A 72,089-nucleotide genomic window follows, 5' to 3' on the forward strand; every position below is an offset into this window, starting at 1 on the left:
AACATTATTTCTAGTTCTGTGAACAAATGCTTATTGAGATTGCCCTGATGGAATACATTAAAGGCTCGTGTTTAATGGCTGTGGGGATTGCCTTTGACAGCTTCCTATTTCATGTTTACTGTGCCCAGTGTGCCTGTAGTTAGAAAGAGTGTGCATTTATTTGATATTTATGCAAGCAGTAGCAAAATTTATCCTTCATGACTCTTACCATTTTAAACTCCTATTTCATTATAGAATGCCAAGTAATTCATATAAAAGTATTAAGAGATATTGCCAAATTAGCTTTGTAAAAGCCATGAATATTCTCTTCTTGGTATGAGAAATATGACAAAGAAAAATAATTAAACCTCAGTGAGGGAGGAAACTAGACATTCTTCAAAGAGGAAGTTTTGCTATGATATTGGTGTATTGGTGTTTAATCAGAAATTTTTGGATAACTAGGAATCCCTTGTAGATAGCAATGTGTTTTTAAAAGTCTATGTTCCTTATTGCAAGAAATATAACCAAAATAAAACTCCACATAAAGTTTCACTGGCTCAGTAATGTCAAATTGCTTCCCTCTGGATTCGAATGATTGAAAATAAGTTAGATAACAAAATCAACAAAGATTTGTTCATGTTGATGAATTTGATTCATAAGGATATCTATATCCACATGCTTACTTTGTCATATAAAAATCTAAATAAAATAAAGCATTACCTGCCCTTTAGTAGGTTGTTTAGTGTCTGTCATTGAGCAGAAAGCCAGTGGTGCCATTTATGGTAAATTGGTAAATATGGTAAATATTTGGGTGAAATTCAGAGTTCCAAGATTTTCCTATCCTCCCAACTCAACAACAAAGAAAAAGAAAAAAACAAACTCTAATCAATCAACAAAAGTGCCGAGTTCACCTCTACAAGGGTCACTGGTACCTCAAATGTTACTTATTAAAATATTCATTTGGGGATAAGTTTGCCCTTTTCAGACTCCAGTTAAAGTGCAAATGTTCAACCTAGCAGGGTAGCATGGAACTTCTGGCACAGTGACGAATCACTCTATGTGAATAATGTCACCATTATGTAGTCATATAATATGGACTGAGTGGAAGACTAGGAGAGACTGAAGCCAAAGAAAAGGCCATGGAAAATAGAAGTGAGCATTACTGAAGTTTAATTTTGGTAATTGAGCCTAAAAAATACTTCAACCTGAGCATTAAGATCTAGACAAGTGGATAACAACAGCTGGGTTAATAATGATATTTTAAGGCAAGAAATGAAGACAGGTGAATAAGTCCTGTAGTTGGTGGAGCCAAGCATCTCACAGGAACGTCAATTTCCCAGGAAGGACAACTTCCTTTCCACTCTGCCATAAGGGACCACAGCACCTTCCCCCGCTCTTGGTTTCTCATTCCAGTGTCTCACTAAATCAAGTGCAGGACACATTACCTGATCACAACTCATGAACCTAAATCCTATGTCATGATGTGCATTGTGGCTTCATACGTGCCTATGATAGGTCAGCAAAAACTCTTTTGAGTCTTCATTTAGAAAAGAGTTTCTTTGTCTTGGTACAGTGATTTTCCTTCAATGGGCATTAGAGTTCTCATCTATTTAATTTCATACTTTGACTGAATAATTTCTAAAGTGTCCATCATTTCTAACATTCAGACTTTGCATCCACATGTTTACCAATCCTACCTAGTCATGCACATCTTAATGTCAAATCTGTCCCCAAATTTTCTCTCTATATAACTTAAAGAGAGACATATAAAGTTCCATAAAGTTTTATTTTTGCTAGAATAAGTATAATTTCTGCTTGAATTTGTCTGTCTCTTTTATTTTTTTCCCTTTGCTTTATATTTTAATTGGTATATAATAATTGTACATATTTATGGAGTACATAGTGATGTTTCTTTTGATACATATAATGTACAGTAATCAGATCAGGGAAATTAGTGTATCTTTTAACTCAAACATTTATCATTTCTTTTGTTAGGAACATTCCATATCATCCTTGTAGGTATTTGAAACTATATAATTATTGTTAACTACAGTCATCCTATAGTGCGACAGAACACTAGAACTTATTCTTCCTATGTAGTTACAATTTTATATCCTTTAAAAAATCTCTCCCTATCCCCCTTGCTTCCTATACTTCCCAACCTGTAGTATCTTCTGTTCTACTTTTTACTTCTATGAGATCAACATTTTAAGCTTCCACATGAGTAAGAACATGTGGTGTTTAACTTTCTATTTCTGGCTAATTTCATTTAACATAAAGTCCTCCAGGTCCATCCATGATAGAATGAAATACTATTCAGCCATAAAGAAGAACAAAATCTCTTTTGAATTTTTGATGAAGGATGTTTTTGGAGGGGTTGTCCTTTAAACAAATATCAATATATCATTAATAAGATAGTAAATTAAATTGTTTCCTCCAATGTGGTTATTCAATGTACGTTCAAGACTTAACGGAAGGTAGTAATTCTACTTGTAAAGTAAAATAATTATTGTAAATACATAATTTGAATTAAATTACAATATTTCTAATGACCAATCTAGATAAGAAATGCATATCAACTCATTTTTATTAACTAAGACTCTAAGCTAACATTTAAACTTTTGCTGTCACCTGACTCCTACTGACAAAAATCTAAAATTAAAACAAAAAGAGAAAGTACAAATATAGAAGTCAGAATTTCCATTCCTACCTGACCCCGGGAAAGATTCTCTCAGAGACACTAGTGGTCCAAGCAATGAATTACAGAGAATGATTTATACCCATGTTGTAATTTGGAGCTTTTATCCCTAAAGTATTTTTCAACACACCCTGAAGAAATAATTACAATGTTACTGCAAAATATAACTCCAGGGAAAAAATAGTAATTGGCACAGACTCATACTCAATAGACTCTTGGGATCTGAGCAACGTGATTGCATCAATATATAATCCTTTTGAGCCAATTGCTTTGGGTGATCATTCTCATGCAATTTTTGCATTTTGGGTCACCATTTATTTCAATTAGATGAATAGAGCAAATAATAAAGATATAAAATAATGACATAATTCATGGACTTTGATGTTCCTGTGATTCCTTTTCAGTCTGAATTGTGTATTGCAAAACACTTTCCAAAAAAGGCTAGAATAAAGTGGTTAAATTATAAAATCCAGTAAATAATGTGGACAAGACCTCACAATGACTTGTAGTAGAGTTAGTTCAAAGTGTTAGATCCAGGTGTTAAAATAATATTTTTTGGAAAACCTGGCAAGCATGTAATTTAGCCATATACTATTTATTTGCCAGCACACAAAAACCTATTGGATAAACATCAAACTTTTCTGTCTACCTTTCTTCCCTTTTACCTAGTGTCCAAGTTCTGCTCATCCAAGAGATACAACTACGACATGAACAAGATCTACCATATACATGTGCTTAAATAGTATTTAGTCTAATTACGAAGGCAAAAGAGACACATGTATACTTCAAGTCAAACGCACATTCTCCAAATGATATATCGAAATCAAAGAATCTAGGCACAAAGAAACATATACTGTTTGACGCCATTTATAGGAAATGCTAAAATAGACAAAAATATCTTTGGTTAGGAAAGCAGATCAGTGATTATTAAGGGTGGATATTCATGGAAGGAACTCTCTGCAAAGGGATAAAAAGGAACTTTAGGGGTGATTTACATTGTCAGTCTCAACTGTGGTGGTGGTTACTTAGCTGTACACATTGTTCAAAACACACTGCTTATAACTAAAGTGGATATATTTCACCGCAGGCAACTTATATATTAATAAAATAAAGTTTACTAAAAATTCTACAATGTGTTATTATTTTTCCCAAAAAAGAGTTAGTTAAGTACCAAAGAAGCCAGGGGACAGGCCTGCAGACCAGATCTGGTATACCCAGGTCTCCATCGCATTGCCCTGGGGCACAGAAGGGATTTTTGTGAAGGAGCCTACTGAGGTGTGTGTGCCTTCAGGGGTAGATCAGCGTGCTTGAGGGGCAACCCTCCTACCAGGGGAGGGCCATGCTCCCAGCTCAGGCTGCCATCCTGGGCAGGGAACCTCCCGGCCTGCATCACAGCCAGGGGAGATCCACTGACTTGAGGTCCTGCCTGCTGGCAGAGGCCTCCTCCGAGACAGTGAGGAATAGGGGACGGGGGAAAGGAGAGAAGCCTGCTCCAGACTGCAGGTCTCAGACAGCCCCACCCCCACACGCAGACTTTTTGGCTGAGTGGGGCCATTTCAGCCCTTCCTTGGCAGCTCTGCTCAGAAGTAGAGAACAGACCTTTGACCTCTGCTAACAGCATTTGTGGAGCTTGAGGGCAGGTTCACTCTCCCACCTGCCCCAGCTGAGGTGAAGAATAAGGACACACCTGGAAATCCCAGGGTCCCACCCACCACCTGAGGCACTAGAGTGCCTCTCCAGAGGAACCAGAGCTGGTTACAGGACCCAAAAATAACACTGCAGCCTGCCCCTCCCAGCAAGCACCACCTACTGACAGTGAGATCAATTTGCACACCTTTTTACTGCATTTACTGACTCATTATACAGGGTGTGGTCGAATCTCAGCCACAAACATCACCTAACTGGCTCAGAGACTAAACAGGGTATGTCATTATCCAAGTGAAAATCTAAAAGTAAGAAGCAATAGCTGATCCAGACTGGAAGGAATCAGTGAAAGAACTCTGGAAGTATGAAGAATCAAATGGAAAGCACACACCCAAAGAGGAACCCCAGCTCTCTAGCAATGGAATCTTTTATTTGTCCCTTAAATCACTCATTTAAGCATGGAGCCTGAAGAAAAATATGTTTTATTTTGTTATTGTTTGTTTTATTTTATCTTCACGAAGATGCCAAAGCAATTTATTTTCCCCTCCTAGACTAAATCCTCACTCTCGTGACACATATAAAGAGGTTATTTATGTATTAGATCTATGCTCAGGAAGGAAAAAATTAATATTGCTCACCTAACCATAATTAAGAATAGAAAGCATAGGCAAAGCAAGGTAAATACTCTCATCTCATATGTCCCATTGCTTACTCAGTCTCTTTATTTCTTCCTTAAATTTTAGTTCTTACTCTCAGATCAGCCTGTTTTAAATGTTCCAAAAATAGGTGAAACAGAGAGTCATCGCCCTGTGCTGGAGGGTCAGAGGAAGAGGTGGGTTTGTGTAGTTCCTAGGGCTGGATGCACAAACTTAAGTCTGACAAAGATATGAGCATCCTGTTCCCCTCTTTTCTCATTGCCACCTCTTCACAACATAAGCACATTCCTGAGGAAGATAAAACTACTACTACTAATATGAACTGCACAGTTTCCAGTTTAACTTAGCAAGTCAGGAGAGGAGTACAGAAGGATGGGTTTCTTAAAGATTTCTCAACCAAAAGGACAGATGGGAAAAAGAATAGAATATATTCAAGAAACTGAGCTGAGAGCATGTATATTCTGTTTACCATCACAAGCAGTAAGAGCACATCAGTAATGCATGGCACACCAGTTGGGAGTTTTCACGTAAAGCAGTGCTTCTCAAAATTTAACATACTTAAAAACACCTGGGGATTTGGTTAAACTACATATTTAGGTACAGTAGTGCCAAGGTGCAGAACTTGATTCTGTATGTGTAACAACCTCCAAGGTAACACATATGCTCTTGATTCATGGGACATATGTTGAGAAATAAGCCCTAAAAAAAAAGTGCATCTAATTTTTTCACCAAAATTGGAATTTCTTTTTATACCTGAGGTGCTTGGGACACATCTATAGAGACTACTAAATCTCATGATCAAATTCCAAGATTTTTTATTAAATTTCAAAATATTAAGGGGGTAATGCCATACTTCACAGATCTAGAAAAAATAACTCTACACTTCATTTGGAAGCAGATAAGATTCCAAATAGCCAAAGCAATCTTAAGCAAAAAGAACAAATCTGGAGGCAACACATTACCAGACTTCAAACTATACTACAAGGCTACAGGAAACAAAAGAGCATAGTATTGGCACAAAAATAGAGACATAAACCAATGGAACAGAACAGAGAAACCAGATATAAAACTATCTACCTACAACCAACTGATCTTCAATAAAGCAGACAACAACAGACATTGGGGAAAAGAAGGCCTATTCAATAAATGGTGTTGGGAAAATTGGATAGTCAAAATTTTTGAGTCAAAGATTTAGAGCTATGGTTTATTGGAAAGTGGAGGCATTGCCACAGTAGTGACCATGTTTCGTCTTAGGACGTTCTTGAAGGCCTGCTTCACATCTTTGTTCCGCAAACTGTAGATGAGTGGATTAAGTACTGGGCTTACAAAGGTGTAGAAGACAGCTATGATTTTGGATTCCTCAACAGACTTATCTGTTGGTGGTCTTACATACATGCAGAAGAGTGTCCCATAAAACAGGGTGACAGCCAGCATGTGGGAACCACAGGTGGAGAAGGCCTTGTGCCTTCCCTCTGCTGATTTGATGCAGAGGATGGCAGCAATGATGAAGGCATAGGACACCAGGATGATGGTGAGGGAGCTGGAGAGGTTGAAGCCAGCTGAGATGAGCATGGCGTGTTCCTTGACGTAAGTATCAGAGCAAGAAAGCTTAATGAGTGGCGGGTCAGCACAGTAGAAGTGGTTGATGACATTGGATCTACAGAAGGTCAGGCGGAAGGTCAGGGTGGCCTGGAGCAGCCCATCTGAGAAGCCATAGACATAAGGAAATGTAGCCAAGCAGGTGCAGACTCGCCTGGACATTCTCACACTGTAGCGCAGAGGGTTGCATATGGCCACGTAGCGGTCATAGGCCATTGCGGCCAACATGTAAAACTCAGTGAGGAGGAGCGCGATGAACATGTAACACTGTGTGAAACAGCCAGTAAAGGAAATTGTCTTCTTCTCTGATAAGAAATTAGTCAGCATGTGTGGAGTTGCATTCGAGGTATAGCACAAGTCCACGAAGGCTAAGTTAGTGAGGAAGAAGTACATGGGCGTGTGAAGGCGAGAGTCCAGTCTGATTAACATTATCAAGCCCAGGTTGCCTAAGAGGGTGACAAGGTAAACCACCAGAAACAGCACAAAGAGGAGAGGCTGGAGCTCCGGGCGATCTGTGAGCCCAAGTAAAATGAATTCGGTTATTGTGCTGCCATTTGGGTTGGACATTTCCTGGGCGTTTTCTCTGGAAACTATGGAAATAAAGCAAACATAAATGTACAAATAGTTTCCATGTTCATTCAAACCATTTTTTTTCTCTGAATCTCCAAAGTTATTTATTCCTGTGTACTAACATAAACTGATTTTGTAAGTCTACGACGTATTATGTCATTTGATTAAAATGATTTTAAATCATTTTTCTCAGATTTAGAAATGCACAGTAGGAAATTAGATTTGAGAGGTTCATTTGCAGGGAGATTTACTTGTTACATGTCACTTAACGACCGCCCAGGGAGTCTGAAATGTTTTTACTTAGCAGCTCGATGACTCGTGTAAGATTCAGAAATGCACAACTGAAGTAGAGCAGAAGCTCTCATAAGTGGAGAGACGTAGAAAAGACTGCTAATGCGACGGGTGTACGAAGAAGGAAAACCACAGTAGGCTGGCTACCTGTCTCTTGTCAGAATAAAAGGAAAACACCTTATAAAGGAGGAACATCTAGGCTTGCTAGGTCAGCACCTAGGTGAGGGTCTGCTTGATGGAAGAAGATGTGGCAAAGTAGCTCAAGGACAGGAAAAAGCTACAAGTTGTAAAATCTGGAACTGGGACCAGCTACATAATATATTAGGTCCAATATGAAACCAAAATGTAAGGATCCTTGTTCACAAATTATTAAGAACATCAAGAGCATGGCAGCAGAGCATTAGAATAAGCTTGGGGCCCTTCTGAGCACAAGGCTTTGTGCAACTGCGCAGACAACGTAATGTGCTCGTGAACTAGCCATGCCTAGAACACACAGATCAGCAGCACTAACAGTGGAGATACAAAGGGGCAGTAAAACCCCACCTTCTATCAGTTGAGAAAACTGGTAGAAAGATGCCCCAAATGAATGGTTTTATCCCAAATGAAGATGTACTAGATAGTAATTGATCTCAAGGGATTAGCTGTCTAGGTAAATTTTTTAGGCTATTCAATTACAAGTGAATGAGAAAATACTTTGTTTCAGGAAAAAAAAAGATGCAGAGTTAAGGAAAATGGCAAGAATTCATTGTAAGAATAGTTCTTAAGCTTCTTGGTTTGTTTTTTCCTACATTTGCTTATTTGTTTATTTACGTAAATTCCTTAAAATATACAAGGAAACTATGCATCCTCAGCCAAGATAAATGCACATACTAAAAATCTTGCTCCCAAAATATAAGGGGATCATATATCACCTGGACTTACATATATAGGCTCTTTTTTCAAAACAAATTTAATGTGTTTATTTAAGGTAAACAATGTGATGTTGATATTATGAAATATATAAAGATAGTATAATGTTACCCTAATGAAGAAAAGTAAAATTAACTCATACAGTTACCCATTTTTTTGTTGTTTTTGTGGTAAGAGCAGCTAAAAGCTACTCATATAGAATAAATCCTAAATACAGTACACTTTTATTAGCTATAGTCCTCATGTTTTATGTTAGACTTCTAGACTTGTTCAGCCTATGAAATTGCCACTTCATAAAGATACTTGCAGTCCCGAGTCTATGGCAACATTATTAGTAATGGCCAAGATATGGAAACAAACTATATGCCCAATGATGGACAAATGGATAAAGAAACTGAGCTATGTACTTATAATGAAATATTATTCAATTCTAAAAAGGAAGGCGATCTTGCCATTTGTCTCAATGTGTATGAGCATAGAAGACATTATGCTAAGAAAAATGAACCAGATACAGAGGATAAATAATGCATGGTCTCACTTATTTGTGAACTCTAAGGGGGAAAACAAATACATGGAGATAGAGAATAAAACAGTGGTTATCAGGAGCAGGGAATGGGAAAAGTAAATGGAGAGATACCAGTCAGAGGATGAGGATACAAAGCATATTCACTCTTATTTCAGATTAAGCTCCATTCCATGTCTGAAAATGGTCTTACATTTGTGAGAGGTGAAAATGGTCTTACATTGTGAGAGAATGTTTGTCTTTCTTGTATGTTTTGTTTTGTTTGTTTTTGTTTTTGTTTTTTGGCATCAGTGACAGTTCTGCAGAATAACTGTCCAAGCATATCAAGGCAAATTTCAGTAAGTCTGTTGTCAAGAAAATTGATTAATGTTCAAACTCTGCTATTAATACGGAGAAGACTGCTTGTGTATATATGTGTGTGTGTGTGTGTGTGTGTGTGTGTAGGAAACGGGGTGCACCAAAGTTAAATTTGTCCTAGAGGTCTGCAGGAGAAAATATGATTGCAATATGTTTGAGAAGAAAAGTAGAAATCTGATAACTAGTCATTTTTAAGAAACAACTTTCAAGATGACTTAACATCCTTGTAAATATACCTCCCTCATTTACTGGAAATGGCAAGATGCAGGGGAAAACATTGACTGAAGTATATTTCTATTTTGTCCTGAGGGACACATAGAGCTCTGTGCTGTTGGCAATTACAGATAAAGAAGAGCTGACTCCTAGTCTGTTTTCAAAATTATATTCTTTTTAGGAGAAGGAGAATGCATGGGGCTATCTCCATTTCCCTCTTCTCCCACTAATGGTATTGAGAAAAGTTCTAATAGATGATGAAGGAAAATGAATGATTGAAATGCAGGTGATAAAGTACTTACAGCTACATATGAAAGAAAAGTACGCAGATGGAATTCCAGATTGAGAGGTGAGACTTAGGACCAACAATATATCTTATATTAACCTTGACAAATACAGCACTGAGATCAACTCTCGGTCTACCTGTATACCTGTACACTTAACGGCCAACTTCTAAGCAGGCAAGTATTTATATCAGATGCTAATGACACTAAAGTGACAACTCACTGAATTTTCTAGGTGTCCTCAGAAATTTGCTCAAGAATAAAAATGCTCAGGGTGAGTTTGGAACCTATACCCAGCTCTGCCACCAACTAACTCTTGAGTCAATTTTATTGACATTTTGCTCAGTTGCAACCTTTTTAAAATAAATAAATTAGATTAGATGATGCTGGACCTACCCTAATATGCTGAATGAATAAAGACTCAATAATTTACTATTCAAAAATTAAGAATTTTTGTGGCTAATTCTATTATAATTACTGATTATGATTCTGGCTTCACCAGCTACAAGTTTCATGAAGGTAGCAAATTATCTAAACTGTCTTACCTTCGTGTTCCCAGCTTTAAAATGGGAAATGGAGTTTTCATGAGGAATGAGATAGTTAATTCATCTAAAGTGCTTAGAAAAATGATTTTCATAAAGTAGGCATGTAATGAGTGTTGTTAGAAACAGAGTTAACACTTTGCATTGCTGACCTCCTCTCCTACTTCTTTGCCTGCAGCCACTAAGAGAAGTATGCCATTTTTTCCAGAGGAAAAATTCAAAATTCATGAGCCCCACTGTTATGTAAAGTCAGAAAAAAAACTGATTTTTACTAACAAATATGCAAATAATTTATGAGCTTCTGTTGAGACCTTAATATGATTTTCTCTTAACTGAAAATAAAGAAGGTAAAAGCACAAGAACTTACTTCAGGTTCTGATATACACCTATTTTCTCTACCTTTGATTTGTGAATTTTCTTGAAGCTTCTCTAAGCTATAAAGTGTAGTCATATTTATGCCAGCATGTGGGAGGTGAGGACCTGCTCTTAAAGAAAATCTCAGGGGGACTGAGGGGTGTTACATCAGGATCACCTCTCTTGGGTTTACTGAAACACTGCTGAATCAGGAAGATAATTATGCCTCAGTCATATTGCCCAGAATTTTAAATTCCCCAGTGCTTGTTGTATGATGTCTGTGGAAGGCATAAAAAATTTTCCATCTTGAAATTTTGATAATGGAACTTTTGGAGAGTGACAACAGCAAGATAGTGGAATGGAAAATCCCCTAGCATTTTTTCATGTAAAAATAGAACTAGTAAACTAGTAACAATTCAAAGACAAGAACACCTCCTTGAATACACCAAAACTCCAGAAAGAAGTGGAGAAATGCCCCGGGGCCCAGACCTGACAAACACTGACAACCACTTCTTCCAGACTTTGGACCACTTCTTACATATTCAATCCTCAATAAGCTGTGGAAAACACCCTTTGCGATTTCATCACCACTCACTCTTGAGTCTTCTTCACTGCTGGCATAAACCAGCTACCATTAAGATGACAACACTGTGTTGACAGTTTAGACACAGACTTTGATTAATTGTACTGCTTCTTGAGATATAGTAAGTTAAATTTTTGATTCAGAATTGGACATTTCATATTTAATGACCAAGAGATGCTTTTCTCTTGGTTGTTTTGGGATTTTTTCCTTTATGCTGCCTTGATGCTTTCATAAAACATCTCATACTTATAACACCCTGTTTTAAGTAGCTAACCTGGATCGCATATAAAAACTTTAAATATTTACTTCTTCCATGCTTACAGTTTAGATTATTGATGTTACAGTTTACTTATTTTAATAATGTATGTCTATTAACAATTTATTGTAGTTATAGCTATTTTAATACATTTATCTCTTAACCTTTATACTAAAGTTGAGAATGCTTTATGTAACATTATAACATTAGGGAATTCTGAATTTTACCTCATCTTTATCTATAGTAGTAAGTTTTATACATTTATATGTTTTTACATTGTTAATTAGCATCCTTTAACTTCATGTTGCTGACTTCCCTCTAGTATTTCTTGTAAGATAGGTCTAAGGTGTAGTTGGTTATAAACAGAGTTTTGTTTTGTTTTTTTTTATCTTTTCTTCATTTATAAAGGGCAGCTTTGCCTGATAGTTGTCTTAAGTAATGTTTTTTTTTTTTTAATTTAGTGTTTGAATGTATTTTTTCACACTTTACTGGCCTGCAAGGATTCTGTTGAGAAATTTACTGATAGTCTAATGATGATGCCCTTGTATGTGAAGCTTTTGAAATTCTCTTTTTGGTTAACATTTGACAATTTAATTACAATGTATCTCAGCATAGACTTCTTTAGGTTCAATCTATTTGGAAATCCTTAGGCTTTGTGAATCTGAATGTCCGTTTCTCTCTAATTTTGGAAACTTCTCAACCATTATTTTTTTAAATACACTTTCTGCCACCTTTCTCATTCTCTTCTCCTTGCTTAACTTCCCTAATGCATATATTGTTTCACCTGATGATGTCCAATAAGTCTCATAGTTTTCTCCTCACTTTCTTGTTTTTTTATCTTTTTACTCCTTTGACTGGATAATTCCAAGTGATCTTTTATTGGGGTCAATTGACCTTTCTTTTGCTTGATTAAATCTGATGTTGAGGAATTTTTTATTTGGCTTTGTATTCTCCAGCTCTGTGATTTCTATTTTTGTGGTCTTGTACATCCATTGCTTTTCTAGTTTAGTCTCATGTCTAACTGTGATTTCTTGTAGATCACTCAACTTCTTTAAGAGGATTATTTTTAGTTTTTTTTTTTTTATTCAATTCATAGATCTCTTTCTTTAGGGTCAGTTATTAGAGCTTCATTGTTTCCCTTCTTGCTTCCACATTTCCCTAAATCTTTGTTATCCTTGTGTACTTCCATATATCTCTGTGCTTTTAAGGATCCAGTTTCTCTTCCATTCTCTATAGGTTCACTTCAATACAAAAGACCTATGCCACTCAGCCCGCCTGTGGTTATGGAAAAGGCAGGTGATTATATCCTTGGGCAAGCCAGGCTTGCTGCCAGGGTCTTTGGTCACATAGGGCTGCTGTCTGTTAACTGGGGTGGGGTGGGGTTGCTGGCTGGGCTCCATTACTCATTCAGGGCTTCTGACTGGGCTCCCTAAACAGGCAAGACCACTCACTGGGCTCTGTATTCAGGTGGGGCTGCTGGCTGTGGTCCACAGATGGCTGGGATCACTGGCTTTGCGTGAAAGTTAGTTGAGTTCACTGACCAGGCTCCCTATTCAGACAGGGGCAGTGGCTGTGCTATGCAGTTGGGTGGGGCTTCAGGCTGTTCTACAATTGGGCAGGTTTACTGGCTGTGCTCTGCTGTCAAGCAAGATCATTGGCCAGACTCCCTGGTCCGATGGAACTGCAGGCTGTGCCCTGCAGTTGTGAGAGGGGTGCTGGCTTGGATCCCTGGCTGGGTGTGGCTGCAAGCTGTGCTCTGTGGTTGGGTGGTACTATAGGTTGGGCACTGCAGCTTGTCTGGTCCACTGGTTGTAACTCAAGCCAGGTAGATGTGATGAACATTCTCCTTGGCCAGATATGCTGCTGTATCAACTTCATAGGTGGGCAATGCCCCTGGCTGGGCTCTGTGGTCAATGAGGCTGCCAGCTGGGACATGATACCACCACCAAGATCTGCTGCCTGTTGCTATAAGTTACACCCCCTCACTTTGTTATGAAGTGACCATAGGTGAGCCAATGCCAATTCCCCCTTTGTTCCTCATAAAGTTAGACAGAAATGGGCTTCCTGGGAAGTGCCCTGGAACATAGAGAAACCGGATATCTGCCTTGGAATCTCCTTCCTCCACTAGAGAAAATAAAATATAGGTCCAGGAAATCTCCTTCATGTGGCACTGTGCCAGGTGGGGAAGAAGCAGCACAATACACGTGAAATTGCTCCTGTTATACTTATATCAAAATTGCCTACCTGTTACCATGTATCAAAATTTCCTACTTTCACATGAACATTAACAGAATTTTGCTTATAATGTACACAGATTATTATGTTAACCTGAATTGTCAGGGGAAATCTACATTAGCTATTGCTGGAAAGCATATTATTAGCATCTAATCATCGTGATTCATCTACAGCAATAATTTCATCATTTCATAATCTCCAAAATTCCATTCAGTATTTCCAGGATGTTGAGGAGTTGTTTAATAACCACTAAAATGTGAATTGGAAAAAGACAGAATTTGAAACCAAGGGATTTTCTTTTGCGCTACATAGTGGCTGAGTTACTTAGGGCAAGTCCTTAAATCTCCATGTCTAACACTCTAAATGTTGTAACTGGAGATAATAATTATCATCTCACTTACTACTTCATTTGTGGATATTAAAATAAATAATGATCTTAAAGCTAGTACTACACTATGATTATGTCACTTATAATTATTTTTATACATGCTGATTTGTGTTCTATCGTATCTTCAAAGAATTCCTCAGGGGGCTTTTATCCAAAGAGTTACACGATGAAAAAATTAAATCACAAATGGAAGTAAATAAATAAAACATAAAGAAAAAAAGACTACAAACAAAACAAGTCAACCACTTGGATTAAAAAGGTGTCAGTATTAAGTTTAAGTTTGGTTGCTGCAAGCCACAGCAAGTTTTCAGGACTACAAAATAAAAGGACACATACAATTATTTAGGCAAAATGTAGAGCATTTTTTGCACTAATTCTAAAACACATTTTTTTAAATAACGTTATAAATCTGGGCATCAGACCATTCTAGTTGCTAGAAATGAAACACAATTCTTTGCTTAACAAAAAGGGACATTTGTTATAATATAAAGTAACATCCCTCAGATTAAATGATGCTCATCATCAAAAAGGAAGTGGATCCAGGGACTCTGTGGCAATGAGGACCTCCTGGCACTTGCTTCCCAGCTCTTCTGCTTCATTATTGCCTCTACAGATCATCTTCTTCTGATGCCCACTGTCACAGACAAAACCAAACAAATATACAAACAAAAAGCCCTGAAATTTAAATATTAAATTCTTGTCACCCCTAGTTGCCTTCTTTCTTTTTCAGCTGCTGTTTCTGAAAGAAGATTTTGATAGAAGCAGACTGATTCAATCAACTGAGACTTAAGAACAGAGACCAATTTTACAAAAACTACAAGTCATCTAGGTGATAGTCTGGAAATTAATTTGAACATTTTACAGTAAATACATTAGTTTATATCATGCCAGCTTTTCTATAGTGGTGTTGGTGAAAATCAGAGGGCAAAATATTAAAATAGCAAACATCTAAGGCAATTTAATAAGGGATATATATATATATATATATATATTCAATATGCAGCCATCTGGTCAACTAATAATGCATGGATTAATGTGGATGAATTACATGTCTCTTTATATAGACTCTTTACTATCAATTTTCTCTATAGAAGAACTACTGAACTGTTTCAGAACTACTGATACAGGCTTATGTGAAAAATAATCAGCCGCAGACAGCTTTGCGAAGCAACATAAGCTAAGTGTTTTCTCCAGAGAGATATGTGCACCCCTACTCATTTATATATCATTTCAGGGCATTTATGGGTATGCAGAAGTCAATTGATAAGACACTATTGACTCCTAATAACCCAGCCCTAAGTCAGAGGTACTGTGCTGGAAAACATACCTGGAATGCAATTAAAGTACATTGATGATAAAATTGGATCCATCCTCTTGGAAAGTCGTAAGCAGGTCTTGATAATGAGTTTAAAATCGAGGAACATAACCACTATTATCACATGGACAAAGACATTTCAAAAGATGTTTATCAGGTGGGTTTGGGTAAACTTACAGAAGGTTTTACCTAAAGGTGACCTATATCTTCAAATTTTTTGCAATGTGATTCCAGTAAGTACAAAGGTGTCAGCTATTGTTTTAAGACATCTCATTGGAGTAGAAATGATTTCATCGAAAAAAGGTCAAACTAATCACTGTGGCTCTGTGGACCATAATATTCAAAGGAGATGGATTTTCAAAGTTCTCATCAAAGAAAGTTAGTTATATACTAATAATTTACCCAAAATAAGTAAAGACATTGTTATCGTACACAATTATTTGATACCGACCAATTCATTTTCATAGAATCTCTCCCAAATAAAAAACTTTTAATTTCAATATTAAGGTTTTTATTAAAACAATGTCTTCAAGGTGTTAATCTTGAGAAGAAACTAATGAAAGTGGTCACTGAGAGTCCATGATATTAAACAAAACATGACTACAGAATAATAGGTTTGCCACTGACAAGAGTCACTGTGTTATCCCAGGCACCCCATGGTGATTACAAATAATGTCTAAAATGCCATTTTATGAAAGAATATTTCCCTAGTCATTTGTTGCAAGGCAAGGATTACATCTTTGTTCCTTAGGCTGTAGATCAATGGGTTCAGCATTGGGCTCAAAAAGGTATAAAAGACTGCAATTATTTTGGACTCCTCTACAGACTTCTCTGATGGAGGCCTTAAGTACATGCAGAAGAGGGTTCCATAAAATAGAGTGACTACCGTCAGGTGGGAACCGCAGGTGGAAAAGGCTTTGTGCCTGCCTGCAGCAGAACACATCCTCAAGATAGCCACAAAAATGAAAAGATAGGACAGAAGAATGACCGAGAGAGAACTTGAGAGAGTAAATCCAGCTACTACAAACATCGCCATGTTTTTGACAGAGGTGTCAGAGCAGGCCAACATTATAAGGGGAGGATCCGCGCAGTAGAAATGATTGATTTCAAGGGAGCCACAGAAGGATAAGTGAAATGTCAGCAGTGCCTGAGAAAGTCCATTAAGGAAGCCACATATATAAGTGACTGTGACCAGACAGACACAAACATTCTTGGACATCCTGGAACTGTAATGCAGAGGACTGCAAATGGCTACGTAGCGGTCCAATGCCATTGCAGCAAGGATATAAAACTCAGTGATCACTAGAGCAATGAAGAGAAGACACTGTGTGAAGCATCCAGCGTAGGAGATGGTCTTCTGGTCTGAGAGGAAAATGTACAGCATATTTGGGGTAATATTGGAGGAATAGCAAATGTCTACAAAGGAGAGGTGGCCAAGGAAGAAATACATGGGAGTTTGGAGGTGGGAATCAGTCCGGATCAGCACGATCAGGCACAGATTCCCTGACAGCGTGACTAGGTAGACGACCAGAAACACCCCAAACAGGATCCTCTCTAGCACGGGGTCGTCTGTGAGTCCCAAGAGAATAAATTCTGTCATTATAGTGTGGTTTGGGGAGAACATCTTCTTATCCCTTTAAAACTGAAAGTGACAAAGACTGTGTGTGAGGATTTCTGTCTGATCCAGATTCTGTATTTATTCAATCCATGTATTATTCACTCATTCATTTATTCATCTATGGGACAATTGCTCTTTTCAAAAAACTCATCAGAATGTCCATCTAATATTTTCACCCTATATCTCTATGGTATCTGTCTTTCTTCCTAACACACACACACACACACACACATATATATACATACACATATATAGATACACATTCATATATTCACACATTTGTATCTGTCTTCTTGGGGCATTCCACTTTGGTAATTTTTTCTAACTTTGTGAGGAAACAGAAAACCCCAAATGAATGAAAATCAGCTGTGAAAAGCAACATGTTATTTGCATCATTCAAATGGACAAATGAAGGAATTTCAATCTCCAGGATCCTTCCATCTCTGATATCCTATTGTTTCAGATATAAATTGAAATAAAATTTATTATAACATGTTCACTTAAAATTCTTAGTTGTCTGGCTTAAAATATTATTCAGAGAATGAACATTAAATTAGTGAAATTTATCTCTTGATATGTGGCTAAGAAGGCATAGAATTGAAAATTGTATCACCCCTTTATAATTTTATCCATCCATATAGTCATGTGCACTGTAGAGTTTGATAGGTTTTCCGTCCCACTTTCTGGGCTTAAAGAAGTAAACAAATTTTCCATTTTCATGGAGCATATGTTATAGTAGAGGAAACAGAGTAAGCACATAGAAAAAATATATAACATAATTTAAGGTAAAAAGCAGGTTCTATAAAAAAAATGAAGGTGTATGCTTTTAGAGCAACATTCAGAGAGGACTTTTCTGAAAAGATAGCATTTGAACAGTAGATAAACAATTCCACTGTATGGGGAAGAGTGTGGATGTTTTTGGTTCCCATTTTTGTGCAACTAACCCACTCAAGAAAATGTTTGTTTAGGCAACCACAGATAATGTTTAAAAGGAAATTAAGCTTCCAGCCCCAGCCACTCTCTCTCAGTCCTTTGTGAAAATAAGATATGACTGTAAAAATTACCCCTCAAAAATTACACCCAACTGCATTAATTATTTAATTCTCACATATACATCAGAAAATATTGCATATAACAATTGATTTTTAGAAAGTCAATGAAATACTAACATATGGATAGACTTTCATTATACAAAAAAGATGTATTTTTAATAAACAAATGTAGAACATGACCTACCTCTAAATGTTTACTCACTATTGTATAAAAGCAAGGTGGGAAGATTTATAATATATTTCTTAGGTATATTCCCTGGAGTACTTTAAAACTAATTCTCAAGAACCTATTAAAATATTCTTTGTTTCTCAAGGGCATAACCTTAATTTGATGCTTGGAGGAGCTAGATTCTCCTTTGAAGATGAAATCCCTGTGTAACACGTGTGTACACTGTTACACTTATACATGAAATCTTAGCACAACTAGAGAAATTAGCCATTAATTTCAATAATATGGAAGGAGGAAAACATGGAGTAGATAAGTTTTGTATTTTTAACATAGTAAAGACAAGGGAATTCCCATCAAATTTTTCAATTTTTCTCCATAAACACTGGGATGAGGGCATCCACCGAGGATGAGGCATAGGAAGGTTTGGTAGGTGAGAGATTTGAGGAGAGGAAAGCTTTGAAGGACTGTGGAGAATGGAAGAGTGACATAATAAGAAGGAAGCAGAGGACTAGCCAGGGCTGAGGGTCATCTGGAGGATGGACATTATGGATTGATGCTGGAACCTTTCTGCCCTACTGAGTTAATGTCATCAGTATGCCAAGAATCAAAGACAGGTCTGACAACTAGGATCATTTATAAAAGTATTGGTTTAGAGGAGGGATACTAATAGAATAAAGACAAGTTTAATGTTGTTTGACACTGTATTTGTTGGAGGAAAAAGAAAACTAGATATGCTTTCATTAGTCTGTATGTTTCAGTGCACAGATAGTTCCAGACCAATACAATCAAATGAATCAAAGTATACTCTGACCAGGACAAGACAGGCATCAGTATTTTTCTTAGTGTTCCAAATGGTGAGTTATAGTGTCAGCAATCAATCAATAAGAAATGGCGGTATATAGGGCCGGGTGCGGTGGCTCACCCCTGTAATCCTAGCACTCTGGGAGGCCGAGGCAGGTGGATCGCTCGAGGTCAGGAGTTCGAGACCAGCCTGAGCAAGAGTGAGACCGCGTCTCTCTACTAAAAATAGAAAGAAATTATCTGGCCAACTAAAAATATATATAGAAAAAATTAGCCGGGCATGGTGGTGCATGCCTGTAGTCCCAGCTACGAGGGAGGCTGAGGCAGGAGGATTGCTTAAGCCCCGGAGTTTGAGGTTGCTGTGAGTGAGGCTGATGCCACGGCACTCACTTTAGCTCGGGCAACAAAGCGAGACTCTGTCTCAAAAAAAAAAAAAAAAGAAAGAAAGAAAGAAATGGCGGTATATCAAAATCAAAATGTGGATTTGGTATACCACCTGAATTTGAGATTATTTGAGCATTGTCATATTTTTTTTCTCAAATTGAAATGTAAACTTTTCTCTATTTAAATTTTCTGATTTATTCTGATTCTTTCCATTAATAACATTTTAAAAATATAATAGTATTGCTTAAATATTTCTATGAAATCAAAAGTCTTACAAGATTATAATACTGGTGCCTCACATTTCCTGACCCTTGTTTTGCATAAAAGTAGTTGAAGATTTGGCTCTTCTTTAAGCAGAATGGTAGCTTTCCGTTTGAAGAAAACATCCCCTAAAGTATGTGTGCGTGTGTATGTATTTATGTATTTTCTTATATACGTTAACATAAAACAACATTGTAATAAAACATAAGATTTACAAAGTGACTCTTCTAACAATAAATAAAACTGGCTCAATAATAACTAAATAGATAAAATTAAGTGTAATGAAGTGGCTATTTTAGATAAGGAATAACAATCTATAAGTAGGGGATCACACGATAAGAAGTCCATACATTAAAAAGACAATGTTAATTTATTTATATAACAACAAATAAGATTAGAGAATACAGAATACAGCTACATGTATGAAACTACCTTAAAGAAGAGTTTTACACATACTTATTTGTCTTCAAAAGCCTTCATAAGGCTCTGTTTATATTATTTGAAGACATTAATTTCTTAGTTCGTGTCATTTTCTTTCAACTGCAGTGACTAATGATGCATGTCTGCTAGAAGGACACCTAAGGAATTTAGCTACATAAATGTCACAATGGTCAGATAGTTGAATACATTCTACTAGCCCTAGAAGATTTTTACTTGTATAATTGTTGTTATTCAGCTGGCTATTTTTTTTAAAAGTTATAGCAGGTTCAACATCTTACTGAAAGTCCTACTGATATAATAAAATCATACAAATTGGAAAGAAACTAACAAATTTGTGTTACTCACAGATGACATGATATTTTATATAAAATCTCTTTTAAAATATGTGAAAAAATTCAGTGTATATTTTGAAGGGTTATAAGATTACAAGGTTAATATTCAAAGAACATTCATAGAATTATATAGAAACAACACACAAATGGAATATAAAATTTAAGAATATCATGTGTAATACATCAAAACCATAAACTCGTTAGAAATAAATACAATAAAGGTGTGCAAAAGATACATACTGAAAACTACCAAACCCTGTAAAGAGAAATTAAAGAGGACTTAAATAGTGAAGATATATATCACACATGTAGATTAGACTATTCAATGTTGTCAATAGGCCAGTTCTTCCTAAACTGATCAGGGTTTTAATGCCAGTCCCATCAAAATTTCAGTAGGCTTATTTTTTCAAAATTTGTTGAGCTGATTCTAACATACATAATGATATTTGAAAAACTTAGGTTAGCCAAAACCATTTTTGAAAGGGAAAAAAAGAATTGTGGATAATTTACACTACATAAACTTACACAGCCAGTAGGATGTATCCAATTATCTGACCATTGTAATAATTACACAGCTAATTCATCAGGTGTATTTCTAGCAGACATATATCAATTGATCATTTTAAGTGAAGCAAAATGACATTAACTAATCATTTAATGTCTTCATATATAACTTAAACAGGTTTTGGAAGATTTTCTTGGAAAAGTATAATCAGTGTGTGTAAAACTCTTCCTTGAGTTAATATCACACACCTAATAGCTATCAAGAACTTATAGTACTCAAAATGTGGATCTAAGGATAACAAATAGATTAATGGTACAGAACAGAGAGCCCAGAAATATACCTGCTAATATTACAGACAGTGGATTTTTGAGCAAAGGTACAAAAGTATTTCAATGAGATTGCTGCTGGAAAAATTGGATATTTGTATAGGAATATTTAACTTCAACTCCTTTAACACACCATATGTCAATACTTCGGGATGAACTTTACGGGAAAAATATCCCTAAATGTAAATACTAAATCTACAAGTGATCTAGAAAAATAAATAAATAGAAGTGTATTTTCATAATCTTGAGGAAAATAAAGATTTCTTAGGAAGGACAGAACAGCATTAATTGTGAAATATATTTTACAGTCTTCATAAGATATATATACATATACATACACATATATATAGAAAGAGAGAGAGAGTCATCAAATTTTAAAACACACACTCTCCAAAATTATGCTGAGACAATGAAAAGGTAAACTACAGAATAGGAAGGCCATAGGCCATTCACGTGAAATAATTCTGACAAAGGACTTGTATTTAGAATATATAAATATAGCCCACAATTCACTGATCAAAATATAAACAGTTCAATTAAAAAAAAGTCTAAGTTGTGAGAAGACACTTCACCAAAGAAGGTATATGAATAGCAAATAACTACAGAGAGAATTTCAATATCTAAAATTGTCAAGAAAACACAAATTTTGACTATAATGGAATATTACATAAAGAAGAGTCCTTCCCAGACCAAACTAAGCAAAAAACCAGAAAACCCGTCTAAAGGAAATTTGACATTTTCATCAGAAACCTTATGAAAGAGGATTTTACTGGATCCATAATATCATTCTAAAGATACATCTTAGAGTAATAATATGAGCCATACTCAAATGATCCTCTCTGTTATATAATTTGAATAAAGCATAAAAGAAAAAAACTCACGTACTATGGTTGACAAGTTTCTGGAAAATAGTTTGGAAGTTATTAAGCACTATAAAAATAAAAGGAATTGTCATTTCCATAGCAATTAATAATTCTGTCTTTTATAAGTTTGCATTAGTAGAAGTACTGTGGATGGGCTCATCTGTTCTTTATTGATTTTATAGAGTAATAACAGTGCCTTCTAGTCTTGTCTTTGAGTCTATGCTATTTTTGTCAATTCGTTGAGGTTGCACAATTAGGTAAATTTTACCTAATAAGTTGACACATACTTCCAAATCGCATACATAAATTATGAAGAACAAAAAATACTCATAACAGAAAGTAATTTGTTAATTTAAAATGCTCATGGACCTGTGACCAAAATATCTGGCTTATTTAACAAACAGTTTCTTTCGGATAACTTCCTTTATTGCTCTTTTAACATCTTTGTTTCTCAGACTGTAGATCAATGGGTTTAACATAGGACTCACAAAGATATAAAAAACAGCTACAATTTTCCCCTGTTCTACAGAGGCCTCAGACGGGGCCCTCAAATGCATGCAGAACAGCGTCCCGTAAAAGATGGTGACAGCCGTCAGATGGGAGCCACAGGTGGAGAAGGCCTTGTGCCTGCCCTCAGCAGAGCGGATGCGCAGGATGGCTGTGAATATGAAAACATAGGAGATGAGGATGATGGTGAGAGAGCAGGTCAGGTTGATACCAGCCACCACGAACATGGCAGTTTCTTTGACGTAGGCATCCGAGCAGGCGAGGACCATGAGAGGTGGGTCTGAGCAGTAAAAATGGTTGATCTCGTTGGGTCCACAGAAGGACAGACGAAGCATCAGGATGGTTTGTGCCAGACCGTTTGCAAAGCCATAAACATAAGCAGCAGCAACGAGAGACAGGCAGACACATCTGGACATTTTGCCACCATATAACAAAGGCTTGCAGATGGCCACATAGCGGTCATAAGCCATCACTGCGAGCATGTAATACTCTGTGATCACCAGGGCAATGAAAAAGTGAAATTGTATAGCACAGCCAATGAAGGAAATGGTCTTTCTCTTGGATAAGAAGTTAATCAGCATCTGAGGAGTGACATTGGTGGCGTAACAGAGATCTACAAAGGAGAGGTGACTGAGGAAGAAGTACATCGGAGTGTGAAGTTTTGAGTCACTTCTGATTAACAGAATCATGCTCACATTGCCAATGACCGTGATAAGGTAGGTGACTAAGAATACCACAAAAAGGACAGATTGCAGCTCAGCTCGATTTGTCAGTCCCAGGAGAATAAACTCAGTCACTGTTGTATAGTTTTTCTTTAACATTGTGTTTGCTTGGCTCCTAATGAGTGCTAAAGAAAAGGAAAAAAAATGCATATGGCTTTTGTCATGTATTCATCACTCCCATGGTGTCATCTGATATTTCTTCCCCTTGGATCTTGTGGAACGACAGTAAATCTTAAATATTTTTATGTATAAAACACATGTATATACACAGAGTATGTAAACAATATGCATATGCATATGTATGCAGGTATACACATACACATGTATTGATGGTATAATGCTTATGGGGGGACAATTAAGGAAAAAAATAGTGCATCAAAAGCCTCCAGAGGAAGAGAGGAATTGTGAAAAGTTGGTTTAGAAACATATCCTCAAACAAAAATGATTTTGTTTTAACTCTACCTCATTATAACATCTCCCAACATTTATGCAGGATAAATGTGACCATGAAGACCATTACGGAAAGACTGACATCCTCCTTTGAGGATACATATCCAGATTCAACAGTATTATACTGACAATATAACTATGTTAGTAGATTTTTAATAACTACCATACCAACACTGGAAACAGGTCACTGTTCAAGGCACTTTGTAAATTCAACACTCAAGAATCCTGTACATTCTGTTATCCCATTCTGTGGATAAGGACTTTGGACTCACTGGCTAAGCAGGTAATCCTAAATCAATGGAATCATAATTATTCTGTGCTTGTCTTTTTTTTAAGCTCATTGGGTCCAACTGAATTTTAATAATAATTGCCAAATAGGAAAATATTCTTTTGGTTCTAAAATGGTATTTTCATTAGCCTCTATTTATTGAAATATTAATCAAGTTCAAAATAATTAATATCTCCATCTTTTTACCATGGGGAGATGACGTAATGCAAGCAATGAGAAGTCCGGACAATTTAACTGAGTACTTTATATGTAATAGCCTTACTTCTAAGAAAAAGAACACAGCGTCCTTCTGGTTTGAGCAAGGACATCTCAGAGGGAAACTTTTGCAAGTAGATAGAAGTGGCTTTGGGGACATCTGAGACTTTGCCCTCCTGACATTTGCCTTGCCCTGAGACATTCTCACATAAACACTTTCTGCCCAAAGAGTCCAAAAAGTTGGACTCTGGTTTTAAACAGGGTTGTGCTTCCTTCGTGTGTGTTCGTGGTTCAATTTGAAGTGGAAAAATAAATTTAGAAAATTTTCCTTCATAAAACGTACTTTTCATTAACTTTAAATAATTAATATAGATGATAAGCCTAAAAACGGCCTGTTCTTCATGAAGGGGGTACAGAACATTACATGATTCAATGTTTATAATGATAAAAAGTAGCGTTAACGCAGAAAAAAAAAATCAGAAAGATTATTTAATACCACACCTTTTTTTTTCTTCATGAAGTGAGAGAGTAAACATGGTTGATTATTGAGCCTCCGCAGAGTATAACAGTCACTGAGAGTTTGCAGTCACACTTTCAGAGTGGAAATCCAGATTCCTCTAGTTCCGAGCTGTGTGGCCTAGGGCAAGTGACTGACCTCTCTGTGCTTCACTTTTCTCATACGCAAAATTTGGTTACTAATAGCAGTCCTCTCCAGACAAGAGAGTTAATTCAGGGAATATTTTTAAAATATGTCTGGCATGTATTAATAGTAAGGGTTTAATAAGCTGTGAACTGCTTGCATTATTTGATGAAGGATCCAGGTCTGGTCTGCAACAAGACTCAACATCAAAGTGTGAGCTTCTTTAGGGACAAGGATGTTACCTAATCTGGTTGTAGACTCAAGGGTGCCTAGCTTAGTGCTTTCCCAATTGGAGGCAGTCAATAAGCACTGATGAAGTTAATGTTCTCTTTGGTCTAGTTCAGATTCCATTATGTAAACACTCTGTAAACACCGTACTCTAAGAATAGTAACATTTTCATAGAGACTTTTGCTAATTAATTAGAATATATTTTGGCTCAATTTATTTTTATTGAATAAAATATTTATTTCTAGATTCCAAAATATTAGAAAGTCTAATCCTACCTGAGAAGGATGAGTGATTTCATGACGACAGAATGAATAAGAAGAACCTGAAGAGTTTATAATGAAATTGTCACCTAAGGATTAAATCCCTATGGTTCAATTATTTCTAGCAAAAATTCATTCAAATTATGAAGAACTATTATTTTTCCAGTCCTCTGAAACTCCTAAGCTCGTTGAAGGCATCAGTTTTGCCCACTACCCAAGGTCATTAGGGAGCCAAATCTCCCCAGAATGATGAAGCAATGGGATTCATTATTTATTTTACTTTACTCTTGAATGACTTAATATATTTTGTTTTGGGGAAATATTAAGTTTCCTTGTTTACAACCTGTAGGATAGCATACCCACGATATAGAGAGAAAGTTCTACAGTGTGGAAAACCATTGTATGATCAATTAACTTTCGCTGAATTTGGACTATTTACTGATTTTGAGCCTTGTGCCTTCATCTTTTTAATAGGGATGATAATACACATCTACGGAACATTGTGGGTTACAGATAATATTGGTGTGCTGGTGATTCTTCCTTTACCACTCTACTCCCATCTGGATCTATTGTCTTTTCTTCTCTGCCTTGCATTGTCCACCTGGAGTTTAACCCCTGTGGACTGCATCAATAGAGCTTTTTGTTATCTGGTTTTCCCTGACTGCACATGGGAGGAACCATCAGGAAGTCAAAAGTGGGAAGGAGGAAGAAATAACTCAATTTCTTTCTCATTCCCTTCCTGCTTCAATATAAACAGGAATATGTGCTAGATGTGTGCCTCAATGTGTGCTAGCGTGCCTGCATCCCTCCAAGGAGGACTCCTGCTGGGGTGTGTGTTGGGGAAGAAAGTAACAAGGGATTTTTTTTTCCTGGCTCCAGTTCTCACGGAGCTCTGGTGACAGTAGCCACTGCCCTTGGTCCTTCAGGCCTCAGGGTGGAAATTGGTTTCTGCACTTAGCCTCCAGGTGTGTCAGCTTCCTTGGCTGATTTCTTGAACCATGCTAGATGCTCTATCTTTTCAGTGAATTCCCTTCAGCTAAACTATCTGAGTAGAATTTTGTTTTATGCCGCATCTCTGACCCAGATAGTACTTATTCAATAAGGGTTGCAGTGGAGGCAGTAGCAGTCATAATAATTATTATAATAAATATTATTTTTGTTAAAGGCTTCAGATATTTGGGGTTCCCCATTGTTGGTGCTTAAAGGGGTCATTGAATCCCCCTCCTTCTGGATCTTGATTCAATTAAGGACTACACATATGTATCAGATATTAAAATTATTAGCATTACTGCAGGCAAATTTGGATTTGAGAATGTGGCTATGACAGGCTTTTCTGCTCCTTCCCTCTAAACTGAAATCCCTCAGATACAGCAGAACAGCAGGATAAACTTCTTCCCCTCTCCCCTTTCCAGACTCATGACCAGCCTCAGTATCCGTTTCTATCACAAAGAGAAGAGGATGCTTCATATAAACAGCTGGGCAGCTTCAATAACTCTTTTCATAAATTTTACCAATCTCCATTCACTCTCAGGTAGGGAGATCATCACAAAGTGCCCCTTAAAATGTTCTGTCCAGTCATTCAACCCTCCGCCTCAATCCTTTTCATCATGCTTGCTACTGCCTTGCAAGTATGTATGTATTCCAGACATCTCTGAGTCCCCTTAATTTTCTCCTCCCATTCCCAGTGCTTTCCATGGCTAAATATTAACATCATCTCCATGACTTTTAAAATATCTCAAAAATCAAATTTTCCTACAATCAAAAGTAGAAGAAAGAAATTGACTTGATTGCAAGGAACAGCAAAGAAGCTAGCAATGATACTTTGAAAATATTGGAGATCTGTTTTTAAAAATCTTCCAGAATTTTATTAATTTGTTCCCTGAATATAAATGACAACTTTGAGATGGTGCTGTGAATGGGAAGTGCATGATACAAGGAAAGCAAGTCATGGCTCTGACTTCCTTTTATCTCATCAACCACTATCAACCTAGTACCTGACTCTATCCTTTTTGCCTGGAAACTATAATAGTTTTGAGTTTCCCCTGTGAGTCTTTTCCCTATAAAATATTTGCATATGTATCTTTGTCATGTATATTTTATATTCATAAATTTTACAACAGTCTCATTAACATAATTATTTGTAAGCATATTATAGTTACCCACTCACCAGCTTAATAAACCTATATGGTTTGGGGGTGTTTTCAGAGCAGCCCAGAAATATCTATAATAATAATATTTTTTATTTGAAACCAAGCCCTTGCTGTGCCCTTAAAAAACAATTATTTAATTCCTCTGAGTTTTAGGTGTTTTATCTGTAAGATATAAACACTAATGTCTATCATAAGGACAATGCATGTGTTCAATAAACTTTGTTTTTCTTTGGGAATGAATATAAATATCCATTTTAAAATGCTTAGCACATAAGTGGCCATTATTTGATAAGTACTCAAGAGATGATAGTAGCTGTCATACTAAGAATTGCAAATGCATGTGCTCTGCCACCAGATGATATAAAGAAAATGTGAAAATGCAACCTGTAAATTCTCTGTAACTGCTTTTAACTTCCATAGAAGCTCCATCCAGATGAGCAGAGATGTGGTAAAACACAATTTCAAAATATGATTTTTATAGTGGATGTGCCATAAATCCAATTAATTCTATTTGTCCAACCTGAATTTAGGAAAATCCAGAGATATGGAGAAAATGAGAAATTGTAGCTAAATGCACCTTTATTTACAAAACATTCATTACAAAATTTTTCCTTTGTATGGAGACTTTTGGGACACCCTGTATGATGGACACAATGTATCACCTTAAGTGAGAAAACATTTTCTTCACCAAACATTAAAACATAATTTCTCCTAACCAACATATTTAATCAAAATTTGATAGCAGCTTGGCTTTATGACTAAGTATTACAAATGTAATGGATACTACTATATTAGTACTTTCACCCATTTCAATTAATCAACTAGACAAAAACACATTTCCAGAATGACAAAATAAAGGGTATATGCAGGATTTTTTTTTAAACTGTAGTAACATTTTTGCCCACCCTAGCATGTATTTTTTTTTTGTTTATTCTTTGAATGTTTATGGAAACTGGTATGTAAATAGTTTTCATGTTTCTTTTTAGGAAAAAAAATTATAATGACCAATTACCTTTAATTTTTACATTACCTGGGTCCTTGTATCAAGACATAATTACATATTACATGGAATTGTGGACAATGGGTTTCTAGTGATTTAAATAACTTCTTTTGAACTTCCTCTTTAGGGAAATATCCAGTCATTCAGATTTTAATCCTGTTTTGCCTTCTTTTACTTATGAGGCCTGAATCAATGGGGAAGGGTAGCTTAGATCTATATCTGGTGCTGTTCTCTGGTGTTCTTGGCTTCTAGTCTGCCTGGTTAGCATTTGCTCTGCTGTCACCTGCCATGACAAGTGCATCTCAGGGTCATTTCTCTCTCCTGGCTGGACATAGCCTGTTAATCTTCCTGCTTACCCAGCTGCATCTTGATTTTCATGGGAGCTACAAATCTCCGCCTTAGGTACCTTTATATCCACTCCAGGAAGTCTGCTGTGTAAGACTCATCTTCATTAGTACAACATGTCCAAATCATGACATCTTAGTTCTTAGTGATCAAATCTTAGCAATTTTTATACTCCCCTATTAGGGGCATGCTGGAAATTTGGAAATTTGAATACTGTTCATGCCATGTGGAAACTGAAGAATGTGGAAATAATAGCTCCAATCCAGGTATGAACTGCCTAAATAAACTGAGCCCAAAGTTTGCTTTGGCTCCCCAACAAGTTGATTCAGGGCCAAAGCCTAGGGCAGGGAGATCGGGACATTCTGTCTCAAAGAGATCTGCTAAGGTCTTAAATTTTCTTTTGCTTTACGTCTCCACTCATTAGTATGCCTGTGCTGAAGGGCCACGCTTTGAGCTTTTTACTTTCTTTCCTTTATAATGGTCAATGGAGTTCAGGAGAGTAAGGTTGTCTTAGTCATATGCAAGATATAGTATATCATTTTTATTATTATTCAAATAGTGTTATTCTGAATCTGACCCAGAGGTACTAGGACTTTGCTCTGATTTCAAATATTAGTGTAGATAATGGAAGGATCAAAAAGGGAACGTTATATGAGCCAATATATCTCTGGAATCAGAAATTAAACATATGTGCATATAAGCGGCCTTTGCTAATACATCTGCTTGAGCTAATTTTATTTAAACTAATCATCACCATTTAGTTGTTTATTCAATAACTCTTCAATAAACATTAGCTGTGCACACAAAATGTTGTGCAGATCTCCACAGGCGATATCAGGATGAGCTTGACAATAATTCTATCCTCAGATAGAAGTCCAATAGAAGAAATAGAAAAATTATAAAAGGAGGTAAATACTACCTGAGAGCCAGAGAAAACCACTATGGGCATTCAGAAGAGGAAAAGACTATTCTAGCTGAGGATATAATGAGCAGAGTCAAAGCACAGGTCTTTAGATTGGAATGGAATAGAATCATTTTTATCTGCCTTTTTGGGTAAAAATGGAATGCTTTTTTATCTTCCCTGTAATGAATTCCAATATCAAAATTTGTACCGGGTATTTTTGGATTTACTGAAAAACACTACATACATCTAATGATAAACTCCATTAAAATGTGACTTTCGTAAATACGTCCAGAGGGAGCCCTAATCATATCCCTATGTGATTTCTCTTTTTTTTTTCAGCTTATTATGGGGGTACAAAAGTTCAGGTTATTTATATTGTCCATGCCCCCTCCATCCCCCCGAGTCAGAGCTTCAAGCGTGTCCATTCCCCAGACAGTGCGCGTCGCACTCATCATGTAGGTATACACCCATCCACCTATGTGATTTCTTGATTAATGCTTCAGGGATGAGTCTCCCAAGGTTAGCCATTCAGGTATAAATCCTCCTTCTTTTGGGACTTTCTAGGAGGATAAGAAATTACTTTACCTCCACAGGTAAGTCTGGCTGTTTTGAAAATCAAGTAGTCATAAGAAATTTGGTTTGATTTCTCTTTTATTCTTTTGACCACAAAATGGAATTTATCGTGGCCATAAGAATTGCCACACTAACACAAAACCATAGACACAGACTCTCTCTGACAAAGACAGCAGGTGACTAGTGGTGTATTAGGATGTCAGATAGGCCCAGCAACCATCTCTGACCTTGGTTACAGATCCATTAGTTATAATACAGCTACAATTTAGAGTAGGCTTACAAGTTGAGCTTTAGTCAGTTCTTGGAATTCTAAAAGGCATACTTCTCTCTTAACTTCTGTGACTTCTCCAAATCTGGATCCCTAGAATTTGGCACAAGAAAATATAGTCCCACTCCCTATACCTTTAACGATTTCATACAATTATTACTAAGAGAAAAGTGTTAAGAGATTTGGATAAAAAATGAGTGTAAAGGTAAGGGTGAGAAGAAAAAACAAATAACTGTGAATACCTTTCCTTCCTCATGTCTAGGGACTTCCCTTAGGTTTCTCCAATTCAGGTTTGCACTGAAATATGATGACATTGCTGTACCAGGATCATCAAAACAGGTTGACATTGTTTTGTTCCTAGGGAGTACTCCTTTCTCTACCGTTTACCTTCCAACGTTGCTATGGATTTTGCTGAGCTTTCAGCTGAAGCATGCCACTTGGCCAAAGTTCTCAGAAGAGGTTCTATATAGCTTCAAGTTGTGTTTTTATGGGGTTTTTTTCCCCCTGAATTGTACATGGAACTTTGATTCTTCCCCACCTTAAGCATAATTGGGGTAATCCTATTATTTAAACTGGAACAATTTTGTACATGTCATTATTATTCTCCTTATTCCTCCCATTTCCTCACGTTTCCCTTGAATTGAGAGAGCACCAGGGAGTGAAAAGGGGAGGGGGGGGTGTCTCTTAACAATATGAGATGGGTCCATCTGGTGGAAGTCCCTGGTATTGTAGGTTATGTTATATAATGCGTGACTGAAAAATCCTTAGATACCTTTCACCACACACCATCTGCACTGGCATTTTTAGATCTGTGAATATGTCAGTGGGAATGATAAGACAGGGTCCTTCTCTCCCACTCCCCACATTTTATAACTTGAAACATAACTATATCAGGGTCTATTTCACAACTTGTGATTTATGGGATACACATTTTTCATCCTATCCCACAAGTCAAACCCTGGGCTGTGTGTAATAAACAATAAGATGATGTAACCCTTGATAAGAAAGTTTTTTTCCTTTTCTGAGTGCAAGAAGATTTGAGATAGGATCATGGAGGCTCTCAGAAAGATTTTCTCTTTTCAAGGTTTTTAGAGCCAACAGAATTCTATGGGGGCTAATGTCAGAGCCTGGGGCTTTACCCTCTTCCAAACTGATGGAGAAGAGTTTTATGTGCATTGATGAAAACAATTTTTATACTTGGGATGGGGGAGGGAAGATTTTGTGGCAATATCTCAGAATCTTCTTGTAAGGCGAGAGTGTAAGCTGCCAGGGGGTAAAACCTGTGTAAAAAATCTTACGTAGTTTCAACAGGTCATTTCAACCGTCTAGGTTGACGGGCCTACAACACTGACTGTGCATTACAATCATGTGGAAGATGGTTAAAAATATTCAAATGTGTGTGCCCCACCTGGGTTGGACTGGGACTAAAATCTCACTGGCTTGCATTGCAGAATAGAGGATTATAAGTGTGAAATAATGAAAACTACGGCAGTAACTCAGACAGGAGATCATTTTATCTTAGACATGACTGCTGGCAGAGAAAATGCTGACAAGCATTTTTTGCAATTAAGTATGAAATATTTTGAAGGTAGAACTGACAAGACTTTTTGATGGTTCAAATATAAGGTGTTAAGTCAAGGATCTGAGATAAGCTAAAATATAAATATGCAATATGAAATATTGGGATATAATGAGATTTATGAGATAAAAGTGCATACTAGGTGAAAAAACAATCCAAAAGATCAGTTGTTAATTTGGAAAAAAGGGAATTAGGGTGGAAAGAACACCAAGGGACCATTAGATGCTTATGGCTGTTGAAAAGTAAGAAATGAGGAAGAAACTGAGCTTGAATGTATATACAATAAATTCTCAAGAAATACGTGGTCTCCCAATTTACAGAAGGTTCACCTTTTCAGGCAATGATGGAACCAGTCCAGAGGGAGTCACTCATTCACCCCATTCCATGAGCAAGTATTTGTGTCATAATCAGACGATGGCTGTAGCCGTGTTTGAGAATCAGGGGTCCTGATTCTGTAATCTAACTAGGAACATCAATGAGCTGAGTCAAATCCCATGTGTGTTAGCAGAGCAGAGGCGGGAGTTGCAAAACAACCAGTGCCGTATAGTGCATAGACTTCAAAATATTTTGTATTGTTTACTTTAACCAGTAGCACAAACCACTTGAAGGCAACTACTGAAATCTTCCATGTCTGAGGGAGATAGCCTTTGTAATCTTCTTTTCAAAACCAGTCTGTTTGATTTTGCCTATTCTTAGATTTCATATAATTTCTTTTCCTTTTCTTTTCTGACATATTCTTCTTTTCTAACTAGAGAATATGAAGACCAAGTTAGATCCCAAACACAATGGCACTGAGGCAACTGAGTTTATTCTTCTGGGACTGACCAGTCAGCCCGAGCTGCAGCCCATCCTTTTTGTGGTGTTTCTCCTGATTTACCTCATCACCCTGACCGGGAACTTTGGGATGATTTCTCTAATCAGACTGACTCCCCGGCTGCAAACCCCCATGTATTTTTTCCTCACCCATTTAGCATGTGTGGATATTTTTTACACCACTAATGTCTCTCCTCAGATGCTTGTTAATTTCTTGTCTGAGAAGAAGACCATCTCCTACACTGGGTGTCTGGCCCAGTGTTTTGTTTTCGTGACTCTGCTCCTTACGGAGTATTACATGCTTGGAGCCATGGCCTACGACCGCTACATGGCAATCTGCAACCCCCTACGTTACAGCAGCAAAATGTCCAGGCCAGTTTGCATCTGCCTGGTGACTTTCCCCTACCTCTGGGGTTCCATGGTGGGCACAATGCAGGTAATACTGACGTCTCGCTTGTCCTTTTGTGGACCCAACACCATCAACCATTTCTACTGTGCTGACCCACCCCTCTTAATGTTGACCTGTTCTGACACTTACATAAAGCAAACTGCCCTGTTTGTGTCCGCAGGGATTAACCTCACAGGCTCCCTGCTCATCATCCTCGTCTCCTACGTTTTCATTTTCATCACTATTATGAGGATCCGTTCCAGTGAAGGGCAGCGCAAAGCCTTCTCCACCTGTGGCTCCCACCTGACAGCTGTCACTATGTTCTATGGATCCCTATTCTGCATGTATCTGAGACCAGCAAATGAGCGATCTGTAGAGCAAGGAAAAATTGTGTCAGTGTTTTGTATTTTTGTGAGTCCCATGCTGAATCCATTTATATATAGCCTGAGAAACAAGGATGTGAAACGGGCTTTGAAAAGAATGTTTATGAGAAATCTTGGTAAAATGGAGAAAAGTTCAATATCTACAGTCTCCCAATAAAAAAAAATGAGTCTTAAAATAATCAAAAAGTATCCCTCATTAGTTCTTAAATGCAATTCTCTGGAATAAACAATGTTTTCGTATATTCATAACTTAGGATCAAGTATCCCTCACTGGTTCTTCTTAAATGCAATTCTCTGGAATAAACAATGTTTTTGTATATTCATAACTTAGGATCAAGTGGAAGTCTAATGGAAATAAGGAATGTTAAATTTGTTTGGAAGTGATGATTGATAGGAAACACAACAACAGAAGTCAACTGTTTATGATTAAGCAGGGTCTCCTACTTGAGAATTTATTTCTGCTTGATTAGTTAGCAGATAAATCCCTCCTTTTACTTCCTAGGTCATCAATATTGAGCATCTCTTAGCTACTCTCAACAGCAAAGTGAAATAATTTACAAAATATTTTCTGAATAAGAAAATGATTTACATTCATGGGATATGTTAATAGTTTCTTTTAGTGAAAGCTGATTATTTTCTCAAAAGAAACTCAGATCTCTAATTTCAGACCTTGGTGAACTTTTATGGCTACTTATCTTGAATTTAAAACAATATCTACTTTATGATTTCAGCAAAGAACATAATATTTTACATGTTTTCTTGACCCTGTGATATGTTTCATTAATTTTCTTCAAACAAAACAGATTATCTTCTTAATGAGAGACACCCATTCTTGATTTAGAAACAAATTTTGCCAAATTTTGGATGTCTCTTAATTTTAAATACAGACATACCTTGGATATAGTGCAAGTTCGGATCCATATGGTATTTTTTTTAACAATTGATTCAATTAGAATATGCAAAAAGTTAACTAGTTTATCTTTTTTCTCTTTTCTTTGTTTCCAATATAAAGGAAACTTGAATTAAGAAAAAAAGATAACAAGAAGGAGAAAAGGAGGGGGAGAAAAACTGTTAGATAAAGAGTTTTAAGTAGTGAGTAGGGAGTCAAGGCAAATAATTACGGGCCTTCTCTGTGCAGATATGGGCCCCACAGAGGTTTTACCCAGGCTCATGGGAAAATTACTTGTCTAAATCCTATCCATCACACAAACTCCACACTCCTTGACAATCAGGCACACTGAAGGATCAGTATAACAAATAAAGATGAAGTTTATATGTTAGTTAGGCAGTTTGACACAGACAGAAAGGAGAAAGCAGATGAAGCCTTCAAATCTAGGAAATATTGAAAAATCAAAGAAGTAAGAGCTGCTTTCTCAATGTTATATCCTAAAGCTCATGTCGTCTGTCATATTTTGTTTCCTGATTTTTTCCTGATCCTCTACTACATAAGGAGAGTCTGGCTGCTAGTTTAATCCAAGTAGTCATGTGTAACTATCACAAACATACTGAAAAGCTTCTGACTCCTGGTTTTGTTTTTGAAGATATTAGAATAAATAGGTAATCAGCATATTTAGTAAAATAAAATGTAGTGACACTTGCCCTGCTAGTTGAGGGAATGTAGACCATTTCATTATGTGAAAAGCCATCTCAAATCAACCATTTTCAATATAACATCAGGTAGCTTTGCATCCAATGTGTGAAATACTGGCCAGACTTATACTTCTCTATTAGCAGAATTCCATGCTGGAAGAATAGAACACTGCCTATCAACACTGTGACAGACAATGTTGTAAATATGTATTTTAATATGGAACCCCAAAATTGGATCATATGAGAATACATCTAATCCCTCAACTAATAAACAGTGATTTTTTTGAGTTCTAAAGCATTCACTGACTAGATTTAGAATTTGTTAATGAAAAGAGCAGTAGGCAGGGAAGGAATTTAATTTTACTGAACAAATGTACAGTGGACTGTAGTCACTGTGGTAGAGCAAGATCCCTTCTGGTAATTCATGTCCCCACTCCTGTGATCAACATACACAAATACACACATACCACACACCACATGCATCCAATGGGCATTTGAGCCATTTCAGGCAAGCACAGTCCTTCCTAAAAGAAACATCCTTGCCTGTAATGCAGTCATTTTAAGTGTAACTAGCGATGGGTACATCATGTGGAAAGTCTGAGAAGAAGAATAAACTAATGGATAACTTGAGAAAGGATGGGAGTGGGGAGAGAGAGAGAGAGAGGGAGAGACACCTGGCAACACTAAGGCTAAGTCCTCATTGCAGGCCTATGTTAGCTGGAATCCACTTTCTGTCCCTTCATGCAAAAAGACCGAATACTTTATTACTATTGGTTTACTTTATGTAAAATGAAAGGTACAGGATACGGAATATCAGTTTATTGAAATGTTTATTTCAAAGGAAATAGGACAACTTACTCTAAAAGAATAAAACATTATCTGACAGATTACCCAGCTAGATATAAGAAGACTTTCTATTTCTAACATTGACTTTTCAAAATTGTGATTATTGAATATTTTCAGCTCCAGATGCCAGAAGCAACATTTTGTCTTCCATCACCTTGTGCCATTGATTGGAATGCTTCTTTCTTAATTTTAAGACTTTTATTAATGGCCTACTATGAAGTCATGGAGATGGATATAATTAGGTTTCTTTGGTTTCTTTTCTGCCAGAGCTCTCAGACTATGTTAGCAAACAAGACATTGTATTGTGATTTGTTTCTGTGAGTAAGAGCTCACTAGAGTTGTGCTATCTACAGAATCACAAGAAAATGCACGTGTAACTGTACGCTTTAGGAAGGACAAAGGAGAATATATTTGGGCTGTGTCTTGAAATATGAAGGTTTCTCCAGAAAAAAGAATGACAGGATGGACAAGACCATTGGCTGAGCAAGAAAATCATATGTTCTTAATATGCAATGTCTGAAAGGTAAAATAATGGTAAAATTATAATATTTGGGATCGATTTCTCACCAAAAACACTGAAAGCAAAATTATTCCTTAGGTACTTTTAATTGACCACTTTTTCATTTAGATGACAATTAGTCTTTCAATGATGAATATATGCCAGATTCGTACAAACTATATTTTATCCAATCCACACAAGTTGAAAACATTTATTATACACTTCTGTGGTCACTGTCTGTAAAGAAAATCTAGACCTGCTAGGGAGACATCTCAGTTAAACCTACCAGTCAAACTGAAACCTTTGAACTTACCGAAACCAAACTGTATTTAATAGCGACTCGTAAAATAGATATGTACAATTATTTGCCAAGGCACTAGGGAAATAATGTTCATCTTGCCATAGTTCCTTAAGGTTAAACCGCTTACTCAAGCAAAGATCAAACAACTTGACATTTTATATTCAAGAATTATGCAGAATACCTTTTTAAACCCAGAACCTTTAGGGTTCTTACTCTGTGTTTTTTCTTTCTATTTATCCTATTGTTTGTTACCATTATTTACTCAGCAGTCTGGATTTCTTGCCTAGGTTAGGAGCACTGGACTTCGGCACTTCATCAGGATTTATTCTGATATTTCTGTCTGGGGAATGACATAGTTTCTGAGCCTTGTTTCAGTCCCTGGAAATAATCTAGCTCAGCCTACTCCCCATGTCTTCTCCTCTGGAAGTTCAATCCCCATCCATGCAAGGAGCCCTCAAACATGGAAGAAGATGGAATTACTCATTTTGCCACTCAGCATTTCTCTGTCTCAGAAAATTTGTTACTGGGCTCTATACCTATGAACAGGGTATTGAAATGTAATATTTGGTTATTTTTGAACATTTCAATTCTGTGGAATAAGTGGGATTTATATGACAAGATTCTCCGGGATGCTTGGAACATTTGATCCAACTCCACTATCAGAAAAAAGCCTCATGACAATGAAACAGAGCCAGGGTAAATGCAGGTGGATTTGGTAACTTGCAAGTTCCCCTAGAGTCCTAAAATCCCATGGCTTGATGATTTTAAGTAGAGAAGTAAAAAGAGGATGTTTGAAAAATTCTGCTTAAGGAAGCTTTGACCTCCTTGTTTCTCAGACTATAGATGAGAGGATTCAGCATGGGGATGACCACGGTGTAAAACACAGACACCACTTTGTCTTGATCCATTGAGTAGCTGGAGCTGGGGCACAGACACATGAACAAGATTGTCCCAAAGAAGATGGTGACCACCATCAAGTGGGAAGCACAGGTGGAGAAGGCTTTGTGTCTCCCTTCTGCAGAATGAATCCTCAAGATGGCAGCAAGGATGTAGAGGTAGGAAACCAGAATCATCAGGAGGCAGCTCAGTTCATTAAAACTGGCAAAAGCAAAAATGACAACCTCATTGACGTGTGTGTCAGAACAAGAGAGTTTCAGGAGGGGTGGAATGTCACAGAAAACATTTGATGACATTTGAGTGGCAGAAAGACAGCTGCAAGGTGAAGCCAGTGTGAATGGCAGCATTTATAAAGCCTGCAAGATATGTAGCCAACACCAGGAGGGCACTGAGGTGGGGGAACATCAGGACCGTGTACAGGAGAGGCTTGCAGTTGGCCATATAATGGTCATAGGCCATCACGGCCAACAGAAAACACTCAATGCCAGCAAAGGAGCCAAAGAAGAAGAATTGAGTGGCACATTCATTAAAGGAAATGACTGGGTTCTCCACCCAGAAATTCACCAGCATAGTAGGGGCAATGATAGAAGAATAACAGACATCAACAAGTGACAAGTTACTGAGGGAAAAGTACATGGGAGTGTGGAGACATGAGTCGATCTTGATTAATAGGATCATTCCAAGGTTTCCTAAAACAGTGAGCATATAAACAACTGGGAACACCACAAAAAGAAGACATTAAGTTTCTGGATGATCCCTGAATCCCAGGACAATAAGTTCAGACACTGTTGTAAAGTTGCTCATATCTTGTCTCAGCATGGGTGATTCATTTGCTGGAATAAGAAAGAAACCATGATAGATGCTTCACTATAGTAACCACTGTGTTATCTATATGTATCTACATGTACTCCAAAAGATCATGTGTCAAAAACCTAAAATATACACAATAAAATTTATTTGAATAAAGAAAGAAAGAAACCAGTGAAATAAATTTTCCAAACAAACAAACAAACAAAAAACCTCAACAACCTGGAAAGTAAATCATTCAATAAGATTACTCCCAAGATGTTCTGATAACATGTATATTAAAAACTCTTTGTCTTCTTATTGAAGGAAAGAGAAAAAGATCCCTTAAGTAAACTCTAACCTATTTTATTTAAAATAAATATCTGCCTAGGTGTGTGTGGAGGATGAAGTATGAGGCAACAGATCAACAACGGAGAGTGCTGAGGGATTTTCTCTAATTGCACTAAGCAGTTTAAGTGGAGGACACAGCAAAGAAACAATTAAGTTTAACTAAGTAGATATGTAGTCAGATGAGTTGAGTAGAGGGACAATGAAACCATGGAATTTAGGGTGATTGACAGCATGTCATCATATGATGGACCATGGAATCTCAGCAGTGCAATGAGAAAATGTGGACATAAGAATAGTGATGAATGATAATGGGCCACTTTCCTTACATTGGTGATTAAGAAAAAGTTAAGGATAGATATTATAGTAGAAGAATTAGAAGGGAAATTGAAGGAGGACACAACTCATGATATAGTTTTGGACGTCTTTGAGAGAAACCTTAGTTAACAGTTGAAAGTGGAAGTTATGGGAATATGAGAGGACTGTTGAAGGTGGTTAGGATGTGATAAATTCTCCCTTGTGGTCTCTAATAAATTCTCCAGGGATGAGGTGGGGTCAGCTGGAGCATGCAGAATACTGATGTTCTCCTTCATGATTGACAATGGATGGTGGAACGAAAAAAAAAAGTAGGGACTAGACATTTACCTGATTGCAATTCATTATTTATACATCCTTGAAAATGCCATGTCATCAAAGAAGGCTGTTGTCTCATTACTCCAGTATTGACAGTTCCCCATCCCACTACAACAAGCAATATATGTGTAATTTAATTCGTTAAAAGTTTATTGAAACTTTGTGAAACCTTGGGAGGAGTAGAGATAAAAAGTTAAAGTATATTGATTACTACCATCAAAATATTCCAATGAACTCAAAAGTCATTAAAATATCTCCTCATTATTGCTGTGGTTCACATAATTTTACAATACCTGATACGACTCATTCGTGTATCTAATTTGATATTCTTGATATCCATGTGAGTGGAGGAGTAGTTTTATTTATTTATTGTAGATGCGGTGGCACAGCACCCAGATTTGCCTCTCAAGGTTGAAGTACTCCTTTCCCCAGTCAGTTTACAGTTGTATTCCAGCTGACAGTTGACAGCTGACTTTCACTCCTGGAGTCCCCCCTGCTAACAGGAATTGCCTTGTTCAAGTGCCCCTTCCCAGTGAGTAACCCACATCCAAAACCAACACTTTTTCCTCAATTTGGGATATTTGTGAGGGCCCACATCCACTCCAGAACACCATGTGGGATTGACTTATTCCTCTGTTGCAAATTCATCACAATTCGACTTATTCTGTGTAACCCTGCTTTCCTCACAACACTCTCCAATAACCTTCCTGCATACAAATATCCCCCCCAGAGTTTGTTTGCCCAAACAAAGACACCAATCTATATATAACAAAACTGAGCTTGAGATAACCTAAATATTGAAATTGAAACTTAAGCCCAGGTTAGTCAATTCTAAGTGTTTTGATACCTTCATCAGACACCACCTTCATCCACCATGTTGATTCATTAAATGAGTCCATGTATATATATTTAAGATGCTAGGAGATTAAGAAGTATACCTCATTTTAAATCATCTACTTTAGCACAGAGAAAGAGCTTAAGCAATCAGAAAAATTAATATGAAACTGTATTTTCTTCTGCATAACAAGATAGCAGACAACAGGATTCACAATACGTGTTTCTGTAAAGCCTTCTTTAAGGCTTCTTTCACATCCTTATTGTTTAAGCTGTAGATGAGGGGATTCAGCATGGGGATTATTACTGTATAAAAGACAGAGACAACCTTGTCTTGCTCCATAGAGTAGCTAGATGTAGGGCGCAAGTACATAAAGAGAATTGTCCCAAAGAATATGGTGACAGCCATGAGGTGGGAAGCACAGGTGGAGAAGGCTTTGTGCCTGCCCTCTGATGAAGGCATCTTCAAGATGGCAATGAGGATGCACAGGTAGGAAATGAGGACAATTGTAACACAGCTTATGACATTAAAACTGGAGAAAGCCATGATCACAATGCCATTGATGTGGGTGTCAGAGCACGAGAGTTTGAGCAGGGGTGGGGTGTCACAGTAGAAGTGGTTGATCCTGTTAGACCCACAAAAAGACAATCTGAAAGTCATTCCTGTGTGTATGGCTGCATTTCCAAAGCCTGCTAAAAATGAGGTCGCTACTAGCAAGAAGCAAATCCTCCTAGACATGAGAACTAGGTATCGCAGGGGGTTCCATATGGCTGCGTAGCGGTCATAAGCCATCATGGCTAGCAGGAAACATTCAGTCCCCAGGAAGGAGCCAAAGAAGTAGAACTGGGCAGCACATCCTTTAAAAGAAATGGTCTTATTCTCAGCCATGAGGTTCACCAGCATCTTGGGAGTGACAGAAGAAGAGTAAGAGGCATCAACAAAAGAGAGGCTGCTGAGAAAGAAGTACATGGGAGTGTGGAGACAGGGATCGATCTTAATCAATGCGATCATCCCCAAATTACCCACCATGGTGGCCAAATAGATGGACAGAAACAATGCAAAGAGGATGCCTTGTATATCTGGATTGTCTGAAAGTCCTAAGAGGATAAACTCTGCCACTTCTGTTTGATTTCTGCCTCGGACTTCTTTCATACGTCTGATCATTTGAGCTGCAATAAGAGAGAAGATGGAACATCCAGTCTGGTCAGATGAATACACAATGGAGCTATAAATACATTTTTAATGAAGCATAAAAATTCTAACAGAAGAGTGAAAAACGAAAGGCATAGAAAAAGTATGCTGGACTTGATGTCAAGTAGACAAATTTGTATCTGAGTACTAGGTGTGCTGCCTACTAACTAATGAACTTGAGGCAAGTGATTTAGCATACATTAACTACAATCACTTCTGGCATTAACTTTTTATTGGATAATTAAAATAAATTAATAAGATATGACTTTCTTAATTATTTATGATAAATAAAGTATTAGAATTGGTACATGAACATACCCTCCAGACACAACTGGAGAAAGTTGACAGACTTAACTCAGTGCTGATGGAATGAATTTAAAATATTGAAAGTTAAAAAAATGAATCAACCGGTAGCAGACAAGGAAAATAGCTGAATCTCTTGGGGTGGGGAAGGGACAAGCTTCTTTAAAAATTTATGGCTAAGGAAAGGAATAAAGGATATTCTCACACAGCCAGTATGATTCTAACCTCACCCTGATTTCCCAGAATTAACATCTACAAAGAAAAAAAAAGGATCAGTTAAGTTTTTAGAATTTTCAATAATTCACTCGAATATTTAGAGACTCATACTGTAAAAATCTGCAGACAACCCTGATGAAGATGACAGAACTAGCCAAGGCAGTGAAAATCCCTCACACTCAGATTCACAGGCTCACGAGAGAACCAGAAAACACCAGAAGTGACAAGTGGAAGTTTTCAGCCAACATCCTGACTCCGGGGGATAATTTAATAGCGAGTAATCAAAATGGAAATAAAATTCACCCCTAGCAAGGCATAATGAAACCAAATATAGGGAAAGAAAAGCAGAGGAAAAAAAAAAAAAGAAAACTCAGAGTTGATGCCCAGACCAGATCTCCAAGTTGCCGTTTAGCCACGGCACAGTGGAACGCTCCTCCACTTCCTCTCAAGCACCTCGCCCCTTCCGTGACTTCAGATTATGGAATAAGAGAGTAAATTTTACCAGGCTAGCTGTCAAAATGTAGCTCAGAAGGTAGCCCTTGTCAATAACAGACGTGAGGACTAATACAGAGCACTTGGTATTGTAATTCTCAGAGTTTCAGTAATACTCTAGAATACATTTAACTGCATTAAAATCAGCCATATACCTCCGTAAGAGAAAATATAATTACAGCTGCTGAAAACTATCTTTCTTAGAACTCACATGCATTAACTTGCAAGATAGTAAAAATATCTTTTTTTTTTTTTTTTTTTTTTTTTACATTTCACACTGTGAATTACATGCTTCTGTCTCCCCCCTATTCTGGCAAATACATTTCCTGCTTTTCTGCAATATTTCCCCTGGCTCTGCTGAGATTTTTCAGTCAACCTTGTAGCCTAGAGATTCTTGATCTGGGTTTTCAATTTCTAAGAGTTTCTGAAAGTAATACTTAAATTTCTGGAGATATTTCTGGTATTTAAAAAGACCTTAAAATCATACTATTTATTGCTGCTTATATTCCTCCTAATGACTTATAAATTTTGGAATTAAAAAAAAAAATGGACGTAGCATTTGTTTAACACACTTTCTTAGCCACTCAGTGCTTTTGCAACTTCAGGTCGGTGAGTGATTGATGAAATTAACAAGATTGTGAATATTTCGTCAGGTCAGTAAGTTAAATGGACAGAACTCTTTATATTTTTTGCTTACCTTTTATAACTATTCAACTTCTATTTGACTGCTTTGCTTGCTCCTGTCCCATGCCTAAATTCACCAAAGGAAAAAAAGCAAACAAAAAGAAAACCTTAAATCTTTTTTCTTAGCAAAGGCACTCACTCTAATTCTCCCAGGTTGAGCAGGAAGAATAGTTGGAATGGTCTTTAGAGAACATCCTTTATAGAAGTAGGAAAACTGAAACAGTTTTCAGCTTCCCTGTGATAAGAAACTTATCTGTATTCAGCAGAGATTGAGTCTTTCTTTCTTTCACTTTTCCTTACAGATGAGTATCCCAATGTGTTATATCAGGATAAAATGCATTTCAAAATCTAGGGTATATTGCTGCAATGCCGTTGTAACATCATTTGCAGTTATTTCCAATTGTAGAGTCTTCAGAACAGATTGAAGTAAACATCCTAACTTATTTTAAGTAGAATGCTTTTTTGTTCTTTGGTATCTGGGGACTGTATTCCTCATGTCACCTCATTGTAATCTACTTGCTTTTCCCCTCTGACATTAAGAAAATTGCAGGTCTCTTTCATATTTTTCTCCTTTACCCTTGGGACACCAGGGCCCAGTGGAGAATAAATTTTGAGGCCCGTATTACTAACAACCATTAAATATCCTTCTTCTGTCTCCCCTGACAGCTGGAGATCCGGTCCCCTATGGAGAATCTAAAGAATCCACAAAATAGCAGATTAGCTCTGCCTCTGGCCCCCGGTTCTATAAGGTGTTAATATAAGAAGTTAGGCTACCTGGATGATGGTGATGGAGTTGAGTGGAGGAGACATGGAGGTAGAGAGAACAGGACTCTCTTGTCTTGGAATCCTAACTCTGCAGCTCATTGATTGTGTGACCTTGGGAATTTCACTAAATCTTTGTGCCTTAGCTTTTTCATTTCTGATGCCTACCTTATACGGTGACTATGGAGACAAAACAAATTAATGAATGTGAATTGCTGCATCTAATACATGTAATCAATAAATAAGAGTTTTTCTCACCCTGATACTCCTCAGTGTCTGGACTAAGAAAAAGTTATCAGCTCATATAGCCTAGTTGAAGACATGAGATGACCTATTGCCCAAATATATCTTCCATACCTTCTGTATAAGAGACACAGATTCTGCAACAAGTTGGTCAATAGCTGTGTCAATATCTGTATCATTTGCATTATTTATGATACTTTGAGAAGACACTATAATTAATCTGTCTCTCAGTACCATTTTATCAATGCAATTTGCACTAAATCCTGGGGGACACAAAGATTTAAAAGATGTTTTATGTCCAGGAATTCAGACAAGAAACATTCACATTATGCTGGTTAAGTCTTAACTCTCTGCCTTTTTATATTGTTACCTTAGAGGGAAAATACAGTAGGTTCCTATCAACGAAGAGTCTAAAACATAAGTAGCAAAAAATGAAGATTTATTTAATACATAAATAAGTAACTTTCACTTAAGTATAAAATGTTATATGGGAACAAGTTGATAAATTAAATGAAATTAAGGTTTGTGCAATTGGAGTGTGGATGGAGGTTGGGAGAGAGATCCCACACGGCACAAGGAACAGTGGTAAGGTACAAATAATTTCAGAAATTTAGGTAATAATAGAGTGGTAAAATGAGAATGGACATATCCAACAGCTCCCAGAGTTTCCCTGTATCCCTTTGTATTTGTTTTTAAATATAAATAATTTTTTTAAACCATTATAGCAATGCATCAATGCCACTCCATAGAACATGGAATGTATCATACTTTTTGAAAGAACTTTAAGGCATCAGCAAAAAGGCCTTTGTCAGTCACCCCTAAAATCACATCATATAGGCATCTTTGGGCTGCACAAAACGGCCCATTCAGCACTTATGACTGATTCAGTCATCTCTGGGGTGTCCTTAGAAAATCCCCTTGTGTTTCCTTCTTTCATCATTAAGGTTGAAGGAAGAGAAAGTGAAGTTCCTTAGAGGATGATAGTTTATCAAATCTTTGAGTCCCCTGTGAGTGCAGAAAGCATTTCACCATAACTGCTTCTGGGAGTTGTCTGTGACTCTGACACTTAAATACTTTCTGCACAGAGGAGCGAGGGTGGGATGAGTAAGTAGCTCAGAGAACTGCAGGAGTAATTCATCATCTTTGGGTTCTTTTCAAAATATGTGTTCAATGTAATCCATCAAAGAAGAAGAACATTCAACATGTCACCAAAAGATAGAAAACAGGTGAGGTCATGGGTCAGTATGTAGAAAGTGATGTGACATATTGGGGCAGAGCATTACACTACCCAGTGTTCCTTTGAGTGTGCGTTCTGCCTGGCACAAGGTTCGTGCCATTTTAATATGTTAAAAGGAGACACAGGTCATCTGGCTTTTAGGTATCTCATTGTATGTCTGAATTTAGAAAATTCTAGAAATGAAAAGTTCTATAGAATTTGTGTTCTCCACCCCACGTATTTCACAGATAAGGAAGCTACACCTAATGTAGCAATACACCAAGATCAAAGTGCTAATTAGTGGAAAAAATATAGGACTACAACAAGGATCTCCAGACCTTTACTCCAGTATTCTTTTCGTATACGCTTGAAAAACAGGTGATACATTGAAATCTAAAATATATTTTCCCTATATTTACCTCCTTAAGGTAATACTTTTGCTAGACAGTGTATTCTATTTGCTATGGAATAAGCATCAAACATTTTTTCTAGGAGTTACAAATGCACACTCATCTACTGAATGTAAATATCTATACTTACACACATTGGCCAAATACACTAAGCACTTAGCACATCACAGTCATTGAATTCAGCACTTTGTAAATATTCTAACCAATTTTTACAGAAAGTTATTAATATTTAGGCACTTTAACTTCAATTGCAGATGAAAAACTATGACGCCAAGGAGATGAGTATTGTGCTGGAAATCATTAGTACTAAATGGTAAAGCCTGAATTTGTCCATACAGCATAAAAGGGAACAGGCAGGGTAATATATGATTAGTGAAGCACCTTCTCATACATTGCCCGGAATCTATAAAGGAGGCGAGAATGATTTTCTAATCACATTTTCTGATTGAAGAAATGAATTGACTGGCACATACCCAGCTGCAGATTCGAGAGCTGATGGCTGGTGCTGTGTCCTTACAAGGTAGCTCTTACTCCTCTAAACACTGCAGTCTGGTGTCTCCTGCATTTCAGTGATTGACGTCTGGGTCTGTTTCCTCATCTATAAAATTATAAAGTCAGCCAAATGAGTCCTTCCATTTTCAACGATAGGATTATTTTTTCTGTTGCTAAAGGGGATGAACATACTGACAAATGATTGCTCTCTCTCTCTCTCTCTCTTTTTTTGTTTTATTTTGTTTTCGTTTTTCCTGATGCATTATTTTCAAATTCCTACATGAAGCAGTAGGGGGAAAATGAACACAGCACTTTATGGAAAATTGATAGTTCCAGAGTTGGTGGTTAATTCTGCAACTAACTCACAGGGTGACTTTGCAAGTCCTCTCAGCCCAGGTTTTTGTTTCCTCATCAACCTAACCTATGAAGTGATGTCTGAATTCACACGTAGTGAGAATTAGCTGAGCTGGAGTAGGAGCAAGTACTCTGTGTTTTTTTTTTTTATTGTTTTTAGCAGCTTTGTTGAGGCATAACTGACATACAATAATTTGAATGTATTTAAAATATAAAATTCTAATTTTTTATATATGTATATACCTACCCTTGAACCCATCATCATCGTCAGGAGAGTAAACTAATCCAACCATCCCCACATGCTTCCTCGTGCCTCCTGGTACTCCCTCCCTCCTGCTCCTCCTCACACACCTCTACCTAGGCAGTCAGTGATCTGCTTTCTGTCAGCATTGATTATCCTGCATTTTCTAGATTTTTACAAATGGAATCATGGAAGATATACCTTTTTTATCTTGCTTTTTTTCTCTCAGCCTGATTATATTGAAATCCATCCATCATGTTATTAATACATGTATCAATAATCTGTTTCTTTTAATTGTTGAAAAGTATTCAATTTTATGGACATACCACAACTTATTTATCCTCTCACCTACAGATGGACATTTAGGTTGTGTCCAGGATTTTTTTTTAAATAGCTGGATCATAAATGTGCTATGTATATGTTTGATTATATAAGAAACTTCCAGAGTGTTTTCCAAAGTGGCTGTACTATTTTTCATGCCTGCCAACAATGATGGAAGTTTTAATTCCTCCACTTACTTGTCGACACTTAGTATGGTCAATGTTTTAAAATTTTTACCACTTTAATAAATATTAAATTTTAGTATCTAGTAGTAATATTTCATTGTGATTTTAATTTATATTTCCTTAATATGAATATTTGAGGATTTTTCATGCATTTATTTGCTATTCATATATTTTCTTTGGTAAGTATTTTGAAATCTTTGGCTATTCTTATTGGACTGTTTGATATCTTATTACTGAGTTTTAAAATTTCTTTATATATTATGGGTACGATTTCTTTAAGTTTTCATATATATGTTTTCAAATAATTTCTCCCAAGCTAGCCTTTTTATTCTGTTTTCTAATAGACATAATGTATGAAATGATTCACATGTACATAGCATATTAAGCATGTGTTGAAAAGGAATAGATATAACTACAAACCATTAACTTTTGAAACAATAAACCATATTATTAGAGACTCTTTTTGTTGTGGTTGATTATATTCTATGTGGAAATTGAAAGATGAAGGAATGTTTTCTGTTATTTTTTAATCCTGATATTTAGGATAATCTTATTAATGTCCACAACCACATGAAAGACACATATTACTACTCTGCTGTCTCTTATTTTTAAAGCAGAAAATTAATTAAAGAAGAAATAGTCTGTTCTTTTCCCTTTAGGTTTAGGTAGAGGATGCTACTTCTTTCTTTTTTTTTCTTTTTTAAAATTTTTTATCTCAGCATATTACAGGGGTAATAATGTTTAGGTTACATATATTGTCTTTGCCCCACCCGAGTCAGAGCTTCAAGCATGTCCATCCCCCAGACAGTGTGCACTGTATCCATTAGATGTGAAAATACCCATCCCCTCCCCCCGCATCTGCCCAACACCTGATGAATTTTATTACTATACGTACACTTAAGTGCTGATCAGTTAATACGAATTTGATGGTGAGTACATGTGGTGCTTGTTTGTCCATTCTTGTGATACTTCACTTAGTAGAATGGGTTCCAGCTCTATCTAGGATAATAGAAGAAGTGCTAGGTCACCGTTTTCTTTAGTGGACTAATAAAATGTGGTATATATATACCATGGAGTACTACTCAGCTACTTATTTCTAAATTACTTTGTATTTTATTTTAGTTTGGTTTGATTGGATTTGGTTTTGCCCACTGCCCTCTTAAAATTCTGCAATTGATCAGATATTCATCCAAAAAAAGAGATAAAAGCCTAACAAAAGCATGCTCCTATGTGACCACTGAGTTGGACAATACTTTCTCTATTCTCCCTGAGTGAGGGATCTTTGAATTTTAACGCTGAGCTGAACTATGCAATAGCTTCTGGTTAGGGAATAAAATTGTCCAAAGACACAGCTGCATCTTCACCTGATTATGCCCCATGTCTCACCCTGAATGCTTCTTAAGATCAGGGAAACCAAAGGACTAATTCTGTGGCCATCCATGATTGACGGGACAAGAAAAACAAAGACAGGTGCAAAAATAGAGATTTAAACTCCATCAAATCACATATACACCAGAAGGCAATAAAGTGAAATGGACTCTAGGGTCAGGCAGACCGTGCTGTGTTATTTACTGGCTGTTGACTTTGTTAAGGTTATTTAGTATCTAGCCTTGTTCTTTTCAGATATAAGATGGAAGTGGTAATGGCACCTACTTTATAGAGTAGTTGTAAGTATGAAATTATGTAACACATTTAAAGCATTCAATGAATTATGGCATATAGTAAATACTCAGTAACTTCTGGCTTTAAAAAGTTATTATTTTCTACTGCCTTTTCTTATATTCTGACCTTCTGCTCTAAATATTTTACTTTCTGTATGTGAATGTGATGTGTTATACTCTGAGATCTTTAGGTCATTCATTTTCTTATCTATGCCCCTGCAATGAAAATTAATGTTTATCTTCATTTACATTTGCTCTGTTTTAGAAAGAATGAAGGAACTCTCAAAACTACTTTTCTTTACTAATTAATGTGATGCATAATTGTACTGACCGGGTCAAACGTTTGGTGCCTTGTGATAAACAACTTCAGAGCACCAACGTCATTGAAAAAGTGGAACTTGCCATTCCCAGGAAGCTGACGTCTTCTCCTGTTGTAACTGTGCATGAACAGAGGAGTTATCCCTATTGGTCATAGAATCTAATTAATGGAAGGACTTTTAAGAATCACCCCCAAACAAAGCCAGACATCATTGGCATATGATTACTTATCTTTAGTTTGAATATTTTCAGTGACAGGAAATTTACTACACTCATCAATAAACCAAATCCAGGTACACATACCCTTGGAGCAATGGATAAAGAAAATCACTCAGTGGTGACTGAGTTTATCTTTATGGGCATCACACAGGACCCTCAGCTTCAGATCATCTTCTTTGCCATCTTCCTCGTTGTCTACCTGGTCAATGTAGTGGGCAATGTGGGTATGATTGTCCTGATTGTAACAGACACTCAGCTTCACACACCCATGTATTTTTTCCTCTGCAACCTCTCCTTTGTCGACCTGGGCTACTCCACGGCCATTGCCCCCAGGATGCTGGCTGACTTCCTAACAGAGCACAAAGTTATCTCCTTCTCCAGCTGCGCCACCCAGTTTGCCTTCTTTGTAGGTTTTGTGGACGCCGAGTGCTACGTCCTGGCTGCCATGGCCTATGATCGTTTCGTGGCCATCTGCCAGCCCCTGCACTACAGCACCCTCATGTCCAAGCGGGTCTGCTTGGCTCTCATGCTCGGCTCTTACCTGGCTGGTCTGGTGAGTTTAATCGCCCACACTTCCCTCACCTTCAGCCTGAGTTACTGTGGCTCCAATATCATCAACCACTTCTTCTGTGAAATTCCACCACTGTTGGCCCTCTCTTGCTCAGACACCTATATCAGTGAGATCTTGCTCTTTAGTCTGTGTGGCTTCATTGAATTCAGCACCATACTCATCATCTTCATCTCCTATGCCTTCATTCTCATTGCAATCATCAGAATACGCTCAGGTGAAGGCCGCCTGAAGGCTTTCTCCACCTGTGGGTCTCACCTGACTGGCGTCACCCTTTTCTATGGCACAGTCATGTTTATGTACCTGAGGCCAACGTCCAGCTACTCCCTGGACCAAGACAAGTGGGCTTCTGTGTTCTATACTGTCGTCATCCCCATGTTGAATCCTTTGATCTACAGTTTGAGGAACAAGGATGTAAAAGCTGCTTTCCAAAAACTAATTGGGAAAAGATCTCAATAATAATTTAAGAAAATGCAAAATCTGTTTTTACCACAATTAAATGATAGTGGCAAAAGGATGATGGCAGGAGATAAAAGATGCAAATAACTTTCCAATAAATACTACACAAGGTACCATCTCCTTGCTGAGTGAATCTTAAATTCTGAAGGGTTTTCTGTAATCCTCAAATCTACAACCTGGAAGGAATATAAATTCAATTACTGTTTGTGAAAGACACACTGAGCAAGATTCACTAGTTTTTTTTTTATTATTTAAAGATTGTTTATATATTGATTGGAAATTAAATATTGATTAGAATTTGGGTCAAGACTTGATAGGAGAAAGAAATAGTAAATCACTCTAAAGTAAATTTTTTTTCAGTGTCATGAGGAATTCCAAATTCAAATATTAAAAATGTTCCTACTCTGAAAAGAAGTCAGAGAAAATGTAGTTTAAAATATGGGGAAAGGGGCTGATGTGGGGCATGACTTAGTCTGAGATCCACTCCTTCATATATTTAATACAAACTTACAAGTGCTAGGTGTGTGTCAGATTCTGGAGGGTATAAACATAAAACACATTTTGACAACAAGAAGTTTATTTTGCAGTTACTCTATCATCTCTCTGAACATGTTGCCACACGTAACAAAATCGGCAACTAAGCAAAGTCCAAGAACAAGAGCTGGGGGCTTAGACTCTACTGATAACTAGTTGTGTGAGCATTGATAGGACCTATTTTGTCTGTCCTCAGTTTCCCCTTTAGTCAAGAGGTTGGTTTTACCTAATATTTACCAGATCAATTTGATCTTCTCTGCCTAACGTTAAAAAGGGATGGGCAATGTAAGTTTTGCCAAGTTCATATATTGGCTTCCTTTCAGCCCTCAGAGAAACCCTAGAACTCTAGGACTCTAAGAAAGATATAGTTTAGAGCAACTCATAAGGCTACTTTTAGCAATATTGCAATGTCTACAAGATTAGTTTACCTGCTCCCACCTAAAATTTCTTTTCTCTCTTCTAATTGTAATCAGACCCTGCCGTGGGTCTCCATGCCTTCCACCAGCTTGCCCAGATCCTTACTATAGAACAGTCTCATTGGCTGGGCACGGTGGCTCACACCTGTAATCCTAGCACTTTGGGAAGCTGGAGGCAGGAGGATTGCTTGAGGCCAGGAGTCCAAGACAAGCCTGAGCAACATAGCAAGATTCTATCTCTACAAAAAAAATAGAAAAAGTAGCTGGGCATGGTGATGCTGACTGTAGTCCTAGCTAATCAGGAGGCTGAAATAGGGGATCATGTGAGCCCAGGAGTTTCAGGTTGCAGCAATCTATGATGATGCCATTGTATTCCACTCTAGGCAATACAGGGAAACTCTGTCTCAAAAGAAAACAAACAAACAAATAAACGAACAACAGTCTCATTAATCCTGATGTGTTAATGACTGGCAAGAGAAGAGGCTATAATTCCTCTTTACATGTTCTGAAGGCTAGAAATCTTCAATTAAAAACAAGAATGCCAGATAGCAGCAGCAAGTAAAGATAGAAGATTGAAATCTGGGAAAAGCTAACTTTTTCTTAGATGTGCTGAAATTTCATCACAATGTCAGTTTCAAATACTTATAATCATTAATGTCTTTATCTCAATCCTTCCTCTAGTACAATGTAGTTAAAGCCCAGGGAAACACAATGGTGGCTCTAAAGTGAAGAGCCACCTCATTCACCATGAAAGACACCTAGTAGTTTTAGGGATAATAGACCCAGGATTTACCAGGCTTCCTAACGGTGTCTTTGTACATGAGTTGGAACTGACCTGGTATAAAATTACTCAGCTATATCATGAATTTCCAAGACATATCTTCGGTGTCACATATGCAGAAAGAACAGCCTATGCCTCATGGACACATGTAGATTTGACAGTCCAGAGCTGTATCTTTCTGTTTCTTTCTTTATACTGAACGGTGTAAATCACATATGCTGTGTGAAATTAAAAAAATAGGACTTTCCTATCCCATTAACTAAAATATTAATATATGTTATAATTGAAAAAGCAGTTGCCTTAGAATTAGGAAGATCTTTGAATTCCATTTCTAAATTTCTAGTCAGTGACCTTGTTGCTGAAGGATTATCTTTTGTTCTTGTTTCTTGTATTCACTCAAAAAACAAAGCACTCCAAATCTCATTAAGGTTTTACAGCAATCATCAGAGATAGGCATTGTCCTCATTTTAAAAAGGATAAAAGTAAATCTCAGATACCTCAACAGATTTATCAAAGTTAAGAAAAGAAGTTTACCTGCTCCCAGAATGAAAAATGGATCCAAGGCTACACTTTCCACTAATTGCTGGAAAATATTCATGTCTTGGACTACTGAGGAAGGATTCCTCACATAGGTTCTGCTGTTTGCTAGCTATGTGATTTTGGGCAATTTATTTATCCCTCTAAGCCTTGATTTCTTCATCTACCAATAGGAATAATAATGCTCACCTTTTAGCATTTTTCAAAGGGTATGCTGCAATCTCTATAAAGTGTCACATAAAAATGCTTAATAAACATTAATTCCTTCTATTTTCCTTCAGTTATATCTTAAGTATATATAATTATGCCATCAATGTGATATAATAAAGTAAGGGAACTAAATGTTTTATTTTCCATGTAGTTGTTAGTAGCAGTATTGAGATAAACTTAAAATGACAAGATAAAAAGAGGTAAAAGTTGGATTATCTTGGTCTTAGTCCCAGTTCCACCAATTATTTGTCTTAAATAAATCCCTTAATGTCTCTGAACTTCAATCTCTTCATCAATAAATGGAGGACTATTTTTATACCTTATCTGTCCTACTAGTTTGCCCAAATAAGAGACAAATAAACTCTTTATGTTTGAAAATGCCTGACTTTTCTTTCATATATCAAAAAACTTTTTCAGTAATAAAATCAAACAGTGGTAAACATGTCAATCATGTTCTCTATAACAGGCTACATAATCATATGAATTTGTTTCCTTAAATCAACAAAGAGTTGAGAACCACTGTACTAGGGGCTCTGAAGGCAAAAACTGATGCAGAAATGGTTAAGAGCAGAAATGTCAGAGTGAGATAAAATTGAGATTGAATTCTGCTTCCTCTACTGTCCAGCTTTATGACATCAGGTGAGAATTTTCTAAACAATCTGTGCTTAAAACCTGGTGGACAATATAAGATATATATACCTGACCACATGGAGTTTACACCTGTAGGGAGATAAGAGAAATGCAAGTACTCTGTATCATATGAAAAAAATAACAAGTGCCAAAAAAAGAAAAAAATAAACAAAGAATTGCAAAGTGCTTTGGTAATTCATAAAAAGACAGCACATCCTCTTGGGAGACAAGGGTAGGCTTTATGGATAAGGGTTGCATTTGAGTTGTCTTTAAATCACGGACCAGAAGTTAAAGAAAGAAGAAAATGAGGTAGGGAATACCAGAGGAAGAAAACAGTAAATATAGGGAAAGAGGCTGGAAACAATGGGGCATGTCCATGGGCCATTTGGGCTGAGTACCCAGTGGGAGGGTTTAGTGATGAAAGTGACATACATGATGAGAATTGGGAAAGAAGTTTGGGAAACTTCTATAAAGGACTAGATTCATGGCTATCTTTAGTCTGGTGATTTGATTAGATTCATTAATCAAGATTTCTACAAAATTATGTTATGAAGCACCCTTTGAAAGAGCCATATTTGTCTATGACTATGGTGAGCTAAATCTTTGCAAGGCCAAGTGTGCTAGAGAAGTCACTATAACATGAATAGGTAGAAGGAAAGAGGCAAAATAGGACATGGCACCCAGGAAGCATTTCAGATTTCAGGTTATGTTAAAAGAGTGATATCAATGAGTCATAATTAGTATTACCATGAAACTATTGATAATTCCCCTTCAACATTTTATAATCCTCATATTTTATAATTGTGGTAGTAAATAATGTCTTCAGGTTTCAAGGGGAAAGATATACATTAGGAAAAATGATAAGATGGTGTATGATAGTAGTGGTTATTATATCCTCTATACCAACAGTCATGATATTAAAACCTTTCATCATTCTTAAACAAGCCGTGCTCAAAAAATGAAAATTAAAAAGCCATTTCAGAATAAATTTTGCCAAGTTTATAGTAAACCTATTGTCAGAGATAATAGATATGATGATGATGTTGATAGACACATAGATAGATACTTAAAAGATTATATCGTCCAACAACCATCTCATTTTTAAAAGAAGGCCCATAGAAAAGAAATGACTTTCAACATCTATAGCTAAATTAGAAGCTTGAAATTACAATTTTCTTCTTCCCATTCTAAATATAGTTTCATTATATTCACATCTAATGGATGCAGTGTGCACCGTCTGGGGGATGGGCATGCTTATAGCTGTGACTCGGGCAGGGCAAAAGCAATATATGTATCCTAAACATTTGTACCCCCATAATATTATGAAGTAAAAAAAAAGAAAATAGCTTATAGAATAAAGATAGAAGGAAAGAAAAATAAATAAAAAATAAATATAGGCAGAACTATCTTTTATCTACTGATATAATTTCAAACAATTAATTTCAGATAGCCTGTAATTTTATTTATTTTTTTATTTTTGTTAGTCTGTGATTTTAAAGAAATAAGTTTTTTTTTCAGTGAGTAACAAAATAGCCATTTTATTAATCGATCAACACTTAAGTGCACATATAGTAATAACATTCATCGGGTGTCAGTCAGATGGGAGGCGGAGGAGGAGAATCGTACTTACACACCGAATGGGTGCAGTGTACAATATCTGGGGGATGGACACGCTTGAAGCTCTGACTCAGGTGGGGCAAGGGCAATATATGCAACCTAAACTTTTGTACCCTTGAAATATGCTGAAATAAAAAATAAATAGTAGCCATTCAATGATGGGAATTGTTTTAACACATTAAACCTCTGCTTGTGACCTGAAGGAAATAATTTTTTCTGTTGAGTTTGCCCCTGGATTTATGTGTCTTTTATGAGTGGCAGGACAGATATTGACTGCCCAAGCTATTTTTTTACTCTCCAACTTCATATTTAGAAGGTAATTAAGAATGAAGTTTAGTGTCCCATTAACAGCTCTCATGTCCTCTGTTTTGCAATAGCTCTTCTTAAAGCTCCTTTCACATCCTGGTTCCTTAGGCTGTAAATCAAGGGGTTGAGCATGGGTGTGACCACTGTGTAGAACACTGCAATGATCTTGCCTCCAGCCCGGGAGGACTTTGACTGGGGTCTCATGTACATGAAGATGGCAGTCCCATAAAATAAGGCCACCACTGTCAAGTGGGAGGCACAGGTGGATAGTGCCTTGTACCTGCCAGAGGCTGACCGCATCCTGAGAACAGACTGAAGGATCCAGGCATACGAAACGACAATGAGTAGGAAAGGGATGAAGACGATGATGATGCTGAAGATAAAAACAACGAGTTCAGTGAGTGAGGTATCTGTGCAAGCCAGCCTCAGGACAGAAGGTACCTCACAGAAAAAGTGATTCAGGGTATTGGGCCCACAGTAGGGCAAACTCAAGGTGAGGGCATTGATAACCATGGAACTCAGGAAACTACTGGACCAAGAAATGACTGCCAGTTGGACACAGGTGGTACGATCCATAATGACAGTATAATGAAGAGGATGGCAAATGGCTACATACCTATCATAAGCCATAACACCGAGGAGAACACACTCGATCATTCCAAAGGAGAGGGAGAAGTACATCTGAGTAGCACAGCCAGAGAATGGGATGCTATTCTTTTTCCCCACCATGTTGGACAGCATTTGTGGGACATTGGTGGATGTGTAGCAGATGTCCAGGAAGGATAAATTGGTGAGGAAGAAGTACATGGGGGTTTGGAGATGAGGTTCTATCTGGATAATAGTAATGATGATAATATTCCCAGATACTGTTAATAAATAAAAGAACAAGAACATAACAAAAAGAATAAGCTGCATCTTTGGCTGAGATGAGAGACCCAGGAACACAAATTCAGTCACAGTGAAGTTTGTTTTCATGGAATCCATTTCTTCAGGTCACCTTCCTCTCGTACAACTATTCACTCACTTGAAGGCAAAATCAAATGCCCTATTATGTCAGAGTTTTGGAAACCCAAGACATAAGAAAATACAGAGAAATCTTGGTCTGAAATTGTGTCTTGAGTAGCTGATCTACACTATAAATGGTAATTTTTTCTTTGGCTTTTTGAGGCAATATTCTCATGAGATAAGAGTATTAAATTCAAATACTGACCAGAGTTAAACAGATATTCTTGCTTTTTCTAAAAGGGAATGCTCCTTTGCCCATTCATTATCATTCCAAACCCTATTCATTCTTCAAAGCCTTACTCATATCTCACCTGCTTCAAAAAGATTCAAGCAGCATGATACAGCACTAAAGTAAATAGCAATGAAGGTCATTGCTTCGTGTGCCACCCGACCAATCTCTAAGTACAGGCAGGAACAGGAGTTTGTGCTTCTGTTATCACCCCGGTGCAACCTGCTAGTGCTTGGACACACCCTCACGCCCAGAAGAGCAAAGACTGTGCACACCAACAACAAAAGTAGTCACGAGGAACACTAACTACTAATTCTCTCAGCTTCACCACTTCCATACTGTGTGATCTGGGATGGTTTTGTTACGTATAAAATGAGAATAATAATACAACCAATTTTGTGAGGAGTTTTAAAGATTAAAAGAAATAATGTAGGTGGAGCCTGGTGGCTCACGCCTGTAATCCCAGCACTTTGGGAGGCCAGGGCAGGAAGATTGTTTGAGTCCAGGAGTTCAAGACAAGCCTGGGCAAGATAGTGAGATCTTGCAAAGAATAAAAAAATTAGCAGGGCTTGGTGGCACACATCTTTAGTCGTAGGGACTCAGGAGGCTGAACCAGGAGGATCACTTCAGCCTGAGAAGTGGAGTTTGCAGTGAACTGTGATCACACCACTGCACTCCAGCCTGGGCGACAGAGGGAGACTCTCTCCAAAAAATAATATTATAATAATAATATATACAAAGAAACAGAGAATTTAAGACAATTTATACACATAAGAGGCAATCCAGAAATAGCATCTATTATTAGTAGTCCTAATAATAAACACTTCAGGGAAATAATATTAATAAAAAGTATCAAGACAAGTTAAAGTTAGTAGGTCTAGTTATTCAGAGTTTCGTAGGACCCTTCCTGTATCTATTTGCTCCTAGTTTACACACAGGTAACCCTGTGTATGTTTGGTTAACTGACTTCTAGCCTGAGCAGTTTAAGAACTTAAGAGGAGCAATGCAGAAAGATATGGGGCAATGAAGAAACCTACGAGTAGGCAGAGTTAAAATAGCAAGAAGCAGCTATCAATCATTCATCCACTCATGTGTTCATTCTTTTCTTTCTTTTTGCTTTTTTTCTTTCCTCTTATTTTCAAAATTATCTTTTCGACATTCTAGTATGTACCAGATTCTTGGCATACGCTGGTAAATAAAACACCCATTCTTGATACTCTCATAGAGCTTACAGTCCAAGGAAAGTTTCAATAAAGGAAACAGACTGGTTCCTGAGGGAGTGGAGAATCTTGCTCAAGAAGACATTTAAGAAACAAGTAGTTGCAGATCAGAAAAAAGAATAGATCATGCAAAATATCCTTTTGCATATAATGCTCACTCACATGTAGTATTTTTTAGGGAGCTTTCATAAAATTTGATTTAAATCAGGGTTTTCAAATCAAATAATTCTATGAACTAGTCAACTAAATTATCTAAAATATCAAGTCCAAGGGTAAAGGAAAAATGGACCTGGAAAGATGAAAGAGAAGTCAAGTCACACAGTCCTGGTTCATCAAAAGTAGCAGGAAAAGGAGTGGACAGAAGATGCTACAGAGTTAGTTCCCTTCTATGCCCTCCAGGCACCAGTTAGAAAGTTCTGCTGTAAATAGAAATGTTTGGGGGATTTTTAGAAGGGATTATTATGACAACAAATGACATTCACAATGAGTTTCTCTGTTGACAACAGGATGACACATAATCCATCGACTGAAGGTGAAGCACCCAGGATCCGCTACCTGACAGCCTGCATCACACGCCGGGCTCCATCACTTGCAGGCTGAGGGGTCTTAGGCAATTCACAACACCAATCTGTGCCTTATTTTCCTCATCCGTAGGATGGGGGCAAAAGTAGCACCTACCTCATAGAGTTGATGAAGGAATTAAATGAGATAGTGTGCATGAATCACCTAGAACAGAGTTAGGCATAATTAGTAAGTGCTCCATACATGTTAACTATTATCATTAGATTATCATTATGCTATATGATCCTCATTAGAGGACTCTTGTTAAGTGTACAGAACAGGAGTCCTTGGCAACCCTTTAAAAAAATGACAGAGAGACTATATTTTTAAGACACTAAACAACTTGTTCAAGATCACTTGGGGATTTACTGAATATATGTGCAAGCACCTACAACACACATGTAAATAGCATAACTATACCTATATCATCTATATCTATATCTATATATAGTAATAAGACCACACCAAAACAATAGTTTTGGTTTAATAGGCATGCATGTATAAGTAAAATTGTGTACATGAAAAGGAACATACATATTCTGGGTCGACTTCTAAACATTGTCTATATTTTGAAGATTAAAAAGATAGGAATACACCTTAATTACTCTGAATTCACAGTTGCCACAAAGAGCATCTTCAGTCACTTATGGTGGCAACTGCTGAAAGCCAACTAGAATCCATTCAATTGTACAGTTTTTCAGTACATAATCTATCTTGTTCTTATTAGAATATCAGTTTCATCTCCTTCATAAGGAAAGAGGAATAAAGAAACTTTTGGAAATAAATGTAACACCCATGAAGCAAACCCACCAAATTAAACTTGGAATTTCAAGGGACCCAGATACTTTGTAATTACCTGTGAATTCTGTATAGGCATCTGGATTAAGTTAGCAACCACCTAGTTAACTGTATACCCTCAATTTACCTCACAGGGTAAAGGTTATTGCTGCCAAATGCCTTCTTCCAATTTGTCTGCCTGGAAAACTATTAAATATTTTATCAATATATACTAGGCATGCATAAAATCCTTTTTAAAAGATTTCCTAATTTTATTCACCCACACAGAATTAATCAGAGTCTCTTCTGCCAAACCATTTCTATCCTTTGAACATCCTCTGTTATTTTGTGTGTGTGTTTGTGTGTGTGTATGTGTGTGTGAGAGAGAGAGAGAAAGAGAGAATAAAAACTTATCAATTTATATAGTTTTGGGTTTCCAAGGATCCTGTCATGTTTGTTTGTATTTTTCCAACCCATAGCACATACTGAACACTATTAAATGCTGCTAAAACTCAAACGAATCCTTCCTATTTCCTACTCTTCTTAAATCTTGAGCTGATATTAAGAATAAATTCACTCTCATGGTAGCAATTTTAGTCAAAGTATATTGCTAAGCAGAGTAATTTATCCATAATAGTTTCTGATCAATACTTTCTAATTCTCACAAGGCATCTAATTCAGTTTTTTTTTTTTTAAGTTGATGTGGTTTTATGACAATGTGTGGCTAACTTACACTTTGGGTCAGGTTATTTGGCATCATATAAACACATTAGGCATTTTATGTATTAAATGGATAAATGACTCATCTTTCCATTCTGAAAGTCACAGGAAGAAACCTAACATGTCTTTTATACCAAACTAGAAAAGTCTGATGTTCTTTCATAAATTCAGGATTTGCAAAAACTAACTCTTACTTTGTAATTTAAATCATGTGCAGAACTGAATACATTGTTTTATTTTCTTTAATATGTAATTAAATTTATTACTTATATTTGGTAGATAGATTTGAATGATAGAGGCAATATTTTTGGTCTTTAGTAATACCTCATTTTCCAAGGATAACTTGGCAATATAGTATAGGGAGTAAGAACATAAACTCTGGGCAAGAACAATTTGGATATAAATTCTGACATCATCACTTCTGTGCTGAATCATTGGGGCAAGTATCTAAACTACTCTAAGCTCTCCATTGTCTGATGCTAAGCAAAAACTATGCTAGTACTTAACTAGTAGGATCATCTTTTTGATTATATTAGAAAGTGCATCTAGCAGTTTTAGCATAATGTCTAAAAAATGATAAGTACTTTATAAACTATAGCTGATAATACTATAGAGATTTCAGATTTATTCAATTTTCTACCCATTTACTTGGGTTCTAAGAGTGAAAGGGCTATCAAATATAACCCTACTTGTAGCATTTATCACTATGAAGGCGTTTAGAGCCTACATAAACCCATACAAGCCCAATGTGCATTTAACATTACCAAAATTCATGATGTCCCTTCATTGGTTATCGGTTCATCAACAAATGAACTTTATGGTTAAAAAAAATTAAGAACTAAGAATTTTAAGAACTAAGAAGAATAAACATTATATCAGATCATAATCTTATCCTCCACCCAATTAAGTAAGAACATTAGGAAGGGTTACCAGGAAGCGCAAAAAGTATATTTCTAATGAATCCATCACCATGTTATAAAAATTATGCCTGAGAAGGAATTATCACTTGATAAAAGAGAAAGAGGAGAATTAAGATCAGGGATTCCTGGAAGGCCTTGCCCTAATAGACAGGCAAACCTTAAACCAGCGAGAATGCTATGCTGGGAAACATCACAACAAGAGTTAACAAATTCTGATGTTAAGTAGGAGCAAATAAATCAGCTTCCCCTACCCCAGACAAAAACTCTCTATAGAAAAGAAAAAAAAAAGTAACCAAAAAAACTCTAATATTAATTTCTACCTATTGTATTATCTGGTACATGGCAAGCATTTGACTAGATAATTTGAAGACAGTATGTTTTATCTTCACAACAACTCCAAAATGTATTTATGTTCATTTTAAAGATAAAGATATTGCAGATCAGAGAGGCTATACAAATTTCTCAAAGCTAGAGCATTTAGCAGAGTCATAATTTTTATTCAAGTCTTACTAATTCCAATATATCCTTTGGTTAAATAACTGCTGGTCTTATTATTATTCTATTAGAATTATTTACATCTCAGTAGGCTATTGTAAACATAGGCACAGCAGACAGAACATAGCCTCAGGTCATAAGCAATGTATGGATGTAATCTACTTCATACCTGTCCTCTTCACATATGCATACAAACAAAATCCCATAAAATACAAAGTTAACAATATCCATGGCAAAAAAAAAATTAAATTCTGTGCAGATAAAAGAAATCTCATTTTATGGTAACCAGAAGTGAGATTCTGCTATAATCCAACTCAGTTATTTTATAGATTTTTTTAAAAAGCAGATGGTGAATGCATACACAGTGAAATCCCTAAGTTATCTGAGTTTTTTTTTTTTTATTTCAGAGCCTTAGGCCAAATTTTTAATTCTTGAGGGATAATGTCCCAGACCAATAATTAAAATTTAATTATTTGATCTGAGGGATTCCTTGTCGATGTGTTTCTTGGTTTTCCCATAGTTCCCCTGCACTGCATATGAACAGTGACATGTTCTTCAAGTGACCAGCGTGTTCTCATCCTCTAGATTGCTTAACACTGGTAGTCATGAAAATGGGTACATTCATCACAGGAGCAGCAATACCTAAAATACAGGCTCCAGGGACCACACACATAGTCCACAGGAATTTAGAGATTGTTATCATGATCTTAGTATATTCTCAATTATACAAAGCAAGTTTGAGTCTTGGTTTTCTTCTCCCTGATCATAGCAAACTCTGGACCCATCTGTCACTGCATAACAGCTAAACACAGTTCATAAGGAAACAGCAAAGCCAGCATTGAAAGTTACTAGCCATGTGAGCTCAAACATACCATTTTTACTTTCATGATCCTCAGTTTAGTCATTTCTTTTTTTTTTTAATTTTCTTTCTTTCTCCCTTACTTCCTTCTTTTCTTTCTTTTTGATTTCTTTCTTTAACATACAAATATTAATTGTATGTGTTTATAAGGTACAATGTGATCTTTTGATCTCTGTAGACACTGTAGAAAGAGTCAATGAAGCTAATTAACATATTTGTCACTTCACCAACTTACTATTTTTTGTGGTACAGTTGTTAAAAATTAATTTTTTAGCATTTTCAAATATCTGATACATTAACTATAGTCACTGTATAGTACAATGGATCACTAAAACTTATTTCTCCAATTTTTGTACCCTTTGATCAGTATCTCCCTTTTCCTGATCTTTCTCCCTTCCCAATCAACTTCCAGTAACCACCTTTCTACTCTCCGTTTCTATGAGACCAACATTTTTAGAACCTACATATAAGTGAGATCATACAATATTTGTCTTCTGGTGCCTGGCTTATTTCACTTAGCATCATGTCCTCCAGTTCCATGAATGTTGTTGTGAATGACAGAATTACCATATTTTTAAAGACTGCATAGAATTGCATTGTGTTTCTATGCCACATTTTCTTTATCTATCCATCCTTTGAGGGACATATGTTGCTTTCATATCTTGGCTATTGTGAATAATGCTGAAATCAACACTGGAATGTAGATATCTCTTCAACATACCAATTTCAATTTCATTGGATATATACCCAGAGGTGGGATTGCTGGATCATATTGTAAATCTGTTTTTAGTTTTTTGAGGAACCTCCATACTATTTTCCAAAGTGGCTATACTAATTTATATTCCTACCAACAGCATACAAGTTTTCACTGTTCCTCACATCCTCTCCAGCACTTGCTATCATTTATTATTTTGATAATAGCCATTCTAACAGGTGTGAAGTTATATCTCATCATGGCTTTAATTTTCATTTCCCTTATAATTAGAGATCTTGAGAATTTTCCCCCATATGTATATTGGACATTCATTTCAAAAATTTGGAAAAGAAGGAATACTTCCAAACACTTTTTATGAAGCCAGCATTACCCTAATACCAAAGCCAGAAAAGGGCACTAGAAGAGAAGATAACTATAGGCCTGATGAACTCAGATGCAAAAATTCTCAGCAAAATATTAGCAAATGGAATCCAATAGCACATGAAAAGATCATTCACCATGATCAAGTTAGATTTATCTCAGAGATACAAGCATTGCTTAACATATATAAATTAATAGATGTGATATACAAGATTAACAAAATAAAGGATAAAAGCCACATGATTATTTCAACAGATGCAGAAAAATTATTTGACAAAATTCAACATAATTCCATAATATAAAAAAACTCTCAAAAGATAGGTGTTTTCATAAGGTTCCTCAGGTGAGTCCTTGAATTCTTATTTTCTAAAATTTTTAATGAAAAAAGATACATTTGTGGATCTTGTCAAAGCTAAGGTCAAAATAGTCATCCATTTAGGGAATTCTATAAATGTTAAAACTGTGTTTTCCAGATAGTCTTAACAAAACTAAGAGCTCTCCAAAGAATAGGAGGTAATTATCAGGATTGATGAATATGAGTAAGGGGCAACAGTTATCACAAAATGTAACAATGTTAACTTCCATTCTGTGCCTATGCTGAGAAGACCACCTACACGCATACCTCCTCCCCATATTTTCCTGTTACCAATTTTCCAACATTCTTCTAGTTTTCTAAATACATGAGCAACACACCCACCTCTTGGCCAGTTCTCATAATGTTCTGTAAAGTATGGAGACAATCAAAGACCCTCCAGACTATGTAATGACAGAGAACAAAAGATCAACATATCCTGATGAAAGAAAGTAAAGGTATGCCACTGTCTCTGGTATATGAAAAACAAAAGCTTCTGGCTACCTTTGCTGATAAAAACTAGAGAGACAATCTGACAGATTGGGATGCTAAGGTCCTCCAGAAACTTGAGGTAAAAAAAAAAAAAAATGATTCTGAATCCTGTGTGTGTGAACTCGTGTTGATAAACTGGACTTGATTAATCCTTGCATTTCATTCTCCTTGGTTTCCCCCCAATCCAATCTCATACATGCTTCCTAGACTCTGACTAATAAAGTTTGATAAAATTCCATATTCTTTTTTTTTTTTTTTTTTTTTTTTGGAGACAGATTCTCACTCTGTTGCCCAGGCTAGAGTGCCATGGCATCAACCTAGCTCACAGCAACCTCAAACTCCTGGGCTCAAGCAATCCTCCTGCCTCAGCCTCCCGAGTAGCTGGGACTACAGGCATGGTCCACCATGCCTGCCTAATTTTTCTATATACTTTTAATTGTCCAACTAATTTCTTTCTTTTTCTTTTCTTTTTTTTTTTTAGTAGAAACGGGGTCTCACTCTTGCTCAGGCTGGTCTCTCCTGAGCTCAAACGATCCACCCATCTCAGCCTCCCAGAGTGCTAGGATTACAGGCGTGAGCCACAGCCCGGCCAGATTCCATATTCTTTAAGGCATGTTTCCTATAAGAGCAGTTCTTGGATTTCTTCATCTGTGATAATAATATTAATACTTAACCTTCAATGCAGAGGCAATGTAGGGTGGTGGGATTGTGTGCTGAGAATTACATCAGCTTATGAGGCAACACCCTAAGTGCAGTCAACTAGAAGACTTGTCCAGGGGAAAAGCTATTTCCCTCAGGTGGGAGGAAGTTAGGGATTGCCTCTGCAGACAAGGATTTTTTTGTTAGCCCTCTCCTTGGCTGCCCAATGTCCCCATCGTATATTTTATGGTCCCAATTCCTCCCTCCACCATTTTTTTTTTTAGCTTATCATAGAATCTCTGGGAATGTTTAGCATCTAATTGGTAATGCTTCTCTGCATTGTTTACAACCAGGCCCTGGCTTGGACTTCAACCACATCATTCCCAAAGGAACACAGGTGATGAGAAACTCCTTCAAAGCTGACGTTGGTGCTTCTCAAATGCCCTTTCATGTGAGCCATTCAGAGTTTTCAAATAAAAGACCCTGCAGTTTCATCGTCAATATTACCATGGTTATAATTAATGCCACAATTAATTGATCTTTCAGGGCCTTGCTCTCCACCTGCACTTCATGACATGACACCACTGGTGGTAATTTAAATCCTAGGCAGCAGATTTCTACAGATTCTTTATATATGTGAGCAAACTAACCTCAGAAACCCAGTTTGAGGATTCTAATTTTCAAACTCGGTTAGGGCTGCTCCTAATGTCCGTTACCAAGACAGTCAGAATCCTGCCAGGAAACAGATGACCCATACAACTCAGGAAATTTAAGGAAAATTTAATAAAGGTACTATTTACAAAAATATGAAAAGAGTGTTGAAAAACTACAAAGCATGAGTCTTCTGCCTCAGAGACTTACAACATCTAGGCCTGAAGAGAGAAGAGGAAAGAGCAGTTATCACAACCAGAGAGAAAGATTGTGTGACGTGCACAACTGGGCGGCAGCTTTAGCATTGATCTAGAGAGGAATGTGGCCTTCGATTACCCTACAAGGAAAGAGCTTGCAAATAAGTGCTTTGACCTCAATCATTTTTCTTCTTTCAATTCCCACCCACATTTACCAAATCAATTGATATATTTCACACCGGTTTGACTCTGGGAGCAGAGATCATACGGAAAAGGATGGCAGTCAGTCGTGAGGGGGAAAGGGAAGTTTTCCAACAGCCCACAGAAACACTAGTGCCTGTGTGTTTATTAGTGTTAAAATGTGCCTGTATAAATGCAAACGTCGGAGATACGCATGCACACGCGCGCACACACACACACACACACATATATATATAAAATTTGGATTCAGCAAAACTAATACAGAATATATACGGTTTGTGAAGTAAAATTTTGATCAAATACATCTCCCACTGGGGAATTACACTCTCTAAACAAAACCTTTCTGAGTTTCATTAAATAAGGAGGACTCGATGTCACCAATGCATATTTCTGCTTAATTGCCTTGTTTGTCAGTCCCTCAAGCTACAAAACCATGAGGAATTCAGTGAGTATTAAACCCGTGGGATCTAATAGCTGTTATAAAAGATTCTGGAACTAGCTATTTGAATGTTGAAATGAGGTGTTGCTGTGAATTCTGGTAAGTTGCATAATTCAATTATTACTGGCAGGATAGAAATTTTGCTTTATTCCTAAAAAAACTCAACATCCAATTACATTGCTATATTACAGGAACTACAAAGCCTCATTTTCATGCCCCATCATTGTTCTGTTGAAGGTTCTGAAACTGCTGAGAGTAGAAAGGGAGACTTAGCTTCACCTACTCATTAGGGTGAGAAAGGACAATTTATGTTAAAGGAAGGGATGGAAAATAAAAGTATACAATTGACACAATAACTAAAAGAGAAGACACTGAGGAACATTTACCAAAGGAATAAAGTTTTGTGAATATCTCGAGATTCCTACAAAGAGAGACTTTGCATAATCATGCCCAGAATAAACCATGAAGAGTGTTTTTTTTAATTTGTTTACTAGAAGGTAGGAATACAAAAGGTAGATTTAGAAAGAATGTCAGATAACAGCTTACCACACAGTCATGTTGTCATAATCTCTGAGTGAAATTGGCCAGAAGAGAACTCCTTTTTTAAGGCAAAACTTTAACCTGTGACCTAGTGCTTATGTTTAAGCCTCAGGAAAAAAAAATCATGAAAACGTGAAATATTTTGCAATACATTATCTCTATTAAATCCCTGTACAATCTTGTAGGAATTTGTTATTACAGTTGAGAAGTGCAGTACGTTACACACGAGGGCATTGATTTTCTGGAGGACTAAATTTTCAAAGCTGACCAAGCTCTAAATGGTTGGAATCAGAATGCAACCCAGGTCTGTCTGATGCCATATCTCATGCTGAACAGTTCATGTTGCCTTTCAAAATTATTGTGTACTTTTCTGCAAAATACCTTTGCATATATGTTTTTATTTAATCTTCACACATCTATAAAATAGGACCATTGTCATTCTAGTAATAAAGGCCAATGTCACAATGTTTCTCAAAGTATTACATGGAGTCAATTTGCATCAGAATCACTTTGGGCTACTTGAGGGAAAAATGTTGCCCTGGAACCCTGACCTGCTAAATTTGAATCTCTGGGGGATGAAGAACAGGAAGTTACAACTGTAGCAATATGTCAGGGGGTGTTTCTGTTCCCTGAATTAGAAGCCCTCTGACTTATTGAATGTTTTCCATGTGTTAAGCCCTCCAATAAATTGCTTAAAAACATCATATCCTTGAATTTTTACAACAGCCCTATCTAGCAGTTACGATTATTATCTTTATTTTACAAGTGAGGCAATGGAGGCTTAACAAAATTAAGTAATCCGCTTAAGAGCTTCTGACAGCTGACAAGCATCAAGATAGAACTTGAAGTTATGTCAACAGACTGAAAGATCAGTGCTGTCTGTAGTTTGACTACTCCCTTATCACAGCCACCTCTGATTTTGAAGACATGGTTCCTAATAGCTCTTCAACATGAAAGACAATTTCCTGCTCAAATAACTAACCTGCTTCATAAGCACACTTTATTTTGAAATATAATTTGTCTGTAGATTTCAGTGGTCATGCTGTGTATTCTGTGACCATTCCTTCCTTATTTTTCTTGTACCTGCTCGTGAAGAGTACCAGATAGTCTGAGATTTCTAGTTATGCCAAGTAACATGGGATAGCAAACAATTTTTTTAGGGGTTAAATGCCATCATTAAAGCAGACCAGAATGTGGATTGGATCTGGTTGACATGCATCTTGAACATACAGAGGTCCATCCGTTTATCAAATATTATGTTACTTGTGCCTAGTCTATGCTGGATACTATTTTAAGTAGTCACATCCTGCAGAGAACAAAACAAGATACAAAACATGCCCTTCTAGCCAAGCGAATCCCTGCGAAATAAACACCCATATCATTACAAAGCTGTCTCATTTCTACCCATGCTCCCCTCTCACTAGATTATCAATCATAACAAAATATCATAAACTGGTGACTAAAACACCACTCTTACAACCTCAGTTAGCCTTAATTACCTTCTATGAGCCCATATACAGACACATAGGGAATTAGGGCTTCAACGTGTGAATTTTAGGGGGAAACAATTCAGTCCATAGCAGACATCTACTTCGTAATTCTTATGAAGGCTAGAAATAATGTATATAAAGTATTTAGTACAGCACCTGGCTTAAGACACATATTTCTTCTTATTTTTCCTCTTTTTCTATCTCCAATTCATTATTTGTGATTTTATTATTAAGAATTAAGCCCAGTCTGATCCAATCAATTCCTTTGTGGTCCAAGTGGGTTTCCCAGAAATGGTATAAGCCATGAAACCCTCAGGCATTTCAGAAATATGATATAGAGAGTGAGCTCAGCGACAATATTAACGTTCTCAGTATCTACAGTTTAGATTTCACTGTAGAACTGTGAGTGTTATAGGTAAGTGTTCTGATCCCAGAGCACAGATATAGTAGACTATTTTATGCATTCATTATCGAGGCTGGCTGTATACGCATTGATTTGGGGAGTGCTAGTTGCCCCCTGCCCCCAACCCCACAAAATTTCTTGCCATATCACCTGAAGTTTCAAGCTTTTTAATATTGGTCAAATATATGCCATTATCTCTTATTGGTGTGTACCCAAAATTTATTTTAATTAAGTATGGTCAGGTGATAGACACAGAGACAACTGTGTTTGTGAAAAAATTTTATTACTTGTAATTCCCCCCCAAAAGGGCCATGTATATACATGACCACGTGGGAGAAAAAAAACAACACATTTTGCCAGGAGACAGAAGAGCAAAAGAGCCCAGTCCCTTCATTGTAGTTTTTGTGTGAAGGGATGGGCAAGGCAGGGTAGGTAAGCTTGAGTAAGTTTTGGATTAGATAATTTGAATATTTTCCAGGAGCTCTGAACTACAGGAGTGGTCTCTTGTTGTCAAGTATCTGACTCTGGAGTGATTCAGGGCAGGGAAAGTGTTGGCTTGCTGTATGCGCGAATAAGATAAAGGAAGTGGTTGCAGACGTGGGCTTTCTGTTGATTGGTTTGCATACGAAAGGCATCCTCTTGTTGCCAGGCAAGCTGATTTTAATATATTGGAATTAGATAGTTCTGGGAGGACAGTATTGAGAATTAGCGAGGCCTCCAACATTTTAAAATATAGTATTCCAGAAAATTAAAAAAAATGATTAATTGTATCTCCAACAATATTCTGAGTGCAATCTAAGAAATTCTGTGTGATGGCATCTAACATCATTCTTACTGTTCCCTCAAGTTCACTCTATACTCTATACCAGAGTTGGGAGCAGAAAAGTAATGAGGACGGGATCTCATAGATCGTGTATTGTCTCTGCAAGGATTTTTGCTTTACTCTGAATAAGTTGAGAAGTCACTGGAGTATTTGGAGCAGACGAGTAACATGATATGACTGGCAATGTAACAGGACCACTCTGGCGGCCACGTGGGGAGACTCAAACAAGCTCAGAACAGAAGCAGGAAGACCACACAGAGGCTCCAGCAATGATGCAAGTGGGAGATAAATGTGGCCTCATCTAGGGTGAAAACATTAGAACTAGAAAAACTGATCAGGTTCTGGATATATTTTGAAGGTAGAGTTTAGAAGATGTGGCTAATTAAACAGAGATAGTGTGAAAGCAAGAGAGCAGTAAGGAATCATATTAAATGACTTTTCCTAACATCAGATAATATCATTTACCACAATCAGGAAGACTGAAAGAGGAGAAGGTGTAGGAAGGATTTTCAGGAACTCAACTTTTCTTGAGATGCCCAGTAGACTTCACATAAGACATGTTAAGTAGGCATTTGGATTTACGGGTCTGGAGTTCGAGGAGGAGATGTGGTCAGCAGATGTCACATTAAGTCCCATTTACATGTAGAAAGGGAGTCATCAGGCTGGATGAGATCACCAGGAAATGACTGTGGATGGAAAAGACAGGAGGTTCAGGAGTTGGCTCTGGCTGGAGGCACTCCAAAATTCCAAAGTTGGGATAATAACACTGAGGCACATGCAGCAAGAGAATTGGAAGAAAACCAAGAAAGAGTGACAACTTGGAAACCAAGTAAAGAGATTTTCCAGCAAGAAGGTGCGATGAACTATGGTAAATGTTGCAGATACTTCAGATCAGATGAGAAGGAAATCACGGGAGTTACCCATGCGAAGTCACTGAAACTTCAGTGCAGTAGTAGTAGCAAAAGCTCACGACACGATTATAAATTATTCTAAATTTCACTTAGAAATAAAACTGTTTATTAACATTGATATTTATTGACACTAATATTGAGAGCTGAGTATGAACTGGGTGTTTTCTTAGGTCCCAAGAGGTTGGGCATACAAATAAAACCAGGTACAGTGGTATTTCTATTTATATATCTACAAAATAACTTAGGTTGATGAGAAGTTAGTGTCAATGGAATTGTCCTTACAGTGTAAGATAGATGGATATTTGCTTAATATATTCTTGTTTAACTATTTCAATACAACATTTATAGCTCTTTGTGAATCCTGAAGAGACTAGGCAGATTTCCCGGTCATCACATGGAATACTGTTTCATGGTCATATTCTAGTAACTATTTTTTGTTTAATTACTGTCATTAAGAAAGAAATTCTTAATAATAAAATTATAAATGTAAAAAGGTAAATGAATGCATGTTTCTAATACTACATTGTGTAATACACATAAATTACTTATATTTAAAATTGTCTTTTAAAAGTATGTATTGCATTTACAATAGAATATATATAAAATATACTAAATACTGTGTACTTTATAATAATTTTATCATTATATATCATTCTTCTGTACATATTCTTTGTAAAAACTTTGTATCTATTATTTTTCCCTTATACTTTCCTGGGTATTTCCTTAGGCATATAGATAGCATTATGAGATATGAATTTATAATGCCATCATGGTGTTTTGACATATGGAAGCACTGGAAAAAAAATACTTGATTCTTTTCAAAATATATTTAAAAAGGTGAAGTCCAGTATTTCAAACACAAACAAGCAACACTTAAAGCTAGACATTTACACATTTAGCAAAAAAGAAATTTGACAAAGGAAGAGGATTAAAGCATAAGAAAAATAGAACCGTGAGTCCATCTTTTCTTTAGCTCAACAGCCATTCCTAAACGAAAAGCATAATTAAGCAATTTAAGAAATTTGGAATTGAATATAAAATTGTAAAGTCTGAGTTATTGTTGCAATGAAACTCTTTCTAAAATGAGTGATTACACGGTTGGTCCTAGAGTTCTGGGATTACCAGAGATGTGATATTATGTAGCAT

At 36.8% G+C, this 72,089-nt stretch overlaps 7 protein-coding genes across 7 annotated transcripts; 2 read left to right on the top strand and 5 right to left on the bottom strand.

The window, feature by feature from the left end:
• Window positions 1–6,174: 6,174 nt before the first annotated feature.
• LOC138384975 (olfactory receptor 5M11) lies at window positions 6,175–7,143 on the bottom strand. Its single transcript, XM_069470613.1, has one exon. The coding sequence runs from the start codon at window positions 7,141–7,143 to the stop codon at window positions 6,175–6,177; it is 969 nt and encodes a 322-aa protein (XP_069326714.1).
• An 8,929-nt stretch (window positions 7,144–16,072) lies between these two features.
• On the bottom strand, window positions 16,073–17,020 carry LOC138384976 (olfactory receptor 5M1). Its single transcript, XM_069470615.1, has one exon. The coding sequence runs from the start codon at window positions 17,018–17,020 to the stop codon at window positions 16,073–16,075; it is 948 nt and encodes a 315-aa protein (XP_069326716.1).
• A 5,517-nt stretch (window positions 17,021–22,537) lies between these two features.
• LOC138384490 (olfactory receptor 5M5-like) lies at window positions 22,538–23,476 on the bottom strand. The gene has a single exon (XM_069469997.1). It carries the CDS (start codon window positions 23,474–23,476, stop codon window positions 22,538–22,540), a length of 939 nt encoding a protein of 312 aa, XP_069326098.1.
• A 9,540-nt stretch (window positions 23,477–33,016) lies between these two features.
• LOC138384977 (olfactory receptor 5M11-like) lies at window positions 33,017–34,000 on the top strand. The gene has a single exon (XM_069470616.1). The coding sequence runs from the start codon at window positions 33,017–33,019 to the stop codon at window positions 33,998–34,000; it is 984 nt and encodes a 327-aa protein (XP_069326717.1).
• A 6,788-nt stretch (window positions 34,001–40,788) lies between these two features.
• On the bottom strand, window positions 40,789–41,742 carry LOC138384492 (olfactory receptor 5AP2). Its single transcript, XM_069469998.1, has one exon. The coding sequence runs from the start codon at window positions 41,740–41,742 to the stop codon at window positions 40,789–40,791; it is 954 nt and encodes a 317-aa protein (XP_069326099.1).
• Window positions 41,743–49,980: 8,238 nt separating this feature from the next.
• LOC138384493 (olfactory receptor 5AR1) lies at window positions 49,981–50,913 on the top strand. Its single transcript, XM_069469999.1, has one exon. The coding sequence runs from the start codon at window positions 49,981–49,983 to the stop codon at window positions 50,911–50,913; it is 933 nt and encodes a 310-aa protein (XP_069326100.1).
• Window positions 50,914–55,992: 5,079 nt separating this feature from the next.
• On the bottom strand, window positions 55,993–56,928 carry LOC138384494 (olfactory receptor 2G3-like). Its single transcript, XM_069470000.1, has one exon. The coding sequence runs from the start codon at window positions 56,926–56,928 to the stop codon at window positions 55,993–55,995; it is 936 nt and encodes a 311-aa protein (XP_069326101.1).
• Between the last annotated feature and the right edge of the window lie 15,161 nt (window positions 56,929–72,089).

Source organism: Eulemur rufifrons, chromosome 6 (assembly GCF_041146395.1).
Source record: "Eulemur rufifrons isolate Redbay chromosome 6, OSU_ERuf_1, whole genome shotgun sequence".
Taxonomy (NCBI): domain Eukaryota; kingdom Metazoa; phylum Chordata; class Mammalia; order Primates; family Lemuridae; genus Eulemur; species Eulemur rufifrons.

Coding starts and splice junctions, on each gene's coding strand:
- LOC138384493 (XM_069469999.1), top strand. CDS start 49,981: ATGGATAAAGAAAATCACTCAGTGGTGACTGAGTTTATCTTTATGGGC.
- LOC138384977 (XM_069470616.1), top strand. CDS start 33,017: ATGAAGACCAAGTTAGATCCCAAACACAATGGCACTGAGGCAACTGAG.
- LOC138384490 (XM_069469997.1), bottom strand. CDS start 23,476: ATGTTAAAGAAAAACTATACAACAGTGACTGAGTTTATTCTCCTGGGA.
- LOC138384492 (XM_069469998.1), bottom strand. CDS start 41,742: ATGATCAGACGTATGAAAGAAGTCCGAGGCAGAAATCAAACAGAAGTG.
- LOC138384975 (XM_069470613.1), bottom strand. CDS start 7,143: ATGTCCAACCCAAATGGCAGCACAATAACCGAATTCATTTTACTTGGG.
- LOC138384494 (XM_069470000.1), bottom strand. CDS start 56,928: ATGGATTCCATGAAAACAAACTTCACTGTGACTGAATTTGTGTTCCTG.
- LOC138384976 (XM_069470615.1), bottom strand. CDS start 17,020: ATGTTCTCCCCAAACCACACTATAATGACAGAATTTATTCTCTTGGGA.